This window comes from Microplitis demolitor, chromosome 6, assembly GCF_026212275.2.
Source record: "Microplitis demolitor isolate Queensland-Clemson2020A chromosome 6, iyMicDemo2.1a, whole genome shotgun sequence".
NCBI lineage: Eukaryota > Metazoa > Arthropoda > Insecta > Hymenoptera > Braconidae > Microplitis > Microplitis demolitor.
This window is the reverse complement of record NC_068550.1, coordinates 22,423,340-22,483,440: the sequence shown is the minus strand read 5'-3', so window position 1 is coordinate 22,483,440 and position 60,101 is coordinate 22,423,340. Positions and strand designations below refer to the sequence as shown.

General features: G+C 30.7%; 4 protein-coding genes and 3 long non-coding RNA genes across 7 annotated transcripts; 3 read left to right on the top strand and 4 right to left on the bottom strand.

The window, feature by feature from the left end:
• Positions 1-9,082: 9,082 nt before the first annotated feature.
• LOC103568651 (lipase 1) lies at positions 9,083-25,135 on the bottom strand. The gene is made up of 3 exons (XM_014443843.2): positions 25,001-25,135; positions 24,690-24,915; positions 9,083-9,258 (listed from the first exon to the last, which is right to left on the bottom strand). The coding sequence occupies exons 1-3, from the start codon at positions 25,003-25,005 to the stop codon at positions 9,229-9,231; spliced, it is 261 nt and encodes an 86-aa protein (XP_014299329.2). The 5' UTR covers positions 25,006-25,135; the 3' UTR covers positions 9,083-9,228.
• LOC103568650 (uncharacterized) lies at positions 15,552-18,109 on the top strand. Its single transcript, XM_053740308.1, has 2 exons — positions 15,552-15,940; positions 17,347-18,109. Coding segments are annotated over exons 1-2 (471 nt in total). The 5' UTR covers positions 15,552-15,938; the 3' UTR covers positions 17,816-18,109.
• Positions 20,732-23,670, top strand: LOC103579266 (60S ribosomal protein L30). The gene is made up of 4 exons (XM_014443842.2): positions 20,732-20,782; positions 20,888-20,935; positions 21,110-21,255; positions 23,416-23,670. Exons 2-4 carry the CDS (start codon positions 20,915-20,917, stop codon positions 23,585-23,587), a joined length of 339 nt encoding a protein of 112 aa, XP_014299328.1. The 5' UTR covers positions 20,732-20,782; positions 20,888-20,914; the 3' UTR covers positions 23,588-23,670.
• A 1,014-nt stretch (positions 25,136-26,149) lies between the features above and the next one.
• On the bottom strand, positions 26,150-28,078 carry LOC103568652 (lipase 1; the record flags this gene model as incomplete). Its single annotated transcript, XM_053740305.1, is given in 5 exon segments — positions 26,150-26,168; positions 26,170-26,248; positions 26,296-26,315; positions 26,829-27,007; positions 27,075-28,078. Coding segments are annotated over 5 exon segments (300 nt in total), but the record flags the coding sequence as incomplete, so codon positions are not given.
• A 9,419-nt stretch (positions 28,079-37,497) lies between these two features.
• LOC103568648 (uncharacterized) lies at positions 37,498-38,344 on the top strand. Its single transcript, XR_008403880.1, has 3 exons — positions 37,498-37,552; positions 37,644-37,797; positions 38,061-38,344. It is a non-coding gene; the product is annotated as an uncharacterized LOC103568648 (long non-coding RNA).
• Positions 38,345-39,926: 1,582 nt separating this feature from the next.
• Positions 39,927-42,824, bottom strand: LOC103568647 (uncharacterized). Its single transcript, XR_548875.2, has 3 exons — positions 42,800-42,824; positions 42,540-42,678; positions 39,927-40,280 (listed from the first exon to the last, which is right to left on the bottom strand). It is a non-coding gene; the product is annotated as an uncharacterized LOC103568647 (long non-coding RNA).
• An 8,259-nt stretch (positions 42,825-51,083) lies between these two features.
• Positions 51,084-53,121, bottom strand: LOC128667995 (uncharacterized). Its single transcript, XR_008403883.1, has 3 exons — positions 53,068-53,121; positions 52,808-52,946; positions 51,084-51,335 (listed from the first exon to the last, which is right to left on the bottom strand). It is a non-coding gene; the product is annotated as an uncharacterized LOC128667995 (long non-coding RNA).
• Between the last annotated feature and the right edge of the window lie 6,980 nt (positions 53,122-60,101).

Below are 60,101 nucleotides of genomic sequence, written 5' to 3'. Positions count from 1 at the left end.
AGAGAGAAGTTACTTTTCGATACTAGTTCGAGGAAAGCTAACTAAACTATAGATTGCCAGAAATTGTATAGTTTGCGCCCTCTGCATGTTACTCGAAAATTCAACTTTCACGGTTGATATGACAAAAAGTATATATAAAACACACAGTGTTATAAAACGAAAGCTTGTCATAAAATAAAACAAACGATATTCTATTCATCAGGGAGCATAATAAAGTGCTTGTAAAAAAAATTTGTCTTCTTTTCCATCGAAACGAGATCTAAATTTATATGAATCCTATCGATTTGTCAAGAAAAAATTTTTTACTTAGAAATATTCCCTAGATGTCTAATATATCTCAGTGAACTTGCCTACTCACATATATATCGACATAGTATGCAAATTATTGGTAGACCTACAATATTATTTTTTTGCTACAGCCTGCATACAGGAGACAAAAATAAATCTATTTGCGATCTATAAATTTAATGAAGGGTTGATAGCATTTATTCTTATATTTTCAATGTTCATATAAAATTTATTCACTATTGATCACTTGTACTCACACGATAAAATATAGATCCCGTATGCTATTTTGCATGTAAAAAATAACATTAATTCTTTTCTCATTTTTTTGGATATCAAAAGTTTTCTTAATTTTTACTAATTTATATCTCTGATTGAAAACTTTGATTATATGCGATTGAAACTCAATCATTAAACAGTCAATCAAAATTGCTCACGAGCGTTCCGAATATCTGTGTGAATTTCAATCCAATTTCATTGGAAAAAAAATATTTATTATTTTCCGATCGAGATTTTTTAAACAGCTCCGACTAGAATTTTTTCCTGATTTGCCTGAAGTACCATAAAGACGTTGTCAGGCTAATATCAGGTTTGCCTGATTAGGGCAAACCTGACCATTTCCTTATCAGGACCTCATCAAGAAATCCTTATTCAAAAAAAAGTTATTTCCCATCGGGTTGACCTGACAAATCCCTTTAAATATTTTACTTACAGACTAAAAATTAAACAAAGTACAAAAGAATATTATATAATAATCGCGTCAATCATTGCAGCACGAATTTTTTACTTTTTCAACAGTTATTCTTTTTCATCATAATGAATACATTATTTACACTTAAAACATCACATATGTATGTCACCCTAGTGGATAGCATCAAGGACTTTGAATCGGAAGGACGCAGGATTGAGCCCAGCACTCATCGGGATTTTTTCATCAATGCATAATATTACATTTATTATAATAATAATATCGTATTTATTATATACTTCTAGAAAGTCAACCAGAAATTTCCGATAAAATCCGAATAGAATTTCCCAATCGGATCCAATCAGAGTTTTTAATCATGGGTTTTATTGAGCTTGTAATTACGATTACTTTTGAATTATTAAATTTACGAGATTATTTGTTGTTACCGTTTTCATGTATTATTTAATTTATTTATGTTGATTATGATCGTACCTTGAATGATTATGCTTGTATATTTATACAGATAATAACTACAGTATCAATAATTTACCAGATTATAATAGACTGTAAATTTAAGAGTGTATGCGTTGTAGTTTACTTTTGAAAAGAGAAAGGACTTTCAATAAGTCGGACTGTTCGGAAAATTTTATCTTTTCCATAGACTTAATGTCTGATTTAATAGAATTTGACTGTAATAATAGTAATTATGAATGATTTAAGATTTAAAATTGTGTTATTACCCCTTTGGAGGTACAGCAGTCGACCTTCGTTCCGCTTAAAACTAATTTCTTTTTCCCTAACTACATCCTAATACATTATTATTTATCATTCATTGCATAACAAATAACATAATTCCCATAAAACGATCTTCCCTCTTCGATTCACACACAGCGGGCGGAGAAAAAATTTCTACCAAAACCAAACCCGTTTCGCTAGCACTATCATTCATCCTTTCCACATATCCTGTGACGGTCATTTCGCTGCACCATTTGACACCTTTACTTTTCATTTTCTCCTAACCTTAGCTTTATTTCTCCTCTTTTTTATTCTTCTCAACCACCCTTGTCCCACCCCATCTTCTCCTAACACCTCCTTCCTCATTTCCTGCCATTTGTTTTTCCAACCTACCCCAGCACATACCTCCGATACATGTTCTCACGTCTTTTACTACTCCTTTTCACAGCCCCTACATATTCTTTTTTCGTCCCTTTCCTAATACCTTCCTCTTTCATACCACCTTCATCCCCCCAACCTAAAACTTGCCACGCTTCTTCTCATTTCCCACTTCACTTTTTTCAAGCATCCTGGAACTCCTTCACTAACTGCATAATTGTAATCCCTATTATTCTTTGATTCTCTTAACTTTCTACAGTCTTTCCCTTTTCTGCTACTAACTTCTTCCTACCTACCAAATCAAGAACCGCCCTCAGATCTCCATGCATCACCATCATCTTCCCTTTTTTTTTTGCCATTTTTCTATTTATCAACTGATCGAATACCTAAATGTTAACAATCGTCGATACATCAAAAAAACCTGCTATCATACAATATGGGAATTAGTTTCAGAACAGATTGTAATTTTAACCATAAACTTTTATCCGTGTACACCCTTATGGCACCTGCAACGCGAGAAATTCCCAAAATTCTTTATCCAAGGCAATACTTTCATTGAAAGATAATAAATTCTTAATTATAGGTGTTACCTTGTTATTGAGTATCAATAAAAACGATATTGTAACTGCTATGAGATCATTGAGTACAATAAATTTTGTTATACTTGAAAGCTACTTATACGCTTATCCGGCAGATACTTTGTCCAGAAAAGGAGATACTATGTTGAGAGTAATATACAGTTTTTGGTATAAAACTCCAATTGTAAATAAAAATATTGTTTTTATTACGATGCGTCTTTGCATCGCGCCGTACCTTACTGTGGGTAAATTTTTCAATTTAACAAACGACTCATTTATGAGTGTCATAAAAACAGCCTTTTCTTATTTATCAGTATTGCGATAATTCATAATTAAATAATAGTCATTTAATAGTTAAATCTAAATTTAGTGTGATTTAATATTTTATATTAACATTATCATACAACAATCTTATTAAAATCTTGCGCAATCCTAATCACTAGTGTTTTATTTGTCTACGACGTTATATGACTGTCAATGTTAATACAGACACTGTAAAATTACTTACGCATTTCTTGGGCAAAAATGTTGCGAGCTATGCGTGAGAATCTTCAATTAATTTCTGTCGCGAATTTTTCCTTGAGAAATAGATGTGATTTTAACACTAAGCCATGTGTAAGATATCTGCAAAATCGCTTCATGTAATACGATAGGCAAGTCATACTAAAACCTTAATGATTAATCACATTAATATCTTGTGATAGATTTATAGGTATACAAAGATTTGAATATGTAAGGGTTTCTCGCAGAACGTTCCACATCATTTACATTATTGCTTCAACATTTCGTTTGTCATTTTTGTGTCATATCGATTGAAATATTTGAAAGATCAAGGTCTCGACAGGCAACTTTTGAAAAAAATTGTTACACAGATCAAGAGTATTGTATTGACCTCACATTTATTGATAAAAATGAATATGTAACGATTTTTCAAAATAAGTTGGATTATTATTATGACAGATATCGCTGCCTTAAAATGACGAATTGTTTCCTTAATAAAATGATAATTGTTCATAAATTTTCGAGTTACATTAATTAAATTGAAAAATTTCAAAGTCCAAAAGTAGCTATTTTTATTATAATATATCCCTGATGGTCCTGATTCACCGTGATGTAGGTTGAATTACGGTGAATCACGCTAATAGGGTGAAATAATGAAGATTCACGGTGAATCACCGTAAATTACCGTGAATGTGTGCGTGATATCACCGACACAGCTCGAAGAGCTCGAAAATGTATCTAGAACAATTTTTCGAGCTCAAGGAGTTCGAAATAGGCGGGAAATTTTGGGGCTGGCCCGCAGGGTCAACCGACAGACCGATTTTTTTTTCTACAATAATAGTGATTTTCGCGGAATCACCGTGATCTACGACATCGTGGTGAGATCTCGCTTCGATTCACTGTGATTCACTGCAACATCACAGAGAACTATCACGGTAAGTCACCGTGATGTTACCGTGAATGACGACGAATCAACGTGTATCACACTTAGCGTTCACGGTGATTCATCGTAATACACCGTGATTCAGGACCGCCAGGGATATAATTGATTTTATCAATGACATGAGTATATTATTAAATTTATCACAGATTTCTGTACTTCAATATGCTGAAATACTTTTTTCTAATGGGCAATCATGCTTATGTTTAATAAACATTGAGACCTAAATTTTTCAATTCTATGATAAATTTATTGAACAACCCACTAAAACCTCGCAGATAAGTATTTTAGTCGGCTGAGCCCCTAAATTGTTTATTGGACCACCAGACTTCTAGTCCAGAGTTTTAGAATTTTAGTAAGATTGAGAATTCGATAGATATTGATATATAGATATGAGTTCTCACGTATACCAGTAAATATTCTTTATGTACTTACAATACGCAGCAACGATAGTTTCCGTTTCTCTGGTCAGCGCAGCAATGACGACAGAAATTTATTACAAAAGATCTACTTCACTATTTGTAATATATCTTTTCATTATTAGGATAGAAAACGTAGTCTGCGGTAACGAATAACAACTTTTACTTAGTAAGACAGAATATTTAATATTTAATTATAGTGATAGAATTTACAAACTGGTTAATAGTAAATTGACGATATAATAGAAATAATATAATAATTAGAAGATAGGAGCTAGCGTGGTGTCTAGCTTGGGGTTGGATCGAATTCTGATCTATATTTTCGGGTGTCGTCGCGTGGCTCGTTAATTCCCCCTACTTTCCGGAATTTTACCGCCAAAAATGATGAGTAATTAACCCAGTATCGGTGACGAGGGTTTCTCGATAGTCAGTTGAGGGTTGGGAAGAACTGGATAATTTGCATTGTCTCAACATGTGAACAAATTTCGATTGTAAAGATCAAATATGGACGTATGGCAAGCCTAATGAATATTATAGAACGAATTTCAAGAAAGAAATACTCATTTACTAACCTCAATTTTTCAAACTGCTGTACTGTTTCACCAAAAACCAGTGAATACAATTTTAAAAGCTTCAGAATGTTAAATTATTTCACCAAAAAATCAAAAATAGCTTGGTGTTAAGAAACAATTATTCTACTATTTTAATTCACCCACGATTATAATTATTTTCTTCACTTATATTCTTATTATTATATATATATTACTTTTTGTGTGTCACGATTAACTCATAACTTCTGAGAGAAATTAAACTCTTGATGGCATTTGCTTGAAAGTAGAAAGTTTCGACCTGGCAATCAGTGCTAGTAGGATTTTTTATGAAATGCTCACGTATGTCATACAAATTGTAAATGCGATGACCAGGAATACTTCTCAAGTCGAAATTTTCAAGTTGTAAAAAATAAAAATTCAATGTAATATAAGTTGAAGCAAATTTATTAGTATTCTTGTATCGAGCGATTATTGATCCTAATTGCATAAATTACTGAATATAACGGATGTTAAGTTGAGTCTTATATGGTCGTAATATACACAAAAAACGTAGTTCATATTTAAATGAAGGAAACATAATTTTAACTTTGATGTTAAAAATAAATCTTACATTTTTATGTTGTAAATTTGATTAGGGAATCAACGACCCTACGCGTAGTGTAATTAACTGATTTCATATTAATTTCTAAATAATTATCTAAGTAATTATGAAGAATATAATGTGACCCAGAATGAAACTCGATTTCAGACTGCAGGTGACGTCAGCCCTTGCCTACGGCTCGGTAGTCAACTTCACCCTGGTCTGAAATCGTTTTGTTCTATGCCTTATCACATAATACACTATTTTCTAACTGTAAAACAGTCTACAGCAAGGCATTAAGAAAATATCACTTGAACATTTCTCTATTTAACATAAGTGTACATAAAATGCAGACAACTATATAAAAATATGAACATCATTATCGCTTGCCTTTGAAATAACATCACTCATTCACTGAATTTGTGAATATTTTTAATTTACATTTAAAAAAAACTTTTAAAGAGTTAAAGTGCTACAATTTATCTTAAACCAAACGTAGATATATAATACTACGAAAAATGCACAACCATATTATATATAAAAAAATATAAAAATTTTTCACACACTAGATAACTTTTCACATCCTTTACACGAAGTATAAAAACGCACTGAAAAATTTCACCATGTAGATGACATAAGGGCCATCTGAACTCTGGTTTCCGGAAATCTCACATGGAGGCACAGGCTTCGCAGTTGTGCAATGAGATTTCTATTTCTTGATTTGAGCATTTCCAGTTCATTTCGAGGATGTTGTATACTTTCTGCAAATATTTCATTTCGTTCCAGAAAAAATATTCTGTTTTCATTTCGCAAGATTTCTTCTGCTATTCTTAGTCTTTCCGAAGATGAGTTCATTTCAGATAGAGTATGATATGAATTCAATATTCCTTCCAAAAAGTGCAACTGCGTAATGATATTTGAATTCTCCTTTCTGTTCCTTTTATAAGTGGCAGAACATACATAAACAAAAGCATTATATATTCAACTCGACGAAGTTTTCCAAGATCCATGACCTATCTCTATTTTTTACGCAGTTTGACTTTGCCTAACCTTGTTGAACGTTGTTTATTTTATCGATCATCGACTGGACCGAGAAGTGATTACTGGCCAGTACGATCAGTAAGTCCAATTACTTTGCTATATATTTAACATTAGTAAACTGCCCTGAGTTTTTCATGATTTACTATGATAGTATGTTAATTGTCAATCGAGAAATAAAACTGCATTGAATTGAAAATAATTCTCTTGTCAAAAGTATTTTTGCTGCTCAGTAAACTTTTCATCAGTTTTCAATTCACGTTAAATAGCGTAAAGAACATAATTTGTCGATGAGTTTACTGAAGCTTGCACAGTGCCGTCATGTTATTGTTATCGAGTTCGGTCAAATACCTAGGCGTACTATCCAAGGACATTTTTTGTCAATATGCATTACAATAGTTGAACGAAAACAATTTTTTTGATTGTATTTGAATTTAAAGAAGAAAACAAGGATGTCAAAGTATTTCGTAATCATATCATTCGATATAAATGTATTTTATTTATTGATTGATTCTTTGCTAAATGAGTTACGATCTAAGACATGAATAGTCTTAAATTCTTCAAGCATAAGATATAATATTATAAATATAAATTACAGGTGAGCTCCATCCAAATCGTGTTAAAAAGACTACTATGAAGTTGATTCATAATAGTAACGAGTCTTATCTGCAATGAATGGTGATTGTACTAGAGGTGTGAAATCATCATAGCAAACATAATTAAAGTGAATCTTATTCATAGCAGCAGTTGCTAAGGGAAACCATCTCCATAGAAACCACTGTTAAGTTGAAGATACCACTATATAATAGCAACCGTTGCCATGTTAACGTTAGTCAGTGATATAGGATCAAATGTTAACCCTTTAGAGTTTGGGAATCTAGAAGCATCTTGGTGTGCGTCGAGTGGGGGACCACAAATCAAAAAACCTCGTGGATTCGTGTGTGTGCAATGTGAGAGTAGTAGTGTAACTGTGTCCCTATCCACCCATTTTAAACCGGCTTTAGTACCATAGTAAGGAATGCTAGCATGGCTAAATTAAATACTGAAATAAAAAAATCCTTTTTTTTCTGTAATACGCCCCTGCCACGAGTGGTACGCATTTACTCTAGTTCCACAACGACCTGTCTGAATATGGAGTGGGATTTCAAGCGCCAAAGATTTAAACTAAATAGATAGACGGATAATAAATTCTGCCGATGTCTGTAATAAATTTTGATTCAAGAACATTCCTGACTGAGCTCATTGCTTTGTTAAGGTAAAAACGAAAAACAGCATTACTCATTGAGTTCAAGGTTACTGTATCATTTGTGGCTACCACAACAACATAGTAGTTGAGAATTATTCAAACTGACAGTATCCTGTTTTTAGACTATCGTGTGAGAAAAACACCGCTCTTGTTTACTGTTTTCAAGTTCAAAGACCTCGATCATATTATGTCGAGTGTTTTGAAGCTCCTTGAGCTCAGAAATAGTTTATGGTAGACTTATATTTTTTTGTGTTAAAATTGTACGAACTAGCTGTTTGGAATTTGTAATTAAACGGATTTTATTAAAATTAGACTTTTCTTAAATAAAAATAAAACATGACTCACTACTATGGAGCCCAGGAAAGACGGTTTCTGGACTCTTCTTTCCGCTAATCTCATGGTTGTCCATCAATTTTCCATATGGTGATATATAGATTAGCACCATCTATGGTTTTACGTTGATAGGGATTATTGACTGCTTAAGTGCTATACAACTAATTGATGAATCGATTTCAATCCCCCCACAGGAGCGTAAACACATCACATGGGCTTCTCATGGTAGAAATATTTTCACGAATATTTCTCTCGATATCTTCGAGTCAAGATGGTGTCATCAACACTCTCGAATACTTAGCTAACATACTCTAAATGCAGCAACATCCTAATATGCTTATGCATCTCTTTTCAGCATGTTTTGTGCTGGCAAGAAATGTATACATTGAGCGTCATAATTTTGCTCTGCAAGTTCTTTATTATGACTTCCATCAAATGTGCGCTGTTGACAAAACACCAGTTTTAGGCTACGTTATCTACCAAAAAATAGTTCGCAAGACGTTGAGAGTGATCTTGCCGTCTTTATCGGAATATAGCATTCACAACAACTCGAAAAACTGACAATAACAAACCTAATATTATGCTCATGGATTAAACCCCTCATGACATCTACGTTATTGAGTTTTCACCACCTGCTGAAAATAACGTTACGATAAAAGAAGAACATGAATGTCAGATGTACCCAGGTCTCCTGTTTGAAATTAGCAAGCTTTACTCAAATTACTGTGTGTCAAGGTTGTCATGCTCATTATTGGCGACCGTGGAGAGACAAAGTAGTCTTTTGTGATTGTGCATGCTAGAATACCAACTTGTTCATCACGAATTGAGCTTTTGGTTTCACGGATACAGAAGGATGCCACCCTCGGATTCCACTGGTGACGTAAACAATAGAATTAGGCTTGCTGCGCTTGGTTACCCTGTTGTTGATGGAGCATCACAGCAGTAACAGATGGAACTCAGAACTTTCTCTTAGTAGAGTTGGACTCCTGGGAATAAGCCAATGAGTAATTAAAACAAATAAATAATCATAGTAATAATGGACAGATACGCTAATGGTATATGGTATGGACACTCGGAAAGACTCGGATATGTTCTTTTTTCGTACGGGAATTTTGGTCCACTTCAAAAATAAATAAATCATAACATCTCGAATAATAAAATAACTTAAAACGCGTTTTCATTTGTTTCTCTATTCGCACTCAACTGGATAAACGGTACTATCTTTGTTGCACTTGTACAGTAAATGGGAACTTTGTCCAAGCTTTTCTCGTAAACAAATAGAAGTTTTAAAAAAATTGAAGTGCACTTCGCTAGTTCATAGAGTAAAGCATTGGGTCTGTGTCTTTATTTTACGTTTAGAGCTTTTATTGCATAGAAAAGCTTGGACAAAATTATCTGATAACCGTTCTTAACGGATTTCCGTGGCCGAGTAGTTAGCTTGCTGGTCATGAGAACTCAGCTACTGGCCAGCCAATTATATCAACTTGGGTTTCCTGAGACTTTCCCTTTTCGCTGTGCTACGAAGGCGCACAACTATATGCGTACAGTATTAAGCTAGTTACAATCACGACAAGAACGAGACTGATAAATGACGTTTTAAAGGCAACCAACTAATTTCGGAAAAAATCTAAAATACAACCTACTTACCAGCATAGGTAAATCGCTATAAAATGTTGAATGATTAATAGTAATTGAAAAATAATAATCAAAATACCAACATGCTCATATAAATTCTATAAAAATAACAAATAGCATGATGATTGTTTATCGACTATAATATTTGAGTTTATATTGTTTTCACAGTTCAAGTATAGAAGTAGAAAAATGTTCAGAAAAACAATTTATGAATAATACGAATTTTCCGAGTGTATTATACGTTATTAAACAATGCGCATGAGAGTTGTAAAAAATTTCCGGCGAAAAAAAATTATTACAGAAAAATTTTTCCTAAAAATGTTTCCATGGGTCAATACTGGTTTGAAAGTAGAACTGAAATATGAATACACTACTAATTTTAGTTAAATATAATCTTCAAAAGTTTCAATTTAAAAATTAACTTGAAAAGTAATTGATCTATATATATACATATTTATACATATATAAATATAAACTCCCTCTTTACGAAGACTAATGTAAAGAAAAATTATTGAAAAATAAATATTTCGTAGGAAATAAAACAATGAAAAGAAATAAATTGAACGTTTTGTCATTTATTTATGACTGTATTAGAAACTAAGAATTAAAAGACAAAATAATTTACAATTATAACGAATGACGATCGGTCTGAAAAAGACTTATTTTGACTGGCTAATCAGGCATTGAAAATCATCTTTTTCATGCAGATGACATCAAAAACCAAATATTTAATTGAGACATAATGAAAATTGAATATAGATGAATTTGTTCAATATTTTTGTTCAAACTTCAAAAAGCTATTGAAATTTTGATACTGAATGAATTATTAGGCTATGAATAATTCGAAAAGAAATACGCATTTATTTGATATTCCGGTCACAAAATTTCTCATCAACGAATCAACCGTTTTGAATATTGTTTATGGCAACTGGAAAGGCTAACGAGATTCGTAAACTTGGTATTGACTTATTTTAAATAATACGAAACGATTTAGATCTTCGGTGCTCATTAGGTTTAGAAATGGATGCTTTAGTATTTCTTAAGTTATTAAAATCTATTGGACTGATTGATTTCACATTTCTGTGGAGAATTAGTTCAATAGGCCTTCTTAATAAACTTTAATTAATTTCGATCACATCATCGTTTCGTAAGAAATTGGTAGGGGGAAAGGTTCCAAAGTTAGGGAATATGAGTTTAGAGCTTGAGACTTTTATGAGCTTCAGCAAGTTAATGTAAAAGCTTTGGATTCATGACTGAATGTTGATCTGTTAATGTGGAATAAGGTACTTATCCAAGAAACTCATTGTCCAACAGCTACATAACAGATATGAATTATTGTGGTTATGTTAAGAACAATTATTTTTCAGATTAATTGACCAATTCTATGTCGAAAAAAAACTTATCGTGTTTTTGTGCAGCGAATTGTTTTAAGTTTGAAGACTATTCGTTATTGAATTAGTAAATTGATTAATGTAACGAGACCGAAGTCTTCCTTTCTACAGGAGACCGTTTCCTTTCCCTTTTGGGTATACACACACTTCGTACATCACTATCTTCCACCATAATATAATTATAACGAAATATTGAGCATAAGCTCATTATTGGCGATATTCTAGGATCGATGATCAGATCAAAGAACCTTTTGCATGTCAGTGCCGAACCAGCAGCCACCACAAGTCCATACCTCTGTTGGCCACCCACTCATGCCATCACAGGAAATAAAGAGACTCTGGCCGAAAAGAGCTTAGAGAAATATCCCGTAGCACCAGTTCCCTGTACTGATGAACAAGTTGCTTCGGAATAAAATGATGAGACGCAACCCCGCCTCAATACTTAAAAAAGGGTCCCCTCCACTTAGATTTACTTGGATTTCAGGTATGCAACCAACACAAACTTGCCTTTATTTATCATCAAGTGATGTTTTAATCTTCGAGCTTTTCACAACCTTGGATTTATGAAACAAATCAAAGTTGGGTCTGTATGCTTGGAATCCTATTATATATATATATATATATATATATATATATATATATATATATATATATATATATATATATCACTGTTTAACTAATAAAAGAAATTATATTTTAACAAAGACTTACATCACTACTAAACGACTTTGAAATTCTATTCATTTGAAATAGATTTAAGAATATTCATTTCAAATGAAGGTTCATTATTAATATCTAGACTTGCCATATATCCAGATTTAATTTTAAAGTTCATCTCAAATCGGATTATTTTGTATGCATCGGTTTTTGATTTGTCAAAAAGTTTATTGTCTATTTCTATTTACTGAAACATTTTTCCAATATTTTTAATTTAACTGTTTTCAATAAATATTTTTAAAAATACTTCTATCTGCGAAAACAGAAATACTATACTAATTTACTCTTTTCTCTCGATAAAGTTTTTTTTCTCCGTTTCTTTGAGGCCAAATGAGAATAACAAAAAGATATAAACTCATGTTGATAAACATTTTATTACTTATTTGAGAAAGAAACACAATCTATTTTTTTTATTACGTCAAATATTTAAAAAAGCTTGCAGTGATACTAAAAACGTTTAATTGCATTATGTTCAAAACATTCAACATTTTAACTAGTTCTTTTTCAGTCTAAAGAAACTCTTGATACAATTAATCTATTCACAATTCAATAAAAGTTAAGATACCATGTCAAGAGTATTGTTAAGTTATTTAGTGGCATATTTTATAAGCAAGTTCTTAATCCCTGTTATGTGTTCATATTTCGATAACAGTTTTAATCCGAACTATTTCCACGATATTAGACAAAAATTATTTTCAATCAGCAATGAAATGACGACCTTCAATAAAAACTTCACATACTATGATAAAATTAGGATAAGAACGTTACGGGAAAAATTGAATAATGCTTCACAAGAAGTAATGGAAATACCAACATATTCGCATAAACAAAAATATGTACCACCTCCTGGTAGCTTTATACATAAATATCAGCTCGACGAAATATTACATAGATTTTTCACTTACATTAATCGAGTCGGAGGATTGTATAAACATTATAAAGCTTACTCTCAATCCGGGTTAGATGGAGTAACTTTTCACCATTTATCAATGGAAGAATTTATAACAGTAGTGACAACTCATCAATCAGGTGGTCTTGTAGATATTATGGAACAAATTTATCGAATAATTGTACCATCTTTTATCATACCTTGGGCAGATAAACCTATTCGTCTTGGTCTTTTAGAGTTTTTGATACTTCAAAGGAAAGTAAGTATTAAAAAGCTAAATAATAAGTAATAGTTTTTCTGGAACGATTTGCTTTTTTATTCAGAAAAGTCATCCGGATGAAATTTGTCATTCAGACAACTCACTGTTCCATCAAATTAATGAAATCTACGCTCTTCTTTGTCATGCTGAAATTTTGTCATACATAATGTTTGTTTTTTCCTATGTTATGCTCGCTGATAAGCTCCAAGGTATGCACCTAATAATAAAATTTGATAGATGAAATTAAATAAAGTAAATTAGAAATATTAGAGTGCTTAGAGAATACCTAAATTTCAAAATATTATTTCTAATGATTCCCAAAATAAATAAGATATAATTATATGAAAAAGGATTTTAATGGAAAGGCAAGCTCCCTTTTTTCTCCTCTGTAGAAAAGAAGGCAGATATCAGAAAATAGCAGATTAGGAATAGGCTTTTAAAAGATAAAAGTGTAAAAGGTCTCTACAAAGACTATACACTGCGACCCACTAATAATAATAGGTTATATGTCTATGATAATATATTAGGTGTGCAAGTTGAAACTCGGCTTTAAGTTAGTTGCATGAAAAACTATGGTCTTACGAAATAGTTCGATAGCTGTAGATCAGGGTTCTTCTTAGGGACGTAGATTATTTGCTTACATCTAAGATCTCGAACAAAACTGTAGAAAGAGCTTACAGATTCATAGATAGATGTGGCAGGACCACATCACCTAATCCCATCGAAGCTACAGTCTATTTTTTCGCAGTTTCATTTGGAACGGAAATAGAAAAAGTGGCTTTAGCAAGTGCTGCAAGGAATGAAAAGTATTTAAATTTGACACAATTAATCCTGATCAATGCTTCAAGAGAGATTATACGTTGTGATCCACCAGTACATATTCGAGGTATTAAGTTGAACTTAAAATATTAGGTGTACAAAAAAGTTCTACTCGTTTTTTGTCAAAAAAAAAATATATTTAAAAATTTTAAATAAAATACAAATTTTAATCAAAATAACCACCATCAGCATCTACTACCCTTTGCCAACGCTCAGGCAACTGATGGATCCCACGGCGATAAAAGGATTGATCTTTTGTCGAAATGAAATCATCTATTGTTTTTTGCATTTCGTTTTCATTTTGTAAGTGTTTGTCAGCCAAGTAATTTTGCAATTAACGGAATAGGTGAAAATCACACGGTGCAAGGTCTGGTGAATACGCCGGGTGCGGTAAAACTTCCCACTGTAAATCATTTATAGTGTGGTGGACGATTGAACTTCTATGAGGCCTGGCGTTATCATGCTGCAGTATCACTGGTCGAGGTTTTTGCCCCGCAAATCATCTTTTACTGTTGATTTCATCTGCTAATTTTTTTAATTGACAACTGTAGCGTTCTCCAGTAACGGTTTCTCCTGGTTTGAGTAACTCATAATATAGCACGCCCCACTCATCCCACCAAATACAAAGCAATATTTTTTTCCCAAAAACATTACGTTTTGGTGTTGATGTCGTTGGTTGTCCTGGGTCTACCCAATGTTTTCGACGTTTAGGATTCTCATAGTAAACCCACTTTTCGTCCCCTGTTACAAGTTTCCACAAAAAACTTTTTTTTTTTATGTCGTGAAAGCAACGACAGGCAGGTGTCAACTCGTCTCTCTCGTTGTTCTGGAGTTAATTCATGAGGTACCCATTTTCCTTCTTTTTGAATCTTACCTAAAGCATGTAATCTTTCAGAAATAGCTTGTTGAGTAACGTTTAACTTTTTCGCAAGTTCTTGTTGTGTTTGTGCAGAATCTTGATTCAGTAATTCTTCCAATTTCTCGTCACTGATTGTTGAAGGTCTTCCAGAGCGTGGTTTATCATTTAAATTAAAATCTCCGTTTGTGAATTTCCGAAACCATCTTCGACAAGTACTGTCATCAATAACACTGTCACCATAAGTTGCACAGATTATTCTTTGAGCTTCAGCAGCACTTTTTCCTTGATGAAATTCATATAAAAGACAATGGCGGATATGCTCATTACTTACTTCCATTTTTAACTTAATAAAAAAATATATATATCGAAGATTAATATATTAAAAGTTTGATGAATTTAAAGAGTACAAACAGCTGTGCATGTACATATACGTATTCATAGCTAACCTATAAATAGCTGTTAGATAACTCCATCTTTGAAAAACGGGTAGAACTTTTTTGTACACCTAATACATACATTGTTCTATGTTTCGATTAATAACGTAAATTTTTTTTTTTTTTATTTTAAGATGAAACGTTTGTTGAATTTATCCATCTCTTCCAAAAAATGTTTATCAATGAAGTTCAAGCATTTCCAAAAGAAACATGCTCGTTTGGTTGCAATGATATTTCATCGTCTAACAATGTTTATCGTTGTTATGGCTGGTCTCCTTCAAATCCAGAACGCATTCATTGTCACAATCGAGGCTGCCGTGGAAAAATGAATAAATGTTCTTGGCTTGGATCTTCAACAATATGTGAACTTGCAAGTATACCAAATAAATTAGCACGTTTATTATAACTATCAGATACAAAGAGAATATAATTGAAACATTACAGCCAAGAGATAATCCAAGACGTTACCAGTGGATTAAAAGCACAAACGGGTGGTATGGACCGAAAGAAAAATGTCAGGGGAAAGAACAATTAATTCAAAATTCAATATCTGGTTTATACAATTGTGATAATTGCATTTGTCATTGTACGGAAGATCGTCCTGATGCAACTTCTATTCGTACTTTGAGTTTGAGACCTCAATTGTCTAATGTTTCAAGCAACATGTAGATTAATTCATTTAATTAGTCTCTAATACAAAGGGTATTGTACCAAAGCAAAATGGCGGACTCTAAGACAAAATGAAAATTATAACAAATGATTGTAAGTTTTTTTTTCTCGTTATTAATTATTATTGATTTAATCAATAAAAGCACGGATCACAAGAACCTTTTGATGGATACTACATACACTTACCCAAGATGGCGTACACAATCCTGTAGTAGTCTTGTACTATTTTTATGAAAGTGTGTTGCGAATGACCCCTAGTTGTCTACGTCTTTATATATCTATCAATCTGTTACAAGATGTCAATGCAAGATGTCAACGCAAAATTTCTTTTTAAGTCTTGTACAAGACTTGGAATTCAAAACTTTGTACTAGATTCTGCAGGAAGATGCTGTTATATACTCAAGTAACACATGCTTCTAGCGCTAGAAAATTCTGGCACCAGTGCCTTGAGCATAACCCCTAGTCACTAGTGTCTTCTTCTACGAATGGGTCTTGCGCAAGATCATGTAGCAATAAATCGTCATCAAGACTTGTGCATGACTTGCTGAAAGCATTGTACACAAGAATATTGAAGATATCTTAGATGCAATGCAGTTGAAAAGTTTCTGGCGCATTTCTTGCACCAGTAACTTACAGTAAAAACTTACGCATGGCTTGCTCAAGGTTCAAAGTCAATTTCGAGCCTTGAGCAAGTTATGAGCAACTATTGTTAGCTATACTCTTCCTCCAGAATTGAGTTACAACCTGGTGCGACTTTCTTGTGTAAGACTTGCACTAGACTTGCTATTGAAATCTAGCCACAAGTATCTGCAACAAGACACATAGTTAGGAAAAGACATTAAACGTCTATCGGACTTGAGATCAGGCTTTCTCAAGCCTTGAATCATAGTGTTACATGGATGAAAACGTAGGCAACTAGTGTCAGATTTGAGCAAGATTGTTACAAAATCGTTATATGGCTAATTGGTTTTTAACCAAATACATGCCCTCGCAGATTTGAATTACGGTGGAAACACCGTGGAAATGTAAATACAGTGGATCCACCGTAGTTACACGGTGGCTTTACCACCGTGTATACATCGTGTTTCCACTGTAATTACGCGAAGTATCTACCGTAATTCCATGGTGACTTTGTGCGATTTCACCACCGTGGTTCTACGGTGTATCCACTGCCTAATCACAGTGGAAACACCTTGTACACACGGTGGTAAAGCCATCGTGTAATCACGGTGGTAAAATGGAACAAACCCACGGTGTTTCTACCGTGATTCAAATCTGCGAGGGTGTTATAACTAATACATTTTTGTCTTAGAGGTGTCCATTTTATTTTAGTTCACCCTAAATTGTAAGAATAGATAAACTATTATAATTTTATTTTTATATTATGATCAAATCATTATAGGGTTGTCACGGGTGTTAGATTTATTGAAAAAGATAGAGTTATTCATATTCAAATCCAACAGGGAGAACTTATGAGAGAGGGTGAACTTGATAATGGTACTTTTGAATGGATTGAAGTTGAAGATTTTGAATACATATCTAATGAAACTGCAGGAGTTTTTTATAAACTGGAAGAAACCAATAAGATACCTTTAGTTGAGGGAAAAGACTATGCAATGTTTGGATCGAAACAAAGAACTTTATATCTTGATGAAGTTATAGCACCAATCGATATGATTGTCACTGGGGTTAGACTTAATCATGTTGACTCACAAAAATCTGAAAAATTATATACTAGCCCGATACATTTAGAAATACACGTAACACAGTATGAATATGAGTCAGGTAAACTCAAAGAAAATATGTCACGTTGGATAACATCAGAAACGATGCCCTATCCGTCTGTGGACTACGATCGGGACAGGTATTAGATTGATATAAGCTAGATAATTGCAACATATTTTTTTCTTTTTTTGAAGCACCGTGAAAGTAAAGACTTTTTTTATACTCGTAGGGTCGAAGTATTGTTAACAAGATCAGATAATCCCACAAAATTTTATTTAAATGTCCCATCTGATGAAACTAATCTGTTCATTAAATTTCGTGCAACAGATATTTGGAAAGATGCCGCACAAACAGTTGTGCCATTATTTGATATTCAACCTGTTACTTCTCCGGTTAGACCTTTAGATGGTATTAGTATCATTCACAAAACTATTGACGATTCAGGGGGCTTTATTAGTTTGAAAATATTTACAGTTAATTGTGCTCATCATCTTCGTTACATAAGTGAAGACGATATCGAACTCTATAAGACTATTGTTAACCATGAAACGTTTTCATATGGAAGTTATAATCACGATCCAAGTGATCAGTTTCATTATAATTATGATAATTAAAGCAACTTAAGCCATCAATAGATGAGTTTTATTTAACCTTTCAATAACCACGAGCACTACCCTCACCTTTTTCTGTGATGTACTTAATTGTGCTATCTAATCAGTAGGGGAGGGTGGGGCCGCGAGGCTCCCCTATGATTTCCATAACTAGCCCTTGCGGTTTTGGAAATACCGAAATAATACCGGAATTATACGGTATAAATACTGCATAAATATGGCATTACTCGAGTTATTTTAGCCAGTTTTTTTGCCGCATTATTACCAAAAATTTACTAAATAAATTCCTAATATTTACGGTAATAAAACAGAAAAAATACGGTATTTTCACAGAATTAAAACAGTAATTATACAGCATATTTATAGTATATTTTCGGCATTTTTGCAGCATCAAATTGTTATACCCGTAAAAAAATTTATATATAATTATATAAAATTTTATTCAGTTATATATAATTTTATATAATTATATAGAACCTTATAAAGTTATATATTAAATAACTGTCGTGAAAAAAAAAATAAAAATACCCGTTAACTCGTGGACTCAATCCCGAGACCTATTTGTTCAAAGTCTGATCTGGTAGCCATTATGCCAAATCACTTACTTGAAATATGTTACTAATTGTATTCAGATGGATACAAACAAACTTAAGAAAATTGAAAACATCAATTTTCACAGATAGTTATTTTCACTTACATGTTTTTGTTTCAGTAAGAATTGTGTGAATCAATAAAATAAAATAAAAAATATTACATTTTGCACATTTTCGATGATTTTAAATGCAGAAGCGAACAAAAAATAAAACCATATTTTTTTACAATTTTCTATTTTATCAGCGTAAATCTGGCGAAATTGCAGGATACTGACGGTATTATTATCACAAAAACAACGATTTCATTATTGTAACATTATCGTATAATAGTTTTTATACAGCATTTTATTGGTAAAAGTTCGGCATTTTTATAGTTTTTTTACAGTATTTTTTTGGTAAAAGTTCGGTATTGTTATAGTTTTTTTGCAGCATTTTTTCGGTAAAAGTTCGGCATTTTTATAGTAATATTACTGTAGTAATCTGGTAACTCTACAGCATAAGTGCAGTAAGTATATGGCATAACTGCAGGAAAAAAACTGGCCAAAATAACCATTTTAATACCAAATTATTACGGTAAATTTACGGCATGTGCATAAATCCCGAAAATTTACGGCATTTTTACGGCATTCGCAAAACTGCGAGGGAGTTCTTTTATTATTGATTTTTATTTTTCATTGCTATGAATTCTATGAAGATTAAATCATGAGTGCAAATGCTATAACTAGATTTTTATCAAATCTATTTAAAAAACGTCAAGTTTTATTATCCAGGACCGTTCTTAAATAATAATAGTACGCAGCCTAAAACACATAGGAAACCTCCCCTTTTTATGACCCCTTTGAGAAAATTAATTTTCAATAGCTATTAATGGCAGAAATTCTCAAAAATTAAATATACTATATGTACGTCATCGAGATGTCAAAAATTTCATTTTGAATTCTGAGCTGAAACTCCGGTTTCCTGAGACTATCCCGACCCGTATACCCTGATAGTTAGTGTTTCTTATCAGAAAGTTGATGTAGATCAGTTGTGTAACTATTGACTACAAGTTGTTCAGAAACTTAACGATAATTTATTGTCGCAACCTATCACCACGTTTCTGAGCAATCTGCAGTCAAGTTGCCGACAAGTTTTTCGGAAAGTTGTCGTCAATTTATGACAATGCCAACCTTGCGGCTCTAGGTCGTCGACAAGTTGCAGCGAACTTGATTATTAGGGATAATGTCTCTAGAAAAAAAAAAAGAGGGAATAATCCCTGACAGCCAAGTTGGCTGCAACTTGTCAGCGACCTACTGCCACAAAGTTGGAATTTCCATAAGTTGACGGCAACTTTCTGAGTAACTTTCCGGCAACTTTCAGCTCGTGTAACTGTATCCAACAACTTGACTGCAGGTTGCTCAGAAACTTGGTGACAGGTTTTGGCAACAGATTGTCGGTAAGTTTCTAAGCAACTTGTCGTCAAGTTGGTTGCAACTCATGTACGCCAACTTTCTGATAAGAAACTCTGCCCTGATAACACGAGTTGATTGTGAAAAAGTTGGTCATTCATTAGTTTCCGACCAAATTGACGACAAGTTATCGACAACTTCAGCTTTTGTAACTTTTGGCTACAAGTTACCGCCAACTTTCTCAGAAAATGTCTATCAACTATTGGAGGTACCAACTGTTGGCGGCCAACTTGGTGTCCAGTTGCGGCTGCAAGTTTCTCGTCAGTTTCTCGCCAACTTGGCTATCAGGGTGGCTATCAGGGATGTTTCTTTATCGACGCTATCATATCGATGCCTGAAAAAGTAAATACGATGTTGATAAATCATACCACCGCCATCTATTGAATTCTCAAGTAACTAGATGTCTATCTGTCCCTCTCTTCCTTCTTCCATCTCTCTTTTTGAATACGGCATCACACGAGGTAACTGGCTTTTTTATTTTTTCGTCAATATTTTTACATAAATATCATAAAAATAAATTATTTTATCTCAAAAAATATAAATAAATAAATTTATTATTTTTTTAGCATCCAGGGTGAAAAAAGTCCATAAAAATGGTTGCACAAAAGAAACAGGTAAATATTTAAAAATATTTTTCAACCATGTGGCTGTGGTTAACCTCTAAAATTACAATCAATTTTACTGGACTTTATTTTAAGATTTTAATAAAAATGAAATGTCGTAATTAATTAATTTTATTATTATTATTTTTTTTTTATTTATTTATCATTATTTTATAATTTTTAAAGAAAAAAACTTTGGAGAGCATCAACTCCAGACTTGCTCTCGTCATGAAGTCTGGAAAATATGTCTTGGGATACAAGCAAACTATTAAGTCTCTCAGACAAGGAAAAGCCAAACTTGTTATCATTGGAAACAATACTCCACCTCTAAGGTAATAATTTTATCTTTAATAAAATAAAGTTTTAATTATCGATCTATTTTTTAAATTATTAATTATAATTTATTTACTTAAACGCTGCCCTAATTAAAAAGATGATACTGAAGTTAGCCGACGTCTTATAATTTTTTTAATTGTTTTAAAACTAATTATTAAAAAAAAAAACTTTTAAAAAATTGCACCTCTAGCTTTTTAAATTTTCTGAATGTGTATGAGGTAAGGGGCCCAGTTTCTGACCTTTTTAGAGTGCCAGTTGGGGTAATACTATAATAATTAATTTAAGATTAAATTTAATGAGACGAACAATTATTCTATCGACTAGTTTATGATTTGTCAAATAAAGTCATGCGCGTAAAATAATTATTTGAATTAAATTAATGATTTAAATTGACGTTTTAAAAATTGACATTCAGAGATTCAGTTTCTGACCCTCGAATTTTTCAGGTCGCAGTTTCTGAACCCCCAGTGGCCTAGTTTCTGGGCCTCAAATTACACAAACCATGAATAGGTTATGAAGTACTTACTAAGTTTCAATAAATTAAAATCATTATCTAGATATTTAAATTAAATATTTATTATAATAAAACATAGTTTTTCCATATTTAAAATATAAATAAATAAAGTTACTTTGACTAGCGCCTGTTCTCATTATTTTTCATCGTAGCTCGTTATCTTTTTTAAAACTCTTGAATGAAAAAACAATAAAAAAATTAATTTTGTCATAATAAAAATATTATTCAACTAAAAGAGTCATAAAAATTTAAATACTATCGATATTGACATTATTTTTATAATAATTTCATCACTCCAAGAATATGTACTTTCAAGATCTAATTATGATCTTTTATTTTTAAAAATGAATATTAAATGTTAATTTATCACTGTATGATGAATAATAGTAGAAAATAATTTTAAAAAACTATGAATATTGATATTTTTACATTTTATAGACATGTAATTGAACAGATAACCTCGTTCGCAGTAAGTTAGAATTTTAGAATCAACAACTCCATCATACCTTTAAAATTGAGTCTAATTATTGACCCTCAAATTTAAACAACAAAACTCATTTTAATGTTTTATAAATGTATCAAAATAAATTTTAATTAAATATTGATCTACCCATCTATTTTTAGTTAAAGTTTTTTACTTACATGATAATTAGTGCACAGATTCAATCGTTGTACCTCCTAACGTAAATTGTTTAGGCTCTACTGAAAAAATGACTTCCTCAGCCACTTATGGAAAAAATTCTTTTTTATTCAGTTAATATTTCCTATGTTTTTCAAATTGCCATTCATTAGGTTCAGGATAAATTAAAAAAAAATTAGTTTTCTTTTTAAAGTTCAAGTTTTTGAAGGAAGAAAATAGTTGAAAAGTTCAGAAACTGGGCCAGGGTCAATAACTGGGTCTTTTACCTTATTTCTAGTTTTTTTTTGTCATGGATTTGATGAAAAAAAAATTCAATAAATTTTAAACTGTTCGTTAATTTCAGTATCATGTAAAAACATAGTTTGGAAAATTCTAATAGGACATTTTCGATAGACTTTGAATCTGATTTAATTGAAAAATTCTGAATTAATCCGATTAAAATTAAACTGAATATTTGGAATACTCCTGAAAAATCCTGATCTAATTTTTGTCTCCAATTGAATGTGATAAAAATCTGATTGAGTTTCAATCAAATTTAGTCGAAGTTTTTAATCAGGGTGAACTTAATAATAGTAAATTTGTATAAAAATAATTAAATTATATATTCAAAATATTTTTTTAATATTTTTAGTTTTTACGAATATCTAAAAGAAATTTTTTTAATTCTTAATCAGATGGAAAAATTTTAACGCAAAAAAAAAAATACTGCAAAAATTCATAATTAGAAAAATAGGCGCCAAAATTTTTTTTGTTCCTGCACAGAAAAAAATGATGACGAAAAATAATTTTTTCAAGTTCGAAGAAAATTTTTGTTTCCATTTCACAATGATAAATTTTTCTTGCGCCAAAAAAAATTTGATGTATATTTTTATAACTTTTTTTACTCTTGATATAAATTTATTTTTTCGAAATGAAAGAATTTGCGATGAATAATTTTAGTCACTAAAAGTTTACTGTATTATACTAACTTATGATTTTTTTTTTTTTTTTTTTTTTAATTAGAAAATCTGAGATTGAATATTACGCCATGCTTGCCAAAACTGGAGTTCACCACTACACTGGTAACAACATTGAACTTGGCACAGCTTGTGGAAAATACTTCAGAGTGTGCACTCTTTCTATCACTGACCCTGGCAATTCGGACATCATTAAATCTATGCCAACTGCTGAATAAGCATTTATTTATCTTTTTATACTTTATCAATGTATAATAATTCGATGTTCGGAAACAATACAAAAAGTTAACAGAGAAATTTATATTTAAAAATTTTATTATTTATTTACAGAAGACTATCCGTCATAAGCCTGTCCGTAATGTCTCTTTCCCTTAATCGGCAATTAGTTAATATTCTCAAATTTATAAACTAATAATAGAAAACAATAGTCAAATTAATGATGAAAAGTTACGATTCATACACTCAGAGAAAAAAAATTATTTTTTATAGAAAAAATGCATGATTTAAATACTTTTGTTACTTGGGTAGAATCAAGCAATTTTTTTCTTCAATCAAGTAAAATAGTTACTTTAATTATTTCGAATTGAATAATTTGAAATATTCGAATTATTTGAATAATCGAAATTCAAACCAAATAATAAACTAATTATTAAATTAAAGAAGAATTTGTCTTCGTCATATTTATTAACATTTTTTGATAAATTTTTATGTAGAAAAATTAAATAAGATACTGATTCTGGTGTTAAAGAAGTTCTTTTCTGGGTTATCATATCTCCTGCCGAAGAAAATAATCTTTCCCTTTCGACAGATTCAAAGTAAATAAAAAAATTTCAGTTGCCGTTAAAACAAAAAAATTCTCTTCATCAAAATCATATTAATGAAAGGAAAAATCCTATTTATATGTATAATATTATTGAGATTCATTGAAAATAATTCAAATTATTTTGAATTATTTATTTATCCTAAAAAAACTGGTGTTATGTCACTGCTTATAGTCGTCATGACAACGGTCAATATGGAGACTGTTGCCATAGCGACGGTTGCTATAGAGGCTGCTGTCATGGAAACGCCTTTTATGGATACTTTTCTGGGGATGGTTGGTCGTGTTTAGTTATTAAAACATCACAAGAGGTAAAAAATAATATAGCCTTCTAGTTTATAACAAAAACTCATTGTTCACGCTGTTTTTTACTCTGTAAAGGAGAAGGGGCAGTCGACAAGACTGAATTTCCAAGAAATTTCCGCTCTTCCATCGACAAGAGTCAGACTCAATGGAATTCGACTGTAATAGTTAATTATTTATGTGGTGCTTTTCTTTACCATTGGATCTGCATACCAGTCAGCCTCAGAATATATTAAAGCAACTGGAGAAGTTACTCTCGATAAATTATACTCAGGTGGTTTTGACGAATTATAAACTTGTAAATTTTTAGTTTCACCATAATCGTATTTTGAAAATGTTTGCGACGTTATTCCTTGTAAAAAATGAAGTATATTTTTAGATGATGTTCCTGCTGGGAGGTTTGATAGAATTGGTAGTAAAAGACTGAAAAAATTAATAAAAAGCTTAAGACACAGAATTATTAATCTTTTAGAAAATAGCTATAAATTTTGTAAATAGTTCAAATTACATCATTAAACTGTTTATTTTCAGGTCCTATAACGGAAAAATATAAATTTCGACAGAAAGCCATTTGTATTATTGACAGTCTACATACAAGAAAATATATCGTTTGATATAGTCGGGTTTGGACCCCAAAATAATTAATAATTCCTAATTTACAGTAGAGCTGCAAAAAGAAAACAAAAATAAATTAAAAATTTTTTGTCATCATAAAGTCGAATCCCATTAAGTTTGACAGCCAGTCGATAAAAGAGCGGAAATTTTGACTTATCGAATGCCCCTTCTTCTTTCAAGAGTTAATTATTACGCATGCGCTGTTATATCTATATGAATGATGCATTAATATATACACTGACATACAAACGTGTATCATCGGGTGGAAGACAGTGGGGGTCAAAATTGAGGAGAACTTTAGACTTAATGGAATCAGACTTATTGGAATTTGATTGTACCAGCATCGAAACTTTCAGTGTCTTCACAGCCAGTCGAAATAAGCCAATTTTAAAACAAATTTAGCGTATGCTTAAATTGCAAATACTGAAGGCATCAGGCAGAAATGACTATATTACACGCCAAAGGCGGCAAGTAGGACATTTCAACCCACGCGTGTAATTGTTGGCAAACACGTGGGCTGGGGAATCCTAATTTTTCCCTTGGTGTATAATATACTATTTATAGTTTCTGCTCAACCATAAGTTAAGATTACAATTTACGCTTTCGCTAATAGTTGATCACTCCATCGATCTTGAATTGATTTGATTCTGATTGGCTGCTGGCACGTGAACTTCAAGTTCCAGTGCAAATAGTCATGAAAAATATAGTGTGACGGAGGATGAAAGACAATGTCAGGCTGCGGGTGATGTCAGTAAAATTCACCCTAGTTCGAAATCGTCTCATTCCTTGCTACACAATATACTATTGCTATAATAATGAATCGAAAATTGCATAAATGGCTTACATCCAGATACTGAGCAAGAAAGAAGCTAGATTTTTGAATGCGGGGTTCTACATGTCTTAAAAAAGCAACGGGGGCAAAAAAAATTAACACTTTAACTTTTTCAGTAAGTTCTGGACGTTCAGACTCCATTATAAAATTAATCCTTGTGCCTTGTGCCTATATAAAATTATAACTTGTAATTTACTTGAAATCCCAAAATTTGAAATCTTTAGTTGTTGTTAACATGAGATATCCCATAGTTACTTCCTCTGGAATTTCCTAGCCAAACATCGTACCCTTTGTCGGCTAACAAATATGCTACAGAAGAATATTATGTTTAAATAAATGCACTATAAAAAATTTGCCGAATAAATGCAGATTAAATCTGAAGTTAATGTGAAGCAGATTATTTTTCATCTGTTCAATCCTCTCGGGGTAAATTTTTTCGGAGAGGAGTTTATTTTTATAAAAATTATGGGTCGAAGTGGATGCGAGTCAGAAAAAAAATAGTACAAGGTCGTACAAAGTCATGAATGGTCATGCACTATTATTCGTGAATCATGCATGATCAGACCTGACGATTTTTTTCCGGGTAGTACTCGTCAAAAGATTCTTGTAATCAGTACCCTAACCAGCAAGTTGTGATGGAAAGTCTTGCGTGAATAATAAAATACGAAATTACACAGACGATTTTAATTTCAAATAAATGAAGAAATGCCTAATTTAATTTTGAAGAGTTTTAATTTTAAGCAATCATTATATCAAATATCGTAGACAACTAGTGGCATCGAGCATAAGACTCATTAAAATTCGGATTGAAATAAAATCCGGATTCACTCCCGTGTTTTTATGGTGTATGTTAGAAACATGAAACAAATAATGGCTAATTATTAATTACCTAGTGACATTTTTTCCTAAAATAATCCATATAGTAGAATCACAAAGGAGCCCATGCATCAACAATACCGGAGTCGAATTAACTTTTCCTAGAATTCGATGTAAGCTCAGGATAAATCCGTCTTCAGTTGTAATATTATGAGTTTCCCCATTATATCCGTCACGTTCTAATATCTTATTCTATAAATAAATTATGTAGTTTCTAACAATAAGAACTAGAACTTTATTAGAATTTTAATACAATTACCATACGTTGACCATGATTCACTAATATTGCTTGTGACGTTTGTTAAAACCGTAAAAAGAATTGTAATAAGTAAAAATATGTACATTATTTCAAATAAACTTATTGGATAAACGTTTAAAGCAATACTAGATACTACCGAATAATGGGACGAGCTGAATGTTAAGTACCAAATATTTAATCACAAAAATTACTTGATGTTTATTAACACAGTAATGACAATTTGAGTTTATCTAAATTCTGAACGTGTACATGAAAATTTTACGGCACATTATTTATTTTAGTAAACAGGTTTATCTTATTACCTTGGCGTGGAATATGTTGAAAAAAGTTTTAATTTATTACATTTGTTGTTTAAGTTTATCATGTATTGTCATTAAGTTAATATTGTTTGTGAATCTTCTGAAATTTGCATGATCGAATGCAAAGAACGTGGAAAATTTGCAACGAAATATCTCACTGATATTTTCAGATAATACTTTGTTCCACAACTTGAGAATTTCTGGTTCCATATTGAGGTGCTTGAAATATTTCTAAGTTCCAGAATTTAAAGTAAAAAATCCTCACTAATGCCGAAAATAAGATGACTCAACTAACTTTAGCCAAATTTTTATCAAGTTATCACTTTATGTTACCATTACGTGTCACTAATAACATTTAATTTTTTATCATTCTTTTGAGTCAAAATAAAAATTCAATAGTGGTAGCGGTGGTAGGTGTTTCTATCATGAACATCCAACGCTTCAAGAAATCGATTTAAAATTTCTCGAGTCGGGGGCCACAAAAACCGGAAAATAATATTATGTTCACGAGATGCAGTATGACAAATTCAATAATTATAAAAGTTAAAAACACTGTTCAAAGACTACGTTCCAGATAATTTTCGTGCCGTGTATTTCAATGCAAGTTCTGTAATTTGATAATTTACTTTTAGTTTTTTCCTTCCAATCTGCGGTGTACCGACGTTACTAAAGTCACATGGAAATCTGTCAAATGATTCAAAATTACTCGAGAAGATAACCAGTATCGTATTTTGTGTATATTACTAAATTTTTTGTTTTTAATTTTATCTTTATCTTAATAAATTTCATTTTGCCTGACCGAGCATGATTACGCATGCTCATGGCTAGCAAATATTCAAGCATGAATCTTGCGCGACTATTACTTCCTCGTCATGCATGATCATACACGATTGAACATGATTTTACATGGTCATGCACGACAATGTATAATTCGTGCAGTGTCATGAATGATCATTCATGACTGAGCTTGATCATGCATGACTATTCTTGCCTCGTCATACATGATCATGCATGATTGACCATGACTTTGCATTATCATGAATGCCTTTGCATGAATCGTGTATAATCATGCACGATCATGCCTGAATTATGTATGAATCATGTAAGATCATGCATGATCGTGCATGACGATTTTTTCCTGAGTACTTGCCCGCTAGAGCTTTAATAAAAGATATATTTTTGTTTAATTCTATACCTTAAGCCCAAACGTAGGTATGCTCTACTCTCGCCTAAAAATTTAAACCACTGATTTTGTTGCGTAAAACTGTAGTTAAAATACGTAATATGTATATATAGAGTGAAAAACACCTTATTATAAGTATAAAATTATTAATCAAAGAATGATCAGGGTGACGTCATTAGGGTATCTATAGATCCCACCTAGGTGCGTAACCTTTCTTTATTTTACGAAATAAAGTTTTATGGGCTTACCATGGTGGAGATTATGGGCCCCATAATTCGGTCTAAATAATCCCTTGATGACTCCTCTGAGTGCGAACAAGACGAGTTCAGAAGACTCGGTTCTGATATCGCATAGGAGTGAAACCCATATGTCGGAATGGTTATCATAATTTGTAAGGGTGCCATTCCCATAATCGACATTTTAAAAAAATCTGTTACCATACAATGTCGGAAACATTCCCATAATATATTGTAAGTTACCATAAATTTCTCTCTTTATGTCAAGTTTTTATATCAGAATAAATTTCATTTATTATTTTAATTATTCGCATATATATTAGTAAATCAACTCATCCATATATAAAAGTTGAATCAATTATTGTTAATCAATTATTGAATATTTTAAACCTCACATATGAAGTAGTCAATTAAAAGATTAGCTAATATTCTCGTAATAGAACATAATACATAATATAATATTAATAAATGTGGGATCCTAAAGAATCAGGAAAAGGGTCTGGAAGAAAAGGCTTTAAGCGTTCACGTCGAAGCATTCTCTCTGGTAACATTATTAAAGTACAAAAACCTTCGATCCATCAATTAGCCCGTCGTGCCGGTATTGAACGTATTTCTACGTTAGTTTATCGAAAAATTCATCACGCACTTTATAATTTTGTAAATACCGTTCTACAAGATGCTTTTATCCATACAAAACGTGCTCAACGGAATACTGTCACTATCAGAGACATCAATTATGCTTTAACACTTCGAGGCTGTACACATTATGGATTTGAATTCTGAACATTTTTTATATTGGCTTTATCGGCTTATCAGTATTACTCATTTTATTCTGAAAATTATTATTTTATATCCGGGCGTCATAATTATTTATTACTAAGATTCGATTAGTAAATTACCATTTTACAAAACAATAGATTACAAACCTAGGAAGCATTCTTGAGATCAGTGACGTGACCAGCAACTTGTAATAGAAATTGTTACATGGGTAATAAAAAAAATATCAGGACTGTGATGGGTAGGCTGACGCCCATAATCGTCTAATAATAATGGATAAATAATGAATAGATATATTTTAGTTCAAAAGACAATACATTTAGATTGTTTTTTCATTAGGCGTTACACAGTTGCACATTAATATCTCGTTGCATTAGTTGTATTATGTCTTACTTTTATATATGTGAACAGTGCGATGAACAGACGTGTTGCGTGGTCAGCAGTTTTGAACTGTGGGAAGAAAAGAGTTCCATTAGGAACCGCGGAGGGGTATTTTCTTATGCAGCAGAATAGAGCTCCTTTGGGAAACGGTGGAGTGATATTTTTTATGCAGAAGATGTAAATGAAAAAAAAAGTACCCAACATTGCTGCTTGTTTACTATATGGAGGGTAGTAGAGGTAGCTCTGCCCTCCATAGTTTACGTACCGAGCATGCGCACTTTCTTATATTCAGGGTCCCATCAAACACGACTGCAATGTTGGGTTCTTTATTATTACACAGTATACTTACCTCGGATCTCTCTGTCACTCATTTCCACACGCGTTGAAATTTAAATCTTTAAAATTTGTCAAGCTCTATTAGGACCAAATTTTTTGCAGACAACCCTATATCAAACGTGTTCGTAATAAAACAGCGCTTGTGTTGATATAAGATTTTTTCTATTATCCTAACGAATGAAAGTAACTAGCATCGACATACCTGTTAATACCTGCCAACCCAGTAGTTTGTCCAGGTAAATAATAGACAACCCAACGTCTACACATTCTATATGTTTCATACTTTAAGCCAGGACAAAATTTTTTTCATTATCTTGATGTTGTAAAATTTTATAAAAAATCTTTTTTCAAAAAATCATTAAAAATATTCTGTCCAGGATTTTTTTAGTCAACCCCTTTTTAATATTTTTTTTAATATACTAAGTTTGTTATAAAATAAGTTTTATTCTATTATCAGCTCGGTGAACGTCGATTGTAGTTCGGATCTTAGACCAGTAAGATCGATAATCGCAGTAAGAACATTAAGGTGTAAGCTCACGTGTAACAAGGACACGTATCTAACATTTTGATAGATGAAAAATAGATAACAAGATCGTTCTTGTTTTCTATTTCGTGTTTGGAAATTAGTATTTAAACTAGCGATTTCAGCAAAAATGACTAAGAACTCGATTGAAGAGCATTCAAAAACAAGCAATAAAAAAATTGAGTTATTGGTTGGATGTGTGACAAAATTACTAGCATTTGAAAAAAAATGAAAATAATAACAAAATTTTTATTTGAAAAATTAATCATCAAAAAAATTCGGAAAAACTCATGGATACGTTTTTGATCGGGCGTAGTAACATAATTTGATGAAAATTTCAGCTGATTTGGAAGAGATCACCTTTATAAAAATTTAAAGTTACATAAATTTAATATTTATATTTATAATATGTATGTTAAATATATTTATGCACAATAAATGTCACATCCATATATCTAAATTTATCGTATTCATATTTCTATGCTGGACTCTTTTTTTTTTGTTTACCTATGAATTTTCCATATCATATTCAGAAAAGGTTCGATTTTGAATCGACGATTTGTTGTTGATTTTATTCGCCGGAATAACTTCTGCCCGGATCGCTGGGTCGAAAATATCATAACACTGAACAAGGATGACCATATACGTGATAGTCGACCGGACAATCTAAACAAAATGCATTTGAAATGTAGTGTTGTTTACACAAATAACTGCAAAAATTTTTTACCGATGTTACAAGAGAGCCATCGATTGTAAATAATCCATAAACAGAATTGGGTATCTTTCGATGCAGGACTTCGACTGAAAACTGCTCCAACTATAAAAATTAATATTATTTACAAGTATTACTTTACAATTTAGGGCCTTACAAAAAACTCATACTATAATATATATAGGGCTGGCCCAAAGGGTCAACCGATTTCTAAATTTTTTTTATCAGGTTATACTGTTGATACCTAAGGACCAAGTGCAATTTGCTTATGACACGGAAATTCCTGAGAATACTAAGAACACTAAACGCACCAATTACACTAAGCCAACCAATGACACTAAAGCATTCGTGCGCTAAAATAATAGACTATTAGAACCTCATTAGTGTTTTCCAATAGCGTTAATTAGTATTTTTCCGTAAAGGTCTGCACCTGAAAATTTTAATTTTTGTTTTTGTTTGCGGGAAGAGTGGCGCATGCGCTTAACGAAGCAAGAATTTAAAATTTTGATGCAGATATCGTGAAAATAGTGGATTACACACCAAGGAAGAAACGGAGGACATTCTAACTCTCGTGTGTAATTGTCTACTCAAGCCAAAGGCAAGTAGCATGAGGACGTTCTACTTTCCTCCCTTGGTGTGTAATATACTATACATATTTACTTCGGATTGTATTCCACCGTGTCTTGAAAATCTATCCATTATCTTGTAGATAATTTCCCCAGTTCTCCGCATCTATGAATCAAGAAAGATAATTTTGAAACACCAATCACATCGACAAATAAATAAATAGATAAAAATTACCTCTAACGTTAATTGATTCATATGATGTGTCAAAATCACAATGATGAATATTTCCTTAAGCACAGTAGCTGGATCCTTTATCAACAAAACAACATCAAATCTGATTTTAGCACCAAATAATCTTTGCATAAATTTAAATGAATAATATATTAATCTAACGCAAAATAATAAAACACCAATTAACATAGGCCGTGAGTAAAATTTCGCCAAACTTTTAAATATTTCACACAACTTTCGTTGCAATTCTCTTACTAAAATTATGGTCTTAAAAATCATGTCATCTTGCGTCGTATTTGTGATAAATATTATGTCACGATAGTTATTTTCCACATTGTATAACATGATTAATGATGAAAGTAACTCGTTCGTATAAGTTAGTCGTTTGTTTATGTAATTAATTAGTAGCGCATACTGGAATAACAGTACATTAATAATAAAACCCGAGAAAATGATTATCAATTTATTCATGTCTTTAAATTTGATATAAATAGTTACACCATAAATGAGCATCAATAATATTTGGGCAATGAATAATTTTATTTCATATTTCATATTCATTCGGTTGCAAGAAACCGATTGGTTGAATTGATCGATCAGTTTCGACTCTAGTTTTGAAAGTTTATTTATTATTTTTATTAGTTCTTGCTGTTTAAGACAGTAATACAATACTATAACTGGCGCAACAAATAAAACACTCATTATCACAAACTTTTCTAAGATATCATGTGCTTCCAATTTATGATAATTTCTTACAGAATGAATTAATAAGGAACTACTGAAAAGAGATATAATAATATTGTAAATGTTTCCTTTTAATGAATACACTAAGAAAACTGACGGCTGTTTTCCTCTGTCTGATTTTCGCGAAATAGCCACATTGAAAGGCGCAAGCCCGAATATTTTAAAAAATATAATTATACATCCGAGTACATTTAGTTTTGACAAGAAAAATTTACTCAGATTATCCATTTTTATTTTTACTGTGTCGAAATGAGTTTTCACTCTGAAATGTTGTCACGTTATGACATGACGGACTACTTTTCCAAGAGGTCTTTGATGGACATCGGATAGGGTGGAAAAATAATTTTGTTTGTTTATGCATTTAATATAATGGAATTATGTATGTGTTGCACTGCGTAGTAATAATTTTGAGTGGAAGTTCAAGAACCGATTGTAAAAGCTTCCAACTATGATGTTTGATTTACAGCCTAAAAAAGACACTTGTTTTAACCCTACAAGATGAAACATACATAGAAAAATGAGCAGTTAAAAAATCCAATTCATATCTGAGTACGTATTACAGTTAAGTATAGTAGTAAAGCGTTGCGACTCTGAAACTGTAAAAATTACATATTTATCCGGGCATTACAAATATTATAGTTTCAAACTCGATATTGTCCAGCTCTCAATAGTAAACAGATTTTTCAATTTTTAATGCTGTAACTAGTCCTGTAGCTACGACAGGATTATTCCTGTAGCTGTAACAGGACTGATTTTGTGAATTCTACAGGTTATTCCTGTTGCTGCAAAAGTTCTTTTTTTCCGTGTACAATACCCAATAGCCCAAGGTCTGTTTTGATCGTACGTTTTTCTGGAGTGAAATCGAGAAAAATTTACAACGAAAAAAAAATTTAGATTTCGACTCCAGATATATTGTATGAAAAGCGTAGAAACTTGAAATAATAATTTTTAAGCGCCTAAGGACTGTTTACCATTTTTTTTTTACTGATAAACTAGCAAGAAACTTGATAACATTAGTTATGACCTTGTTAACTTTGTAAAATGCTTTTATGTTTTTATCAATTGTTGTTAGCTCGTTACCGGGAAAAAATTATATTGCACGATATACTTTTTCCTTGGAATATATATACATTTTTTTTTGCTACTACCCAGGAAAAAATGTTTTTATAAAATTTTGCAGAATTTCATAAAATCATTTTTTTTCGGGATGTGTCACGCGTTCAATGATATAATTATATTTTAATTTCCAGTGAATCCCACCTAGAATTTTTAATTGGTATGAATTGATTTAAATCGGGAATAAAATAAATCATGTAATTTATCCTGAAAATATTTAAAGGAAGGTGGGACAAAATGGGCACCTTAAGATTAAGGGCTTATATGTTATATAAATGTCAGCTCATTTTGCCCCACTCTTCCCTTCTAGAGGGGGGAAAGGGCCACTTAGTTTAGTTTATTTTATTTATTGACGATCATGAAGCTGCTGCTCTTTGTCATCAAATATTAAAATACATATTATTTTGTTATTAATATTAGCGATAACAATTGCAATAGAATACAATATAATTATAATTTATAATCTAGACGCTTATTCACTCACTCTGATACATAAAATATTTTAATTTATTAAGGCTATACTGGTTATCTAGATCCATCAAATACAAATAACATTTCCCTCGCGGACCTGGAATCACTGTAAAATCACAGTGAAAACACAGTGAGATTATTGTAAAAACATTGTGAGACCATGATGAAATTACAGTGAAATCACCGTGATTTTGTGCTATTCCGTCACTGTACCCTGATAGCACGAGTTGATCGTGAAAAAGTTGGTCATTCATTAGTTTCCGACCAACTTGACGACAAGTTGTCAACAACTTTAGATTTTGCAACTTTTGGCTACAAGTTACCGCCAACTTTCTCAGAAAGTTGGCGCCAGTATGGAGCCGCAACTGGAATGCAAGATTTTGAGGAAATTGAAAGTAAACTTTCCGTCAACTTATGATCACCAACTTTTGCAAGCAACTTTTGCCACCAACATTCTCAGAAAGTTTTCGTTAACTTATTGAATTTCCAACTTTTGCCACCAACTTTCTCAGAAAATGTCTATCAACTATTGGAGGTACCAACTGTTGGTGGTCAACTTAGTGTCCAGTTGCGGCTGCAAGTTTCTCGTCAGTTTCTCGCCAACTTGGCTATCAGGGTAGTTTTATGATTATCTCACAGTGATTCGATAGTGGTTTCACAGTGATCTTATTATGTTATCACAGTCGATTCATAGTTACCTCACAGTGGTATTGCAGTGATTTTAGAATGGTACCACAGCCAATTTACAGTGAATCCACAGTGAATTTCCAGTAAACTTACAGTAAATTCACAGTGAATATACAGTAAATTTACAGCGAATATACAGTAAATTTACAGTGAATATATAGTGAATTCACAGTGAATTTCCTATGAACTTACAGTAAATTCACTGTAGAAAAAAAATACAAAAAAATTATCAAAACCTACCATCATTTTTTTTTTCAAATAAAAAAAAAAAAACAAAAATTTTCAATGACTACCATTTTTTATTTTTTTTGTCATTCTATAATATCAAACTTTGAAGCTTTTTGCAATTTTTTCCATTAAATTTATTTCTTAAAACACATCTTAAAAATTTTTAAGTGTTCAGAGAACTTTGAAATAAAAAAAAAAGAATACAAACAAAAATTAAAAATGGCCATCATGACACAAATATTCAGTTTATTTAAAGAAAGTACATAAAAAAGTTGAAGAATGTTTGAACAACTTTTTTTTTGCTATTCTAAAATCACCATAAAACTATAGGCAAATCATCATAAATTTTCTGTGGAATCATGGTGAAATCACCATTAATTTACTGTATAATCATGGGGAAATCACCATTAATTTACTGCGAAATCATGGTGAAATCGTCATTAATTTACTGTGAAATCATGATGAAATCACCATAAATTTACTGTAAACTCGCAGTAAAATCACGTTGAAATCACTGCTAAATCACAATGACAAAGTGGCACAAAATCACTGTGGATTCACTATGAAATCACCGTAAATACACCGTCAAATTACGGTGAAAGTGAATTCACTGTGATTTCACAGTGATTCCAAGTCCGCGAGGGTTACTTCGAAATTCATTTAAAGTTACTGATGTCGTAATTTCGATTGGAAGCAAGTTCCAAAAATTAAAAATGACTTCTGGTAAGTTGTTGTTCGAGCTAGAAGAAATAGATTCCGTCTTGTTGAAATTTCGATGAGATGCAACGTTGGGCCTAAGGACTAACTCGTGTCCAAAAAGACCTGGTTGCATAAGACATAACGTTTTATAAAATACGCATGAAATAAGCTGTAGCAAGCAACTATGGGGTGTTAGCCATCCCAATTGATGTCGATGTTGCGATATGTGCTCATCTCTCCTAATTCTTAATGCAAAGCGTACGCAGTTATTTAATGATACCAACAATGATCTCTCGAGATCCATTTTTAAGTTTGTGAGTGCACAGTTACAATAGTCATATACAGGCATTACTAATTCAATTCCCAGTCTACGTTTTAATGGTGTTTTTAGATTAGAATCATTTGAACGAATCCTATATGAAGCATAAACAGCACGTTTCTTAAGACTGATGATATATGATTTGTTGATTTTTGATAAAAACCAGTAAAAAGTTGTTTTTCTGCTTTTAAATTCCAGTAATTGTGTAAAATGTAATGTTCTGTTGTGTAAATTGCTCACAAAACAATTTAATTTGATCAATTTTATTTAATGTGCAGACATTTTTTTCCGCCGTTTTCAGGGGATATCCTATTTCGCTTACGAAAGTGAAAATTTTTTGTTTCAATGACAACTGAAATTTTTGTTTATTCATTTCGCTTATCATTAAAAATAAAAAGATTTAGCGTATTTGAATCCTTAAAACGTAGTATTTCCTCAAGTATCTCGCTTTACCCCTCCCTCCTTCCCCAACATAATTAAATATTTATAGATTTCATATCATTGAAGTCTAATCAGATCTAATTATATATAGGTTCATATATGATTATTTATAATTATATATAATCATATATACTCATACATGATCAGATAAAATCATTTTTTATTGGGATGTGGTTAAATCGTCCATACATACAATTTTCAAATAAATGAAAACGTCTTTTTTACCATACGGCATAGTGGTTATCCGTGGAAAATTTCTGTCCTTGAAATAATATTGTTTTCAGTAAGCATTTAAATGTAATTATTTGATATTTTTAATTACTTTAAATAGATACCATATACACGTCACCTGACAGTGTATAATACATAGATATCGCGAAAACGTTTAAAATAATTTTATGGTAACAAGCAGAAACAAAGTAAACAATAAATAACTAAGGCAGCAACAATTATTATTTTAAGTATAAAAGTGAGCAATTATTTACTGGCTACCATAACTTTTGCGTCAATTGTCTTTTCACAAGCTTTGTAAGTAAAAACACAAATAATAGTACATGTTGCTGTTATTATATGTATTATTGATGACATTAACAATTAAATATTTATTATAATTTTTTAGAATATTTTCACAGGAGCTGCAGTAAAGCAATAAAATTTCTTTGGAGATGTCTAAGTTTATTATTTTTTTAATCTGTATGGCTGCCTTGGTCGGTATTGGTCACTGTGAACCGAAACTTAATGGTTGTCCACGCTGTGGAAATGAGGGAGAGAGTGTATGTTAATTTATATTTAATATAAATATATATGCATGAATTTTATTGTAAATCTATACCTTTCTTTATTAATTTATAATTCTGGTTCCAAATTACTATATAAATATTAATTTTAAGTCCAAAATATCTGACTACCTAATATAATATTTAGTATCACTCTTTCACGTGAAATTATTCGGAAAAAATCCGGGCCTTCTCTAGACAATAATTCTTTTTATTCAATAATTAACTACACCAACAGTTTTATTTACATTTAATTTCAGTGTTTAATAGCTCAGTGCTGTGATGGTTTGGCTTGCGAGCGAAATTGGGAATCACAATTAAGATGCGCTGATCCATCGAAAAAATACACTTTCTCATGAGTCTAACCTGGTGATAGTTGATATTTCGCTGAGGCTAACTCGAAACTGTCAATATAAATCATGAATTTACGTTTAAATAAATAAAAATTATAAAGTTTATAATTCAGCAACTACGAAACACAATGCTGGAACGATTTGACAATTATTGTTTAAAAGTGAGTCTTCTATGTAATGAAAATTAATAAACTTTTCTTGAATTACAAACTTCATTATTTATTTACTCAATAAATGATACATTTAAAAAATTATTACTTGTCCCGGGTAGAAAAATTATATCTGTTTTAAAATAAATAATAAATTCAAATATTTATTCTTTAATTCAGGTTTGTAAATCATATTCATTTTATATAGGAATTTAATCTGTTCTTGCCCGTACTATTCTTTATCCAGGCGAAAATCAGACTTCTTTTCGTATAATATTTAGTCTGTTTTAAATCGGGTTTGGACTAAAAACAGACTTTTTAAGTAGATTTCTTTAGAAATCGGCCTATTGCAATAGGTCTCATGATCGAATTATCAAAGAATTTTGCCACCATATATTTTATTTTACCTAGTAGAGTCAAAAAATACCATCCACTTAAAAGTATATATATATATATATATATATTCGGAAGTTGTGGGTGTTTAAATTTTTTTCTGATTTTCATAAAAATGAATTTTTTGACTTTATCCTTAAATAACTTTTGAACCGAAAATGATAACTCAATTCTGTAAAAAGTATCTTAAAATTTGAAGGATTAGCTTTAATTTTCACTGTAATATTTGATTTTTCCAAACATCTTTTCTAACAATTTGTTGATATCGAATATTTCACAAAAAATAAAAAAAGTTTATTTTTGCAGCTTAGTCTTCCAATAACTTCTAAATAATAAGACATAACCCTTTTCCTTGAAATTCATGTTTAAGCATACAAAATAAGTAGTAATTACACTACTGTAGCTTTATTGTATTCGCATAAGAAATCTACCTTTCCATTCCGGATATGGCCGGATGGCTCTTTTTTACTATAATTATTGGCCTGTGTTCAATTGTTTTTAAGGACAAAAACAGACTTTATTTACTATAATTTTTAGTTTGTTTTTTAACGCTTTTAGATCAAAAACAGGAATTTTATACAAATATAAAAAATAATAATAATCTAGATTTATAAATTTATTTTAATTTTTTGGTATTTGAAACATGCTAATGCGCTTCTGTAATAAGATGTCACAAGAATTTTGATATTTTCTAATGCCAAAATTTTTTCACTTATATCCAGAAAATAAGAAAAATTTCTTGACATTTAAAAAGTTATTTTATCACTTTTTTCCAATGTTATAAATATGCAGTCAAGACAACTAAAAATAAAGTTGTCAAACTTTCATTAACTGCCGACATTTTTAAACAAAACTGTAGCTTAATATTTTTTTTTATAAATATTGCTCATAAATACAAATCTTATAAGTCTATGATATAATCCAGTTTTGTCTTTGCAAATTTTCAGAACTAATATTTTAAAAATTTAATAATTAATCTAATTTTGTCTGCCTGTAACGCAATTGTTTTTTAAAACAGTTGTTCAAAAACAGCTTAAAATTTTTGTAAAAGTTCAAAAACAAATCAAATAATCCAGTTAGACTAAAATCAGATCAGATTTTTGGACATGGGATAGGCTGTGAAGTATGTAAAATTTAATATTTTTATGAAATCGTTGTCGAATTTTTTTGTAAAATCATTTTTACAGTGTAAAATATATTTAAGAATACATGCAACAGTAAATTTCATTAAATCACTTTTATTTTATGCTTGAAAATTTACAATATTTTTATTCAAGATACAGCAGTTTATATGATAAGAAATTACAGTTTTTACATATTCGGAGAAAAATTTGTGTATACTGAATGGTAAAACATTTGTCTTGATGAGGTAATAATTTTTATTCATAAAGAATTTATTCTTATTCTGATAGAGATAGGGGTCAATTTTACCATTCATTTAAGGTTCCGGCATTTAAGGCTAAATCGATAGAAGTAATGATTAGTCCCAATTATAATAACGACGATGGTGGTCACTGGAACATTTTCGTTCGCCAAAAGTATTGTCCCGGCAAGTATAACCGAAGCAGCATGGGTTGTCTGTACACTTAAATGAATTAAAAATAAAGCATTTGGTTATATACTTAATATTTGTATTAAAAATATATATTAGGCCGGCCCAAAAAAACCAACAATTTTTTTTTTTTTCGAGTCTCTTATTTTTGGAAATTTGTTGGTTTACGATGTTTTAAGACGCCTCTTCAAAAATCAGCTCGATAAAAAATTTTCAAGAGGTCGCTCACGAATTTTGAAAATATCAAAAATGATTGAAATTCGGATTTTTTACTTCTAAATTTTTTTTTTTCTCATGGCAGCAATAGTTTGTGTTTATCAAATCATGTTTATGCTGAAAATTTTAGCCCAAAATCTAAATATTTAAACGGCGCTCAAAAATTTTGAATATTAACTGATGATATGTAACTAATACTTTGAATTAGTTTTTGCATTTTTGTATAACTCAATTATTGTCATTTCACTAAAATATAACTTTTGCATAACTAAAAATATACAGGACAGTCTTGAATAATAAAATTTGGTAAGTTTTGAATAAGCGAAAAAGACCTAAAAATTGAATTAAAAAGTAAAAAAGTATGTGAATAACTATATATCTATTTCTTAGGTTATATTTTTATTCATTGTGATGCAAATTGATGGTGAAAAAATCGCGAAGCTTTATTATTAATATTCGAGTGTCGCTCGAAAACGTCCAAAAGACAGCACTCGGAAACATTCAAAATTCTTGAGCGAAGTTTAAATATTTAAATTTTAGGCTTAAATTTTCAGCGGAGTCATAATTTCTCGAATATAAATTATTGCTGCCACGAGAAAGAAAAAAATTTGAAATAAAAATTTCAAACTTAGATCATTTTTTATATTTTCAAAATTCGTGAGCAACCTCTTGAAAATTTTTCATCGAGCTGATATTTGGAGTGGCTTCTTTAAACATCACGGAAAAAAAATTGTAGTAATGGCAACAACAACTAGAGTTCCATTTACCACAGGCTGTAGTATGACATGGGACAACTCCAAATTGTGGTTAGATTTATCACAATATTGTAGTTAAGCGTCAACTATCAAAAAAAGTAAGATATACCACAGCATGCGGTATTTGTAACTTCAATTGTAGTTCAATTTACTCGAATTGCGGTTACGTAAAAATAAACGGTATATAACCTAAAATTTTTATAAATTATTTTTAAAAATCACTTATTGAGTTATTTTTATATACTAAACATGGTAATTATTTACAAATAGGGTCCGCCCACGCTAGGCCATGTTAATTTTTTTTGATTAAATTGATCAATTTTTTTTTTTAATTGTTCATTGTTTTATGTACAAAAAAAAAAAATACATCAATATTATCAAAAGACATAAAATAGAAATTTCATCCTAAAACATGAAAACCAATTTTTTTTCCAACTTTTAAAGGCAAAAAAGTTATCGGAATCTTTATTTTTTCTCACGACTTTTTTTATCATAAATGCGCCGTAAGAAGAAGCAGAATATAAAAAAAAATTTTAATTGTTAATTTTTGGGTTTTAAAAAAGGTAGATGATTATTTATGAGACGCTTTAATAATTGAATATACACAACAGATTAACCTCAAAATGGCGGAATAGCGAGAAGTACTCCTTCTGTAGTGCTCTCAACTCCCGCCTGGAGTATTTATTACTGCAGTGTGCAGTAGAATTAACCGCAATATAGGAGTAAATTCAACTTATTAACTCAGTAAAATTTGTCGCATATTTAGTAACTTTTATAATTGATGTGGTATTTTTAACTACAAACACATTTACTGCAACCTTGTAGTAAATGATACTACATATTATTTTCCGTGATCGTAAACCAACAAATTTTCATAAGAGACTCGAAAAAAAAACGTCTATTTTTTTGGGCCACCGTAATATATATATTATTACAGAAGAATCAGACCAACAGGATACTCAAAATTTTATATAAAAAAAAATGACCCTTAAAAATTCATTCCAAAATGACTTTTGTAACTATAATTGAACATTATTTTGAATTTGTTTTTCACCTTCTCCATGGAGTGCCTAAGTTTGAACAGGGTAGAAGTACCATTTGCAGCCACTGCTTCACTTTTCGAAATTTGATACCATATTATAATTAATGAAAATGTTAAAAAAAAAAATTCCACTGTAATAGTGTGATAAAAAAAACTGTATTTCTACCCTATCATTCAAAAAAAAAAAAAACAACGCATTTGAGTCTTTAAAAATGGAATGTTTTTTTGAGTAACCCGTTATGCCTTCCAACCCCTATTTAATTAAATGTGTGAGCTTACAAACTCAGCATGGCCTACACAACCTGGGCACCCTTGGAGTTGTTCACAATCCCCAATAGCAGACAATGCAGTCATACATATTAAAAAAAAAATGAACTTGGACATTTTTTAATAAAATTTAATTTACTTATCGCAGTTACTGTGAAAATCAATAGAAAAATTATAATAATTATTTAGTTGTTAATCAAAAAACTGTATAAATATATATTTTTTAAAACTAAATATTATCTATTCATTTATTATCATGTGTTTTTACTTACGATACTCGTTAGAGGACAATCGACGCAAAAGTAGTGATAGCCAGTAAATAATTATCCGTTTTTATACTGAAATTTGTAACTGCATTTAAAATGCGAACTTCATGGATATACATTGTCACGTGTCGACCTTGCAGTAATTCATGACAGTAATTAAAAATATCAAATAATTTTCTTTAAATGCTTACTGCCAACAATATTATCAGTTTTTAACAAACAAGAAAACTAATTTTTTTTTAAACTATTTGGAATTGAAGAATAAATTCGCTTTTTAGTTAATAAGGGAAGTGGAACTTCATCAAAAGTTATTTAGGGACAGGGGGCAGGCAAAACGAGGTGGAAATTTTTTTTAACTGTAAATGTTCAACCACCTGTATCTCATGAAAAATACACTTCAGCAAAGTATGAGGAACAATTTCGTAGAGGAGAAATTTTTTTACAAGACTGGTAAGGAAGAATGGGGTCAATTGAACCAAAAATAATTCAAGTGTTACGTTCTGGCTCTAATTAAATTTAAATAAAAATTTTAGAAAATTTTTTTTTTGAAATCTCGAATTATTTATTCGCCACGGTAGGCGAATAAACGGTTCAACACTTCTTAAAATCATAAATAGATAATAAATTAATAAATCGCTACTTTATTGGCGATATTATTTTATTAATCGCCAACAATGTAACAGAAATCTCTTGCGATAAGAGAATTTAGTCGAAGAGCAGCAGGATCAGCCAGTTGATCGCGGGATCTCAAAGAGCACGAAACTCTGTACACTTAACTGACTGATTCGCCTGTCTGCATCGGTTTAAAGGAATAAAACCTAACTTAAACCTTTACACGAATCTATGTCTGAGAACCTTATGAGGGGCGAGCGCTTACTAGCTGTTCAACCCTTCCTTTGCTCAGAGCGCTAATCAGCAGTTCGGGCTCCTTCACCTCCTATCATAACAACCTTTATGCCTCGAGGCCGACGAAGCAGGAGATCAGGACGTGCCGTACAGCTCGGTCGCGTACTTCAAGGCGTTATCGTGGACCTTACACAAGGTCGACCGAGAATAAGATCTGGGGAAGTCCTTATTGAGCCGGTAACGTTAGTAATACCGTGAGTGCTTGCCTACGATTCGATTGAGATACCAAAATCCGGTGTTGCTGAGCCGTCGAGCTCATGTGTTGTTGAGCCATCAGGTTCGAATGATCTGATCAACCTGTTACAATCACTTGTCCTCACGGAGGAGTCGAATCTCCAGAGCTCAGTCTGTTCAACCTCAGGTGAGGCCCCAGGGGAAAACCCGGCCTTCTGAGCGGTATCAGCGACAGTTGGCAGTTAGTTTCCGTGGACGTTCCATCCGCACATCCACCCAGTGGAAGTATCGCATTTCACAACCCTCGTTACGGGTATTATTCCGAGGCCTATTTCCAGGCCACCGGTAGGGACGCGTACGCACCGGCGGAGGAGAAGAAACTACGCTAGAGAGGGGTTATTTGGACCGACTTATGGGGCCCATAATCTCCACCATGGTAAGTCGTTAAACTTTTTGAATAAAATAAAAGAAGGTCAACAGCTGACGCACCTGGGGTCTATTGACACCCTAACGACGTCAACCTGGTCAATTTAAAATTCTTCTGTCTAATTAATGGATAAGCCAGAATGTAACATAACATTTTTTTTATATGAATAAAAGCAATAAGATAACTTTTTTTTTTTTTGGAAATTATAATTTATTATAAACTATCATTTCTCATAAGCACATAACTTAACAAATTATGAAAATTTTCAATAAACACGAAATTGTACAACTGCATCAAATGGTTCAGTCATCCCCTGGGCGGGGGCAATTAAATCACTAGTCGGGGACGATTGAACCAAAAGTATTAGAACCACAAACGAATGACTTTACTAAATAATTTATCATTCATTACAGCTTAAAACTAAAATTACAATGCTTCTGAATATTTATTTATTATTGTATATAATACTATATATTATAACAATCATTTTTAAAACTTTTGTCAATATAATTATTTTTTTTCTTGGTTAGTTTAGCTTATTTTCACATTCTATCAAGATGCGCGCGCATGTCTGATACTCACAGTGTGGTTCGTGTAGTTCAACCGTCCCCGAGAGTACTGGTCCAATTGACCCCATATGATTTTATTGAAACAATTTGAAGATTACATTTGAAAATTAAAAAATTACTAAACAATTTGTCAAGAACTGAAAAAAGAGTTCAGATGCCTAAAAACACTAAAACCTGAATTTTTTAAAATCAAATCGTCATATTCGTTTCAAATTTTTGTCAGACTAAGATTTAGTATATTAAAATATAATTTCAAGAGGACGAATTATTTTTCTATTTTTTTTTTATTTTCTAAGCTTACTGGTTCAATTGACCTCATTCTCCCCTACATGAAATTTGGGTAAACTTCTAAAAAATTTAAAAAAATTTTATAGTATTTTTTATTTGAGTTTTGCATTTTCTTTTTTTTTTCCCATAAAATTTAATCAGGCTTAGTCTTTTGAGGGTGTTTATTCTGAGCATGTGTTATATAACTTAAATTTTATTGACCTTATGATTCAGACCAACTACTTGACCCGCATGGAAAAGCTATATATTGTTAAAAGTATATAAAAAAATATATGGTGAATATGTGATAAATATTTACCGGCAAAAATATCTATATTGAAAAATATATGTTTTTTACATATATTGGATTATATATTTATAATATATAGTTACCCATATGTAATGATGTATATTTTTCTATATATATTATCTCATATAATGCTCAATATATTCTTGCCATATATGGATTAGTATACATATAATTTATAAGTATAATAAAATAAACTTTATGTATACTTCCATACATTTTGACCCATATAATTAGTGGTATGTGGTCTCTATATAATTGATTATATATGAAAGAATTTATATGTTTAAATAAATGGTTCACAGTATATTAGAATTATATTTTTCCAATATATATGAACTTATATTTTTCGCAATATATTGAAAATTTTATTTTTTCAATATACTTTTTCAATTTCTACACAATTCCACAAAAAAAAATCAAGTTTGTTATTTTTTTTTCTTTTCATTGATCTTGCATTTACTAAATAACTAACACAATAATCTAAGAAAAGTAATAAAAGTGCCATGTATTTTACAATATATTGGAAAACATATATATAAAATACTATATATTAATTAATGGACTACTTTCGATATAATATATCAATATAAAAAAATATATTAAAATATATATTCAAAACATACATAAAACGTCACATATTGATAAATATATTGGTGATATATTCTAGCAATTTATTCAATATATTATTATATAATAATACGGCAAAAATATTAATATTATTATATATATTGTACAATGCATCACATTATAATATTCATATATTTTATCATACTTTTTTTCACATAAAGCTTTTCCATGCGGGTAATTATTTGATTAAGAAATTGTGTATTAATATGAAGATAAAAATAAATTCGAAAGAATAAGAAAAACATGTGAAGTTACTTAGACTAAATAATTAAGTAGCTCGAAGTAGAATGATTGAGTTTTTGTACATTTCCATCGGAAGTGCACATAGTTATTTAAATAGAAAATTATTTCTTTATTTTTACGATTATCGTTTGCTAGAACTTTTGAATTTATTAAGTTGCATCAAGGTTATAATGGCACTGAATAAGGATGACCAAATACGTAATCGTTGATCAAACAATCTAAATGAAACACATTTAAATTTGCATTATAAAAGTTCACATGGAATCAACAATGTAGAATTTTTTTACCGATGTAACAAGAGAGCCATCGATCGTAAACAGACCACAAACAGAACTTGGTATCCTTCTATGCAGTACTTCGATTGAAAACTGTTCCAACTGTAAAAATAGAAATAAAATGTATGTATAGATGAGAAACACAAAACCGGAAAAAATTACAGTTTCAAACAAAAATTTCAGGGCACTTATCCACATGCTCACATGAACAATGATATCTACTACTTGTTTCACTGTAACGTTAAATACAAATACTCTCAATATTGCACATAAACAGAACTTTGATCGTGCAGCACATAAAATTCGTATTTACTGATGCTGTGGTCATTTACTGTAAGATATCGACTGCATTGTGCCGTAAAATACCAATTTTTTGTTCTAAATTGGGTATTTTAAGGTAACATTCTCGAATTTTATTGCAAAATACGACATTGAGGTATATTACCGACATTCACAGTAAAATAACAAAATATACTATGGGTGTCATAAGTTACTTTAATCTACTATTACATACTCATAATTACCGCATTCTGTGGTTTATTGCTACAATCTTCTGTTATTGCATTTATTGCAATCTATGACGAATTACCATAAAAAGCGGTAAATTACCACTATTTACGACACATTACCACAATTTACGACAAACTACCCCAATCTACGGTTAATTACCACAATTTACGGTAAATTACCACATTCTGCGGTAAATTACCACTATCTGCGGTAAACTACTACTTTCTGCGGTAAATTACTGCAGTTTAGATCTGTCTGGATAGTTTGGTGTGTTAAATTTAACTTTAGTAATTTTTTAAGTATGAAACTGTAATTATTACAGAACACTGAAATTTAAATTCTATTCAAAGCGTTGCATTACTATATAAAACTGTGATGTTTCGGCTTTTTTTGTGCATGTGCTTCAGTTCTCTCTTATAATTTCATTGAAAAATAATTTTTATTTACTTCAGATTGTATTCCACCATGTCTTGAATAATTATCTTTAATTCTGTAGATAATATCTCCGGTTCTCCGCATCTATAAACTCGTAAGGTAAATTTTTTGAAACACAGCTATACGATATTAAATAAAATAAATAATACCAACCTCTACTGTTATTTGAGCCATTTGATTTGCAAATATTATAATGAGAAATATTTCTTTGGCCAACGTAGCAGGCTCCTTTATAAACGTCACTGAATTAAATTCAGAGAGCAAAGAAAGAAAAATCTTTATGAATGAGTATGAATACAGTAATAATCTTACACAGAAAACAACATAACCGCGAATAAAATTGGACATGAATAAAATTTCAATGATTTTTTCATTATATCGTACAGTGACCGCTGTATTTCCCGAATCAAAATGAAGCTTTTTAGGATCATTTCATCCTGCGATGAATTTGAGACGAATATCAATCGATAATTATTATTAAATCGGCCTATTGCAATGGGTCTCATGATCGAATTATCAAAGAATTTTGCCACCATATATCTTATTTTACCTAGTAGAGTCAAAAAATACCATTTACTCACAAATTTATATATATATATATATATATATATATATATATATATATATATATATATATATATATATATACAATATAACGCGTCTTGTTATCACGATAGCGCCCGCAATTCTTAACGGATATTAATGAAATTTTCTTCACTTATTTATTGGACGATTACCTTGATCAAGTTCGAAGATGAGCCCAATTGGTCGATTAATTCGGAAGTTGTGGGTGTTTAAATTTTTTTGTGATTTTCATAAAAATGAATTTTTTGGCTTTATGCTTAAATAACTTTTGAACCGAAAATGATAACTCAATTCTGTAAAAAGTATCTTAAAATTTGAACGATTAACTTTAATTTTCACTGTAATATTTGATTTTTTGAAACATCTTTTCTAACAATTTGATGATATCGAAAATTTCACAAAAAATAAAAAAAGTTTATTTTTGCAGCTTAGTCTTCCAATAACTTCTAAATAATAAGGCATAACCCTTTTTCTTGAAATTCATGTTTAAGCTTACAAAATAAGTAGTAATTACACTACTGTAGCTTTATTGTATTTGTATAAGAAATCTACTTTTCCATTCCGGGTAAGGCCGGATGGCTCTTTTTTATTATAATTATTGGTCTGTGTTCAATTGTTTTTAAAGACAAAAACAGACTTTATTTACTATATGACAGAGAGATTATTCTTGCCAAGTCTGGTCGCACCTAGTATTATAGTCGAATAATAGGGCGCCACTGGAAGATGGACTCGGCCTTCCAGAACCGAATGTTGTAGGATTTTATTTTAATTAAATTAGATTAATTATTTACTCAGGGTCGTTTGTAATATTTTGTGAGTGAGAAGAGGAATTGTAGAATAGGCTGAAATAATGCTACTCCAAATTTTAATTAATTTAAGCACCTTGCTTTATTTTATTAACCTTGTGACAATAATTATTTCTTATGACAAACTAATATACTTACGACAAACTAATGCGTTCCCTGGACATTACTTATGACAAACTAATTTTCCTTATGACAAACTAATCATTATCTCGTCTCCCGGACGGTAACTTATGACAAACTAAATTTTCGTCCCCTGGACGTTTTTCCTTATGACAACCTACTATGCGTCCCCTGGACGTTTTCCACACCCACACACCCACGTTAAAATATCTCGTCCCCTGGACATTAACCTTAATTTAATAACTCTTCCCCTGGACAGTAAACCTTAATATTAAGTTAAAAACTATCCCCCAGATGTATAATTATTTAAAAGAAATATGTCCACCGGACTTATCACAGACACAGTTAACTTTACTTAAGTATTACTGACTTTACTTTGAACTCTATTTTATTTCATGACCTCATTTTCTTTTACTCAATTACTAGACTCTTGATTTTCAATATGACAATTTTACTAATAAAATTTCCACATAAAATTTTCACAATTATTTAATTCTTATTTATTTTCATTAATTAATTAATTTTTGTTTTAATTTAATTATTAATTTATTAATTTTCACTGACAAATTTCCCATTAACATTTGCTTCCAAAATCTATATAGTTAGTTTACTCAATTTTTCTGATAAATATTCTTACTACGTATTTCAATATTCAACTCAATTTACTGACAAAATAATCCGTTCTTAATTTTTACTCGACATAATTTTACCGTAAATTTTCTAGCGTCTTAAAATTCTGATTTTCCGATTTTATTATTTTAATTAGAATTATTTTAACATTATTTTAAAATATTTTATAACTAAATTTACGACTAGAATTACGTTAAAATTGACTAGAACATTTAGTCGGTGAATTAGTGTCGCAAGACCTGGAATTAAGATTTTACAACGCGGACAACTTTTGTCTAGAGCGGCCGACAGGCCTGAAATACTTTTATTAAAAATATTCAATTTGAAGTTTAACTTATTTATTGAACGATTCACGCGGAAATTTATTTTATTCCAGCCGAGAGGCCTCGAATAGAATAAATTTAGAGTTCAGACATAATGGCGAGTACCCGGCAAAGAATTTACGGAAGTTTCGAGAACACGAGACGCGAGGTTAAACTAGCTGACGGGCCTTGTGCTACGAATCTATTTCACGTAATCAGCAGAAAGATATTAAGTAATTTATTTATAATTAATTCGGCCCTCTAATAATTAAATTAGAGGCCTTAATTAATTACAAATTTTTCCTTGAGGAAGGTTGCAGCAGTTGCCTCCAGAAAACTTTACTGATGTCTAGCTATCTCTCCTGGTTACAACAATTGTTCCAATCTCGTTCTCTCTCTCTCGTGAAGTTGTTTTATTGGAATCTGTCAAAGAACAGTACGCATTAATAGTTTATAGTTAATTATCAGTTACGGTAATTATCGGCCTAAAAGCCTAATAATTAATTAACAGGTTAAATATTAATTAATAAATCGCCTCGTTCCACGTGAAGCGTAAGCGGACATCTATATTTACCTTGGTGATATTTATTTTTCGTCCGGTGATTCTCGTCGTCTGGACAACTCTGTCTATTTTTCGTTCCGCAGTCCATTATATCGTTTCACTTCTCCGGAAACCTATTCCCAGTTTCTTAGACTAAGGAAATGACGAACGAACGGGCCTTAGTGATCCATGCGACACCCGGTGACTAGTCGCATTACTACTCGTAACTTACGAGGTCGTTGGCCGGTGTTTTTTAAAACAGTTGATCAAAAACAGCTTAAAATTTTTGTAAAAGTTCAAAAACAGATCAAATAATCCAATTAGACTAAAATCAGATCAAATTTTCGGACATGGGATAGGCTGTGAAGTATGTAAAATTTAACATATTTTATGAAATCATTGTCGAATTTTTTCGTAAAATCATTTTTACAGTGTAAAATATATTCAAGAATACATGCAATAGTAAATTTCATTAAATGACTTTTATTTTTTGCTCGAAAATTTACAATATTTTTATCGAAGACACAGCAGTTTATATGATAAGAGATTACAGTTTTTACATATTCGAAGAAGAATTTCTGTATCCTGAATGATATAACATTTGTCTTGGTAAGGTAATAATTTTTATTCATAAAAAATTTATTCTTATTCTGATAGAGAAAAAGGACAATTTTACTATTCATTTAAGGTTAAATCAATAGAAGTAATGATTAGTCCCATTTATAATAACGACGATGGTGGTCACTGGAACATTTTCGTTCGCCAAAAGCATTGTCGCGGCAAGTATAATCAAGGCAGCATGGCCTGTCTATACACTTAAATGAATTTAAAATAAAGCATTTGGTTATATACTTAAAGTTTGTATTAAAAAAAATGTATACATATATGTATATATATATATATATATATATATATATATATATATATATATTAGGCCGGCCCAAAAAAACCAGCAATTTTTTTGTTTTTTAGAGTCTCTTATAAAAATTTGTTGATTTACGATGTTTTGAGGTCTCTCCAAAAATCAGCTCGATGAAAAATTTTCAAGAGGTCGCTCACGAATTTTGAAAATATCAAAAATGATTGAAATTCGGATTTTTTACTTCTAAATCTTTTCTTTCTCATGGCAGCAATAGTTTGTGTTTATCAAATCATGTTTATGCTGAAAATTTCAGGCCAAAATCTAAATATTTAAACGGCGCTCAAGAATTTTGAATACTAACTGATGATATGTAACTAATACTTTGAATTAGTTTTTGCATTTTTGTATAACTCAATTATTGTCATTTCACTAAAATATAACTTTTGCATAACCAAAAATATACAGGACAGTCTTAAACAATAAAATTTCGTAAGTTTTGAATAAGCGAAAAAACCTAAAAATTGAATTAAAAAGTAAAAAAGTATGTGAATAACTATATTTCTATTTCTTGGGTTATATTTTTATTCAATGTGATGCTAATTGATGGTGAAAAAATCGCGAAGCTTTTTTATTAATATTCGAGTGCCGCTCGAAAACGTCCAAAAGACAGCACTCGGAAACATTCAAAATTCTTGAGCGAAGTTTAAATATTTAAATTTTAGGTTTAAATTTTCAGCATAGTTATGATTTCTCAAATATAAATTATTGCTGCCACGAGAAAGAAAAAAATTTGAAATAAAAAATTCAAACTTCGATCATTTTTTATATTTTCAAAATTCGTGAGCGACCTCTTGAAAATTTTTCATCGAGCTGATTTTCGGAGAGACTTCTCAAAACATTGTAAATCAACAAATTTTTATAAGAGACTCAAAAAAAAATCGTCCATTGTTTTGGGCGACCCTAATATATATATTATTTAAAGAAGAATCAGACCAACAGGATACTCAAAATTTTATATAAAAAAAATGACCCTCGAAAACTCATTCCAAAATGACTTTTGTAACTATAATTGAACATTATTTTGAATTTGTTTTTCACCTTCTCTACGGAGTGTCTAAATTGTTCGTAAAAAATGGAAATTTGTTTTTTAACGATAACTTCAATTTTTTTCTCTTTACTTCGAACAGAGTAGAAGTACTATTTGCAGTCACTGCTCTACCTTTGGAAATTTTATACTATATTTTAATTAATGAAAACGTTGGAAAAAAAAATTCCACTGTAATAGTGTGATAAAAAAACTGTATTTCTACCCTATCATTCAAAAAAAAAAAAAAGACAACGCATTTGAGTCTCTGAAAATGGAATGTTTTTTTGAGTAACCCATTGGGCCTTCCAACCCCTATTTAATTGAATGTGTGAGCTTACAGACTCAGCATGGCCTACACAATCTGGGCACCCTTGGAGATCTTCACAATTTCCAATAGCAGACAATGCAGTCATACATATTAAAAAAAAAATGAACTTGGACATTTTTTAATAAGATTTAATTTACTTATCGCAGTTACTGTGAAAATTAATAGAAAAATTCTAATAAATATTTAGTTGTTAAACAAAAAACTGTATAAATATATATTTTTTAAAACTAAATATTATCTATTCATTTATTATCATGTGTTTTTACTTACGATACTCGTTAGAGGACAATCGACGCAAAAGTAGTGATAGCCAGTAAATAATTATCCGTTTTTATACTGAAATTTGTAACTGCATTTAAAATGCGAACTTCATGGACATACATTGTCACATGTCGACCTTGCAGTAATTTATGACAGTAATTAAAAATATCAAATAATTTTATTTAAATGCTTAATGTCAACAATATTATCAGTTTTTAACAAATAAGAAAACTAATTTTTATTTAAACTATTTGGAATTGAAGAATAAATTCGCTTTTTAGTTAATAAGGGAAGTGAAACTTTATCAAAAGATGTTTAAGGACAGGGGGCAGGCAAAATGAGGTGGAAATTTTTTTTTAACTGTAGATGTTCAACCACTTGTATCTCATGGAAAATACACTTCAGCAAAGTATGAGGAACAATTTCGTAGAGGAGAAAATTTTTTACAAGATTGGTAGGGGAGAGTGGGGTCAATCGAACCAAAAATAATTAAAAATTGTTTTTTTTATATGAATAAAAGCAAAATGATAACTTTTCTCAATGACAAACCAAATAAGAAATGTTATTGCTGCGGTAAAGAGAATCATACAATAAAAGATTGTAGATATAAAAAATATAGGTGTAATGAATGTCGGCTGTGTGTAAAACTAGAAAAGACTCGAATAATTATAATGGAAATAAAACGAATTCAGGGAACAAGAATTTTAGAGATAACTCAAATTTTTCTAAGAAAGCTAAAATGAATTATAATTATATTGTTGACAAAAAGATTGACGATACTGATGACGACTTGACGAAAATGTTTTATTTTTATGTGGATGAGAATGATAGCAGAGTGGAAAGAGGTATTAAAATAATTGACGAAAACTTTCATGTTGAAAATAACGGATTATTGAAGGATAATTTGATAAAAGAAGATAATGACAAGTCAATGAATGGAATTAACATTATTAATGGTAAAATTTATAATGTGAACCCATTAACAGTAAATTTAATTGTTGAAGGTAGATTATTAGAATTTGAAATTGATATTGGAGCATCAATATCAGCGATCTCGATAGAAATTTGGAAGCAGAGTCAATTGAAGAATCTCCCATTGCAGAGGACTGATAGGAAGTTTAAGGCTTATCAAGGCGCTATCATGATACCTGTTGGGCTCATAGAGGTTAGTGTATCTTATGGCGGAATAAATAAAAAGAAAGAATTATTTGTATTTACAGGAAGTAGTAAACCGATAGTGGGACGCGAGTGGATTCAAGAATTTGGTCTAATTAAAATTAATAAACGCAAGGACTTTGAGAAAATAAACTGTATTGATGATTGGGAAAATTCTATCAGTGAATTAATTAAAGAGTTTGAAGACGTATTTTCAGGGAAGCTGGGCACATATAAGAGGAAAAAGATAAATTTAAAATTAAAACCAGGAGTAAAGCCAATTTTTCATAGAACCAGATCGGTAGTCTATGCTCTAAAAGAAAAAATAGAAGCTGAAATCGATAGATTGGTAAAGGAAAAAATATTAACACCTATTAAGAATAGTGAATGGGGTACGCCTATTGTTACTGTATTTAAGAAGAGTGGTCAATTACGGATTTGCGGAGATTACAAAGTAACACTGAATCCACATTTAGAAAAGTATCAACATCCTATACCTAGAGTCCAGGATTTATTGGCGGAAATTAAAGATGCAAACCCGATGAAAAAAGTTTTTGTCTAATTATATATAATCATATATGAAATTATATATAATCATGCATGATTATATATAATTATATATGACCCCATACATAATTAGTTCTGATCATACCTGGCTGTTATTAGCCCATATATAAGTCTATATATGATCAGATCTAATTATATATAAGTCTATATATAATTAGATCTGATCAGATCTGATTATATATGAGTCTATATATAATTAGATATGTTCATACTTGGCTGGTATAACTTCATATATAACCATATAAAAGTCTATATATGATCAGATCTAATTATATATGACTCTATATATAATTAGACATGATAATACTTGGCTGTCAACTCCATTTACTACCATATATAAGTCTATATATGATCAGATCTAAGTATATATAAGTCTATACATAATTAGATCTGTTTAGACATGACTGATACAAATCCATATACAATTAGATCTGATCAGACATGGCTGCTATAAATTCATGTATGCTCGTGCATAAGTTTATATATAATTGGATCTGATCAGACATGACTCATATAAAGTTATATGTAGTTATATATATATATATATATTACATAATATGACAATTTTTTAATATAAATGTTATTAAATTTTTATTTTGTCAACTATCAAATAAACTTAAATTCCCAATACTTAAAAAATGTTCAAAGGTTTCGGCAGCAATTTAAAAGTATTCATCGATATCGATTTATATACGAATATTTATAAGTTTATAGATAAATAGATTTGATTATATGTATCTATTGAATTCTATTGTAATTTATGTACAAAATCAAATTCATTATTAGGTGCATTATTTACGTATGATGTATCGACTTGATTATTTGAGTTAAGTAATGCCATAAACTTTTCTTGATTGTAAGTTCATAACAGACTAGAGGATCAGAGTACAATCCAGCGATCACTAAAGTTAAGCAGCATCGGCGTAGGTCATTGATTGGATGGGTGACCTCGTAGTAAAGTGGTGGTCAACGAATAGTAATTTTTTTTTTTTATTTAAATTTAATCGATATTTATATTGATGAAATCAATAAATCCTAATTAAATTACTTAATTAATAATTTAAAGGTATTCTAAATGAGATTCTAAAAATGACTATATTCATTTATGCATGATCATGCATAAACAGATCTGATTATATATAATTAGACCTGGCCAATTTTTGGATCCAATCATATATAGACGATTATGCATAATTATATATGATTAGACAAAAACTTTTTTCATCGGGAAGATGTTTTCAAAAATTGATATGATGAATGCATATTTACAATTTGAATTAGATGAAAAATCTAAGAAGATCGTGACATTATCGACTCATAAAGGGTTATTTAAGTGTAAGCGATTGTTTCAAGGTGTGGCACCGGGTCCTGGAATATTTCAACAGGAGATGGAATCAACCTTATCGGACATCGAAGGAGTCTTAGTTTTTTACGATGACGTTTTAGTCTACGGTAAAAACCGAGAAGATCATAGTAAACGTTTGAAACAGGTTTTAAAAAGTTTTAGAGAGTGCTGGTTAACCGTAAGTCGTAAAAATTGAGAAATGTGAGTTGTTTAAAAACAACGTAATATTTTTGGGGTATGTTTTAAGTCAAGATGGTATTAAAGTGTTGGTATTATAAAAATATAATATATGGTTATGTTAATGTGTAAATGAGGACAGGAAAGGCAACATCAACAAAAAAAATCTGGGCGTCGGTTGACCCTGCGGGCTAGCCCCAAAACTTCCCGCTGTTTTCGACCTCAAAGAGCTCGAAAACATTAGTGTAGATTTATTTTCGAGCTTTTCGAGCTCGAAAATGCTATCACATGCAATTGTTTTTTACGATCTTTTCAAGCTCTAACAAGTTACCTGTTATGCTGAAGTTTGAAAATTTAAGAATCGAAAATCATCAATGAAGCGGTTTTTAAAATTTAGTTCCTGATTATGTTCAGTAAAATAAGTGTATTGAGACAGAAATCGATGTCAGGGATCGAAATCAGGATTTAAATAAATTTTGACTCATGTAAGAAACAATAAAATATGAAATATCCGATAAAAATATTAAAAACTACGTTTTATCGATTTTTTTGTTGATAATATGATTTAAACTAAAAACCAAGTTCGATGACATTATATGATCAAAAGAAACCATAAAAAAGATGAGTTGGTATGATATCAGGCACATTTTGTTACGTTATATTATGATTTATCCGGAAAAAATAACATTAAATGTTATTTTTTTAACAATTCAACGCCGATATCTTTTGAACTAATCGATCGATTTTGATAGTTGACGTGGCAATCGGCGCGTTTTATTGAATTCTAGAGCTGATTAAAATTTGAAATCGATCGCGTCAGTCGTTTCGAAAATATTTAGAAAAAACCGTTTTTCACCATTTCTTTCTTCCGCGATAACTCTCGAACGAATTATCCGATTTTGATGTTTGAGGTGGCAATCGACGCATTTAATTGAGTACTACAGCTGATTAGATTTTGAAGTCGATCGTATAAGTCGTTTTTGAGAAATCAATAAAAAACTAAAAAAAAAATTGTTTGTTTTTTCGTAATTCGCAAATATTTTCGAGTCTATTCGATCAAATGATCTGAAATTCTCAGGAAAGTTGATGGCCAACAAGCTCTTTCGATTGCCACCTCAACCATCCAAATCGATTAATTAGTTTAAAAGTTACAAAGAGTTTACATACATACACACACACACACACACACACGCACACACACACACACACATGCATACATACACACACTCGGACATCATTCTGAAAATAGTCAGAATAGCTTCCTAGGACCTCAAAACGTCGACATCTGATGAAAACTCGATTTTCGAAAATCGGGGTGAAAACAATAACTTCCCGAAATTTTTGAAAATCGTCGATTTTCTTAGCGGGAAGTTAAAAAATTTATTATAATTTCTAAATATTATGGTTACAATTACCATAATGTTATGGTAACAATTACCATAATATTATGGTAACCATTATCATAGTTATATGGTAACGATTACCATGATTCCATAGGAACTATTCCGATACCATATGGTAATTATACCCATAATTATAGGAATGATTATCATAATTTATATGGGTGCCGTTCATATACTCAACATTTGGAAAAAACCGGTTACCATGTAGTATGGGAACCATTCCCATAATATATTGTAACTGTTACCATAATTTTCTCTCCGTGCACAGTCCTTAAATTTATTAAATCATTGTAATGTGATTTAAAGATTTATAAACTGAATTATAAAAATATAATTAAGAATATTTTTAAATAATTATTGAATTATTAAAAGTAATAATTCATTTAAATAAAAAAATAATTTTGCCAATTATTCCATCAATTATCAAAGTTCAAGCTGAATTATTTAAATATAATCCATTCAATACTGATGAAATTCCATCAATTATCAAGGGTTAAGAAGGAAGAATAATGAATAAAAAAATCAAATAAATAATTATTGATAACAATAATAATCATCAAATAAATCGAGGTAACAATTTAATTAAATAAATAATTAATTATCAAATTTAAATAATAATTGATTAATTTTAAATAAATTAAATAACAAGTGAAATCGAGAGTTAAACCATTTTATAAAAGTGTAAAATTGTAAATTGCATTTAATTGTGTAATGCAATCTAAATTTTGTTTTGTAATAATTTTTAAATAATTGTTTTGATTTAAATAAATTTGGAAGTTGTTTTAATTTTGCTTTTATTATTTTAATTAATTAATTGAATTAAATTTTACTTAATTTTTATTATTTTAATTTATCTCTTAGACAACGAAACATTTTTATTTTTATTTTCATTTAATTTTAAATAAACAGTCACCCTTATAGCTCCGTCCCAGTTATTTCGCTAGGCGATGGCTAGACAGGAGCGCTACTCTTAATATGTCTTATTTTGACGTAACACATGTGAAGTTACTTAAACATAAATAATTAAGTAGCTCGAAGTAGAGTGATTGAGTTTTTGTACATTTCCATCGAAAGTGCACATAGTTATTTAAATAGAAAATTATTTCTTTATTTCTACGATTATCGTTTGCTAGAACTGTGGAATTTATTAAGTTGCATCGAGGTTATAATGGCACTGAATAAGGATGACCAAATACGTAATCGTTGATCGAACAATCTAAATAAAACACATTTTAATTTGCATTAGAAAAGTTCACATGGAATCAACAATGTAGAATTTTTTTACCGATGTAACAAGAGAGCCGTCGATCGTAAACAGACCACAAACAGAACTTGGTATCCTTCTATGCAGCACTTCGATTGAAAACTGTTCCAACTGTAAAAATAGAAATTAAATGTATGTATAGATGAGAAACATAAAACCGGAAAAAATTACAGTTTCAAACAAAAATTTCAGGGCACTTATCCACGTGCTCACATGAACGATGATATCTACAATTTGTTTCACTGTAACGTTAAATACGAATGCTCTCAATACTGCACATAAGCAGAACTCTGATCGTGCAGCACGTAAATTTCGTATTTACTGATGCTGTGGTAATTTACCGTAAGATACCGACTGCATTGTACCGTAAAATACCAATTTTTTGTCGTAAATTGGATATTTTAAGGTAACATTCTCGAATTTTAATGCAAAATACATTAAGGTAAATTACCGACATTCACAGTAAAATAACATAATATACTATGGGTGTTATAAATAACTTTAATCTACTATTACATATTAATAATTACTCTATTCTGTAGTTTATTGCTACAATGTTCTGTAAATTATTACAATCTATGACGAATTACCATAAAAAGCGGTAAATTACCACTATCTACGACAAATTACCATAATTTGCGGTAAATCATTGCAATCTACTGTAAATTGCCGTATTATGTGGCATATTACCACAATTTACGACAAAGTACCCCAATCTACGGTAAATTACCACACTCTACGGTAAACTACTACATTCTGCGATAAATTATCACTATTTACGAGAAATGACTATAAATCGCGGAAAATCATCGCAATCTACTGTAAATTGCCGTATTATGTGGCATATTACCACAATTTAGGGTAAATTACTACATTCTAGGGTAGATTACCACACTCTACGGTAAACTACTACTTTCTGTGGTAAATTACCACAATTTACAGTAAATTGCTGCAGTTTAGATATGCCAGGATAGTTTGGTGTGTTAAGTTCAACTTTATTATGTTTTTAAGTATGAAACTGTAATTATTACAGAACTCTGAAATTTAAATTCTATTCAAAGCGTTGCATTACTATATAAAACTGTGATGTTTCGGCATTTTTTGTGCATGTGCTTCAGTTCTCCCTTATAAT

What these genes read in the sequence shown, in the direction of transcription:
- LOC103568651 (XM_014443843.2), bottom strand. An exon ending in ACTGGTATGCAGATCCAATG is followed by an intron (nt 9,259 to 24,689) that starts GTAAAGAAAAGC and finishes GCTTATTCCCAG; the next exon opens with GAGTCCAACTCTACTAAGAG.
- LOC103579266 (XM_014443842.2), top strand. Translation starts at nt 20,915, where the DNA reads ATGGTTGCACAAAAGAAACAG. An exon ending in TGGTTGCACAAAAGAAACAG is followed by an intron (nt 20,936 to 21,109) that starts GTAAATATTTAA and finishes TAATTTTTAAAG; the next exon opens with AAAAAAACTTTGGAGAGCAT. An exon ending in AACAATACTCCACCTCTAAG is followed by an intron (nt 21,256 to 23,415) that starts GTAATAATTTTA and finishes TTTTTTAATTAG; the next exon opens with AAAATCTGAGATTGAATATT.